General features: G+C 44.2%; 3 protein-coding genes across 3 annotated transcripts in view; 1 reads left to right on the top strand and 2 right to left on the bottom strand.

Moving 5' to 3' along the window:
• HTR7 (5-hydroxytryptamine receptor 7) overlaps window positions 1-8,160 on the bottom strand; it is a 20,030-nt gene extending 11,870 nt beyond the window's left edge. Inside the window, exon 1 of the mRNA XM_088528736.1 lies at window positions 7,637-8,160. Within this exon, the coding sequence (XP_088384862.1) occupies window positions 7,637-8,160 (524 nt within the window). The remainder of the gene's footprint in view (window positions 1-7,636) is intronic.
• Window positions 8,161-13,703: 5,543 nt separating this feature from the next.
• On the top strand, window positions 13,704-27,913 carry RPP30 (ribonuclease P/MRP subunit p30). The gene is made up of 11 exons (XM_088528735.1): window positions 13,704-13,785; window positions 14,106-14,161; window positions 14,493-14,549; window positions 15,265-15,339; window positions 15,804-15,875; window positions 19,318-19,407; window positions 21,458-21,574; window positions 24,830-24,859; window positions 25,209-25,246; window positions 26,421-26,500; window positions 27,536-27,913. The coding sequence occupies exons 1-11, from the start codon at window positions 13,704-13,706 to the stop codon at window positions 27,643-27,645; spliced, it is 807 nt and encodes a 268-aa protein (XP_088384861.1). The 3' UTR covers window positions 27,646-27,913.
• Window positions 27,914-30,588: 2,675 nt separating this feature from the next.
• ANKRD1 (ankyrin repeat domain 1) lies at window positions 30,589-38,156 on the bottom strand. The gene is made up of 9 exons (XM_088528902.1): window positions 38,127-38,156; window positions 36,584-36,757; window positions 34,626-34,763; window positions 34,412-34,519; window positions 33,626-33,724; window positions 32,437-32,535; window positions 32,200-32,298; window positions 31,963-32,061; window positions 30,589-30,699 (listed from the first exon to the last, which is right to left on the bottom strand). The coding sequence occupies exons 1-9, from the start codon at window positions 38,154-38,156 to the stop codon at window positions 30,589-30,591; spliced, it is 957 nt and encodes a 318-aa protein (XP_088385028.1).
• Window positions 38,157-70,634: the final 32,478 nt, after the last annotated feature.

The following is a 70,634-nucleotide window of genomic DNA, read 5'->3' as shown; positions in this document are numbered from 1 at the left end:
GGAAGGTCTCCACAACTGCAGAAACAGCCAAGTTCAGCAAGAGCTCCTTGTCCTCGCAGCTAGCTTGGATGCAGTCATCAGCAAGTCATTTCAATGCATGCTATAAATACATCCACTATGCAAAACAATTTACAAATATAAACACCGTAATGATGAATACTGCTCAAAAGTCAATTAAGGAACAAAGTGTCCCTTTAAGTCACTCAAAGTAATGAAATTTTCAAATGATTCTTGACCTTAACACATGCACATCAAAGTTCTTAATTTGCTCTCTCCAAATACTTGTAAGCAGCCTCCCTCAGCCGCGTCTAGCAAATCTAAGCATTTCTAAAGTGAATATGGCTAAAATGGTTAGAAAAAAAACCCACTTCTAATCTGCTAAGCCTTTACTTGCTGTGGTGGTAGAAGGATCTCTACCTTATTCCAGAGTCTTCTAGCATTTACAGAAGAGCTCATCTGTTTGTCAGATTATCTTTTAATCACTATATACTGCATATATATATATATATTCACTATATACTGGATGAAGGCACAGAGTGCTCCCTCAGCAAGTTTGCTGATGATACCAAACTGGGAGGAGTAGCCGATACCCCAGAGGGCTGCGCTGCCATCCAGAGGGACCTGGACAGACTGGACAACTGGGCGGTGAAAAACCTCATGAAATTCAACAAGGCCAAGTGCAAGGTCCTGCACCAGGGGAGGAATAACCCCAGACACCAGTACAGGCTGGGGACCGACCTTCTGGAGAGCAGCTCTGCGGAGAAAGACCTGGGTGTCATGGTGGACAAGTTGACCATGAGGCAGCAGTGTGCCCTCGTGGCCAAGAAGGCCAATGGGATCCTGGGGTGCATTAAGAAGAGCGTTTCCAGCAGGTCGAGGGAGGTGATCCTGCCCCTCTACTCAGCCCTGGTAAGGCCACATCTGCAGTATTGTGTCCAGTTCTGGGCTCCACAGTACAAGAGGGATGTGGAGCTGCTGGAGAGAGCCCAGCGCAGGGCCACAAGGATGATCAGGGGCCTGGAACATCTGCCCTATGAGGAGAGGCTGAGGGAGCTGGGCCTGTTCAGCCTGGAGAAGAGAAGGCTGAGAGGGGATCTGATCAGTGTCTATAAGTACCTCAAGGGAGGGAGTGCAGAGCATGGTGCCGGCCTCTTTTCAGTGGTGGCCAGGGACGGAACTAGAGGAAACAGCCAGAAACTGAAACATCAAAAGTTCCACAGGAACTTAAGGAAAAATTTCTTAACAGTGAGGGTGACAGAGCACTGGAACAGGCTGCCCTGAGAGGTTGTGGAGTCTCCTTCTCTGGAGATCTTCAAAACCCGCTTGGACGCAGTCCTGTGCCACGTGCTCTAGGTGACCCTGCGTGTGCAGGGGGTTGGACTAGATGATCTCTAGAGGTCCCTTCCAACCTTAAACATTCTGTGATTCTATGATTCTATATCCTCTCTCCAGCATGTATCTGGTGTCAAGCCATTAAGAACAACGACCGTGCAAAGACATAACCAAGTAGCTGCTATTGCCTCGAGCAGGTACAATTTTAGTAACGGCATCTTTTCCAGTCTGCCTCACGATGGAAGGAAAGGTGAATAGGGACGCCTCAGGAACCAGCGTGATCTTGTTAGCACAGCTTCACAGCCCCGCTTCGTTCATGCTTAAGGAGCTGGCTTTCAGTGAGGGATAGACATTGCCCTGCTACAAATTACTTAAAAGTGCATTCAACTTCCAATTCAGCTTCTTCATCTCGGTATCTTGGAGCAAGAATTAGTGTCATGTCTCTTTTCAATGAAAATAAAAGAGAGAATGAAGAAATGTTCAGTAACAAATTCTCTGCAGAAACAAAGTAGAACAATTCAAATGAAGAACGTTGACTAAACTAGAAAAACTACATAAGAAAGAATAAAAATACCTGTTTTTTCTTTATTAGTGTACATTGCTGTTGGCATTTTCAATCAGCTAGACAGTTATTTACAGGGTTAGTGTACATTTGTTTCTGGGTTTAGCAGTGGAAAGAATGGCTCTTGTGGTGGTGGTGCATAGGAACAAGCTGCTGTGCCGATCACAAAACTTTCTTCCACGATAGACACCTTAACTGCAGAAACTGCATCACATATTTTATCTACAATTCCTTTCAGCTTTTTCTTGATCCTTCAGTAATTTCAGTTATGTGTAAACAGAAGTTTTCTTCTTTTCTCAAGCCTTCAGTGACATTACAGCCACCAATGTTTGTAAGACAACTGGACCTAAATTTTGCAAAGGTATGAAGGAACCTACTTCACATTTATATCACTATAGTTAGGAAACTTAAATGTAAATGTGTCTATATGCTGCACATTTTTCATAACAAGGATGAAGGTTCCCTAAATAAAACCTAGAAATGAGAATCCACAAATCTCATATTCCTAGAAGGGAGCAAAGAACCAGCTGGCACTGGTCCACGGGAACTACAAGGACACGAGTACATCTGAGTCATCCCCAGCAATGGTAGGAACTCTTGCAGTATGATACAGGTCATAGAGAGTGAATAAAATCTTTTGGGGGACACTGCAGGTGGGTCTCTATATTCTAGATCCAGAATGTATTACATGAAACATTTTTAGTGCAATCTATATATCTATATACACTACAAGTATTTTGTGAACGGAGCATGGCTGGCAGAGCAGACTGCAGCCATTTCTGCCCTCAGCCTAAATGCATAATAAAATTGTCCATACCAAACAAAGAGCCATACAGGGCTCTTGGGTGCCACTCAGTTTAAGAAATTACTGACAGTGTTCTCAGGTCACCATTTCCAGTTTTGGAGTTAGGCAGAATGTAGATGCCTGGAGTCTATTTGAAGTGCTTAAATCCTTATTTGGGTGTAGTCTTAAATCCTTCCTATGAGGCACTTGGCCTCCTCAGTTCCCAAGCATGCATCAAGGAAATGTGAATTTCATGATCGACGAATTCTAAGGTGATGCGTAAATACTCACACTTATTTGGAGCATGGCAAAAGATACCAACCAGGGACAGGAGAGAAAGCCAATCCTTGTGTATAAAAAGCTCCAGAACAACAAGAAGTCATGCTTGTGTATCATTTGGGTATAAATCCTAAATCTTCATCAATTTAATGGATGTTATAATACTCATTTAATGTTGGCTTAGACACACACTGGAAAAGTTCTCCAGAAAGTATTTAATGACTTGTGTGGGTGTGGGGAAACTGTTATAATTCTTAAACTGTATCTGAGTAGTTATGTTCTTTATTACTTTCTAAGCCAAAGAGTTATTTTTAAATTGAATTAAAAATTGCTACTTATGCAATTATTCAGTGGATAATCTCCAAAACAGGATTTCTGTAGCTATCTTGGGTCAGAAGAAGAACATGATGAATCAGCAGGCAAACCACACCAGTTTAAATGCAATTAATTCCCTTCAGACACTTATTCACCCACCAAGATGTGGTTTGCATCCTCCCCTTACAATTCACTTCTAAATTTTGCTCACTCATAAGTTTAAAGGAATCCAAATTTGGTATAATTTATGTATTTGAAGTCAAAAGAGCAGAGCATTAAAGGAAAAACAAACAAACAGTAATAAGAAATGCTTGAAGTAGGTTATCATTCACTGAGAGACAACTATCCTGCCAAAGTCTGTGCACCTGCTGCCTTTCTCCAGAGCTACCCTGCATGGTGAACAGAGAGTACAGTGAAGGTAATATTGACTTCCAGTGATTAAGCTGCCTGTTTCATCCCTATGAAATTAGCAAAGTGAGAAATGTGTTTTTCATTCTTATGGAGATCTGTGAAGTTTTCATCTTGTGGAGTAAGAAGAGATGATGTGAAAAAAAAATGCAGTAATCCATATCTTGATGTTATTATGGGCACTATCTTATGGTCTCCATGAAATGTAGTTCTTTGTGGATAACAACATGACCTTTCTAGAATAATCTCTACTGTGGCTATATAAAAGACATAATTCAGGTAAGACTTTTTCTTAATGCATCCTGTACAAAATTAGAGATTCCTGCATCAGTACGTGAGCACATACTTTGCAATCTCACCACAGTTCGTACAGCTTAAGAATAGAACCAGTTTAACAACTACTAGCAATTCTGTTCAGATACTTTTAAAAAGAAGATTTTTCTTTGACTTGCAAATCCCTGTCCTCAAGAGCACTTTTCACAAACTAAGCCTGCCCTTAAACATTTATACTTATCTGATAAATTAAAATGCAAATTCAAAAACATAATTTTGTGTATGAGAATCCTATTCTGTAACCTATGCTTAGAAACAGGGTAGGGAAAATAGACATTTGAATTTTGATGCCTAATCCTGTATTCATCCCTTTCGTGCCCTTCTAAGAAATTATGGGTTTCTGAAGTGACATGGGACACTGTTCCACTGTGTTAATATGCAAGTCTCCCATTCCCGAGCTGTAGGCCTCTGTATTACCTACGTGTGTGTAAAATTAGGGAAGTGTTTAGCTACTGTATCCAGGAGCATGCTGCTTCCCCTGGACAGGGGGAGGGGGAGAAAAAGCATTATTTGAGAAGTTTCTGGAAAATAGGCACCCTTGGAATGGGTCACCCAGAATGTACCTGAGTAGAAAAAGATGGAGGAGTGAGAGCATGACAGAATGAGCTTAGAGCAACCAAAAAAGCCCATCACAATGCAGGAAAATGCTTTTGTGAGCTGGTGAGCTGTCCATGCTAATCTGCATCCTTTAGAGCTTTCCAATTGCTAGAGAAATTCAGTTAAAAATGCATCCAGCACTGAGGGCTGTAACACAAAGTGTCTCCAAGTACAGAATGCCCAGCAGCTGCCAGCACTCTAGGGCTATCAGTGGCTTGAGGTCAGGAGCATGTTAATGTGCACGCGAAAAAAATCCCCTTAATTTTACTCAGTTTATCCTGTCCAGAAGGACCTTAAAGCCTCTCTTACCAGCTATATTCATTTGTCTAATAAAAGATACTGCCTCCTCTTACAAACCTTGCCTAATGGTTTTTTTAAAACTGTTCTTCAAACTGATCCAACAGTGACATTCTTGCAGCTATCTGCATTGGACTGATTCACATCTCTGCTCAAGGGATAACCTGGAGATTTAATACTGAAAATTAAAAATCTGGAAATTTATTGCCTCTCTGTGCTGCCTTCAACAGCTTCATCTTTCCCTTCAAGGGAGCCTTCACTGGTGGCAGCAAAGGCTTCCTAGACTATCCTAAAGAGCCAAGTGGCAATCCAATTCACAGTTATGCTTGGAAAATGTGTAGTTTTATCCAAACTTAACCCTGCTCCCTGAGCAAATGGTTCTCTTGTGACCCCAGAACCATTTACCAATCGTGCTACGAGGTTTAAGTGCATCTAGATGGCACGCAGTGCCAAACTGGATGACAGTGAATTTCATTCATTTCTTCCCTGCTTCTGGATTTCCTGGTTCGTCTTCTGTATCTGTTCATCTTATATCTTTGTGCTGGGATTACAAGGGCTGTATCAGCAGAGAACCTCCCCGCATAGATAACATAAAATTTACAAGTGTTTTTGTCATTCCCATGGACTCTTTCATGAAAGTGGTTTCAATCTCTAATGACTATGTACATCATGATTTACAAGCTGCTATAACAAACATAATACTTTATCGGGGGGGTTCTTATCTATGCAGAGATGTCTCCCCCAATGCTAAATCAAAGCTTTCCTAACTACATAAATATAAGAACAGTTCTAGATAAACTAGAACCACTAAATCAATGTTACATTGGTTGTATTTCATCACATGTTTAATTTTCATCATTTCTCTGATCTGCATATTTTCTACATCTTCAGTATTCAAAGAATATTAATATCTCAAGCTAATCCTTGGCCTGGTGAACCACTGTTACAACAGTGTAAGATTATGTATTTTAAATCAAATTATAGAGTTTTAAAATCCTTTATTGCCAAGTGATAGAGACATTTTGCTAATGAATTGCTGTCTGGCCTCCCCATTAATGGGAGACACATTAAGATGTTCCGTGTATGCTATTATCCATCATATGGGATAATCCATAATAGATAATAGAGCACCAGGATTCACCAAATTTTGACTTCAGGTAGGGAGTAGACAACATAATCATTAGTTATGAAGAAATTGTGTTGAATAAACATTTGGTAATAGAAATAGGAATATGCAAAGACAAAAGGATAATAATTCTGGTTTAAATAGTATTTGTAAATAAAAATCAGTCATTTAGAATAGGCTACATTTTGTTCTAGGGTACATTGCTGTATCCCTTGTTAGTATTTCTTTGAAGAGGATGAGGAGAATAGAAGGTACAGAAAGAGATCATCATTGCAATTAGTTCAGTTAAAATCTCTATTCAGCATACAGCTGTGGCCTAAAATTTTAAGCTGGAAATGGAAGAGAGTAAAACTGAGTACCTACAGTGCTGCAGTGTGAATCAGTCATCCAACACTACTTGGATAAAAGAGCTGAATTACGTTTACCTGCCTTAGAAAAGTTACCAGAAATGGAGTTGGAGAGTTCAGACATGGCCATCAAGAACGATCAAACAATGGAACCACTTATGTGTGGAGGGAATGGAAAAATGAAATCAATTGCCTTAGAAATAAGTAGTTAGAAAAACAAATAATAATGCTAGGAAATTAAAACAGGCTACTCATCTTCTCCCACAAAACTGGAACTAAGTTAAAAGGTGGCAAACTTCAAAGCAAGAGAAAATACTGGGATACTCACCTGAAGTCTGCAGGAAGATTTCATTGCTACAAGATGCTTGCCAGCATTCAGGTAACTGTTGGCCATTGCATCAGAGCAGGGACTCTTTATTTGCAATGAATATAAATTGTGGTGCTCCTTGGCAAGAAACAACCTCTGGGTTCTCTTTTGAAGAGACCAAGTGCAGAGATCTTTCAGAAACCCTTCTGAAGCACGCAGGACAGGAGACTGTTAGAATACTGGGCTGGATAAACCACTTGTGAAGGCTAGTTAGGAGGTTCTTCAATTTCTGCTCGTTACTGAGCCATAATGAAAACTGTCTCCCCCTAGATGCTAAAATGCCCAGGATGAGATGGATGCCATGAAGGAGGCAAAACACATGCAGCAAATTATTTTAGGATTGGACTGCCATAGAATAAAGAAACCTGTTGACCTTCCCCAACTGAGGAGAGCTGAAATATGGGTGGAAAGTGAGACCTGGCTTTACTATCAGAAATAAGTTGCTTGTCCTAGAAATGAATTCCCTATTGCTTCAGTGCCCATAACTTTTGGAAGATGGTAAATGTCAGCAAGTGTAGTATTTTTTTTTAGGTGACTAGAGAAGTATGAAAAAGGCAAACACTTAGGAGTAGTTTCTCCCTCAGTACTAAGTTTGTCAAAAATGGGCTCTCTCCGTTGATGTGTAGGCATCCTGAGACTAGCTGCACTAGCACAGCGATAAAAGACCTAATGAGGTATAAAACAATTCCTGCGTCGTCTCCGAGCTCGTAAAGCTCCACCGAATTTAGCGGGGCGGGGGGGATCCTGCTGTCTCCAGCCTGGGGAGAAGCGGCTCAGACTGCCCAGGGCACGAAGCGCTCTAGGGGACGGCGCACGGAGCCGGCCGGCGGCGCGAGCGGCGGGGAGCGCGGCGGGGCGGCCGGGCCGGGCCGGGCCGGGCCGGACTCACCTGTCGATGCTTATCACGCACAGGGTGAGGATGGAGGCCGTGCAACACATGACGTCCATGGCGATAAAGACGTTGCAGAAGAGGCGCCCGAAGATCCACTCGCCGCCGATCAGGTCGGTCACGCTGACGAAGGGCATCACGGCCAGGGCCACCGAGAGGTCGGCCAGGGCGAGCGAGACGATGAGATAGTTGGAGGGCTGCCGCAGCTTCTTCACGAAGCACACCGAGATGACCACCAGGCAGTTGCCGGCCACGGTGAGCAGCGTGATGAGGGAGAGCGCGGCGCCGATGACAACTTTCTCGACGCTGCCGTAGCTCAGGATGTGCTCCCCGCACTGCGAGTCGTTGTGCGCCGGCGGCCCCGCCGTGGGCAGCGCCGGCGGGGTCCCGCCCGGGGGGAGCTTCACGAGGCGCGGCGGCCACGAGCCGCCGATCATCCTCCCGCCGCCCAGCGCGCGCGGGTCCTCCAGGGCGAAGGGCCGCAGGTTACCGTAGAGGTGGCTGCTGTTGGCGGCGACGACCATGGTGGCGTGAGGCGCCCATGGAGCCCGCGCGCTCTCCGCCGCTGCCCGGGGCGCTCGGGCTCCTCCTCGGGCGCCCCCTCGCCGCCGGCAGCGGGGCCCGGCCGCGCGCGAGCTGCCCCGGGCGGGCGCGCGCCGGCCGCCGCCTCCGCGTGCCCCGGCCCCGCGGGGAGAGGGGCGGGAGGCGGCCGCCCACCCGCGCCGCGGCGCCCTCCGCTCCCGCTGCGGCTCCCGCGGCTGCGACGGCGGCTCGTGGGGAGGCGGGCGCCGCTCCGCCCCTCGCGCGGGCAGCGGCCGGGCCGGGCGGCGCGCGGCACCTGCCCCAGCGGCCGCCCCGCTCCGAGGCGGCTCCCCCGGCCCGGCCGGCGGGCAGCGGGGCGGCGGCGGCTCCCCCGGAGCCGTGTGCGCCCCCACGGTCTCCCTTCACCGAGCTGGAGCCTCCAGGCGCCCCTCACTGAGCGGGATCCACCCGGTCCCCCCTCACTGAGCGGGATCCACCCGGTCCCCCCACGCCGAGTGGGATCCACGCGGTCCGCTCTGACTGAGCGGGAGCCTCCTGGTCCCCCCTCAGTGAGCGGGAGCTGCCTGGAGCCGACACCCGAGCGGGAGGCGCTGCCCTCGGGGCACGCTGCGGACGGGCCCGGCAGCCGAGCTGAGGTGTTGGGCTTGGTGAGGGTGGAAAATGCTGCTGAGGGGAAGCACTCAGCGACAGACGTGTCTGTGTGGGGCCCCGAGCTCGCCACAGGGTAGTGGGACTGGCCCTGCGGCAGAGCTGTTCGGCTGCAGCCGAGGTGACCAGTGGCGCGTGTGGGTGGACCTGTTCAGGTGCAGCCTCCATCACACTACTGAGAAGTGCTTTGATCAGCGTGGCCAGCTTCAGTCACCTCTAAGCAAGGCGCTTTCTTGGTGGCTCTGTAAGAAGCTTCATTGAGGCAGGCACCAGCTAGAGGGAAGAGGTGCGTGTGCGGCCTGGCAGCAAGAGACTACGATACGAGCTCACATTGCACTGCTGAAACACCCTGCTTTCTAGCGAGCCCTAACAAGTGCCCAGCCATTGGGAAAGCCTCGGCTGGCTCTTCCAGGCAACAAAAATCCATAGCAAATGAGGCTTCCATAGCTGCCTCACAGAATTCCTGTTTTTAATGAAATCTTTTGTCAGCACCCATTCTTGAAAGCAGGGTTCTCCTCATATGTAACTGCTCAGCACAGCCAGGACCACAGGGATGGGGTCAGGCGGAGCAGCCACGACTCCTACAAACCCTGAGCCCGGGCAGGGCCTGTCGTGGGGTCCAGCTGTCCAGGGGCAGAGCGAGCAGCACTCGGCTTCAGGTACTTGCTTCCCCCTCCACCTCCATCTGAATCTTTATCTGAATGATGTGATAAGCAAGTTCAACGAAGAAGCAAGAGACATAGCTGGGCAGTTCCTCAGCCATCATCAAGTTGAATGCATTTTTTCCCACGAGGTCATTCATTTTCCTATCCTTCCATGCTATTTGCTTCTTCGTGTCCACTTGCAATAAGACTTCCCCGTTGAACCACTTAGAATGTGTTCATTAACCTTGAGCTTCGGGTGCCTTGCCTTAAAGCCCTTCCTTTGTCCTCCCTCAGAGCTGAGCAAATAGTAAGAAAAAAAAAGATTTTAAAGTTAGAAAGGGTTGATCAAAACAGTTGAAAACATTCAGGCAAAATGGGCAGAAAGGAGACTATCCCCTAGTTGTGTGGGTACATTCTTTTTTCAATACTGTCTGAAGTACAGCTAAGGAGAACTGAGTAAATTTTGTTCAAAATAGATATGTATCTTAAAAGCTGATAACATTGTACAGTTTAATACCTTCTGTAAAAGCAATTTTTCAGTTGCTTAAAATGTGACTAACACAGGACAAATCATAATCTGGTGCTTTCTGCAAATGTGTTGACACAGTTCATTAAATCAGTCATTTTTCCTGACAACTTTTCAATGTATTTCTGGAAGGTGACTCGCTAAGTGTACTCAGCACATTGCATGCAGGATCATTTCCGTACTACTCTTACCCATTTCAACCTGAAAGGAGGATTTTAGCCTCATCTTTTGTTTTGTACCTGAAATTCCCATACAGTCATTACAAGTTAATATGCTGCTTTCTTTTCTACTCAAGGGTCATTTGTTACTACTCCTTGTGTTTACTCTCAAATCTTATCTTCTAAAAGAAACCAATCCAAATCAAAGGGGTTTTTGCAGGATTAGAGAGAAAACCTGCAACACCTTGGCCACATGAAGCAGCCCATACCTCTGTACACATCTTTCCTTGGTTGCTTTTCGCTGTGACACACCGGATCAACACTGCTTTTGGTCAGCTCACTGCTGGAGAGGTGCCTTGGCTTTCGTCCCCCCCATGTGCAGGCATCCCCTCGCTGTGAGATTACATCTATCCCCATGGATTGAAAACTAATCTCACATTAAATTAGAAGTGTGCATCCTGCTTTTCAGAGACCCTTGCTATAAAATGCTCACATGCTGTTCGAGACAGTTTATAGAAATTAAACAAATGGCCAACTGAGAGCTGAAAGTCAAAAATCACAAGTTGGCATTTGTGTCACCACAAAATATTACCTTTTTACCTACCATGAGACTTCAGTAACTTCCAGCAGATAATTTTATGGCTGAACTCAGTAAGGTACTATCCTTTGAGTCATTTAAACTTGTAGAAAGGCTATAAAGGCTCCTCTTCTTATATCTGTTCATCTCTGGCTCTGTGCTAAATGGACCCTAGCCCATCATTTGTTGTGCACCTTTTGAAATTAAATGATTTGGTTTACATTTGCTAATGCACTATGTTTAAAGTTCTTATCTTTAATGTTCATTTTTGTTATATAGAAGTGTTTCAAATTAAAAGCAAGGGAAGGAGGGAACCATTTTCTTTGATTTTTCCCCTCCAAAAATAACAAACTCTTTTGTTTGATTTTTTTTCGTCTTCTAAAAATAGTGGTAATCACATAGTTACAGCACTTGTGATTCATTGAACTGTAGCACTGTTGTGTAGCAGTGGGTTTTGGTATCAGTTCTTTGCTACTACGTTAGTGAGGTCAGGTTAGATAGAGCCAGACAGAGCTCGCTTTTGAAATAAATTTTCACAAGTGCAAATAAATTTAGTGAGGTCAAAACAATCCCATCAATATTTCTGTGTCCTGGATTTTCAGTGTGTCTCCTGAGGACTCAGTGCTTCCAGGCCCTATGGAAAGTGCATGGCTTTGCCAGCTCCAGCACTTGGACTCAGATGGGTCAGGGAGTGCAGACCAAGAGCTTCACCACCACCACAGAAACCATGGCCCAGCAAACCTTTTCCCCACACATCTAGGTCTCCAAAACAGCAGCTCTGCCCATCTTAATGTAAAAGCTTAAAAGTGCTGCAATTTTGAGTACATGGCTGGGGGGTACCACAATATGAGCGTGAAAAGGTAAACAGGAAGATTTTCTTGCTGTTGTTCCTTTCTGTCTCCTTTATTTCTCCTTCCTTGTCAGAGCAAGTCTGTCTTCAAAAATAATCATTTTCATTTGTCTTTTGTAAAAGGTTTATATCCTTTACCTTTGTTTTCATCTTTTTTTTTATTTTTGTATACCAATAAAGTGAGGGTCTGATGTTGGAAATAATGAGGTATAGATATATGTTTTTCACAGGGAAATATGTTGTTAAAATTTTTAAAATATTTTGTCACAGTCTGGGTAGAATTCTATGGACAGATATTATTGGAACCTTGATATTTATTCCCAGCATGTACTATTTAGAAAATAACACCCTTTTCCAACTTCTAGCAAAGATGTTGCAGCTGCAGTTTTCTTTACTGCCTTTTCTTATCTTTGTGGAAATAAATCATCACCACTCCATGGCAGTAAAAGAGAGAGGTAACCATTCACATCTTTTGTGTTTATTTTCAGTGTCAAAATAAATATTCACATCTGCGCAACTTAAATAAATATGAAATGATGTCTTCCCTTTTTGGAATCAGCAAATACTGACTGCAGCAAGCTGTCATCTGAAAATTAAACAAGCCAACGGGGTGAAATATATGCTTTAAAAAGTCTGTATCACTCAAGGAAAGTGTTCCTATATCTGAAAATTCAACATGCACCTTTACAAAGGAACAGCTGAGGTTATGATTAGAGCGTCTGTCACATTCATGGTACTGAGCTGCTGAGACAGATAGCAGTAGCATCTTAGCCCCCTGAAAGAGCTGAATGCAGAACTAAAGCAAAACAATCTGCTGGTTGCCACTGCAGGGTGCCTTTGGAAAGCACATTAGAAGAATTGTTGGAGGCACTCAGATAGATTCGGGAGCCTTTTGGTCTGCACAAGAATCACAGAAAAGACTCCCCTGGGATCCAAATACACGGAGGAAGAAAGAACACCTAGATGAGGGAAATTTGGGTCTGCTAGGAGGGCTTCAGGACACACACGAACGAATCATGTTAGAGGCTTCTGACTTAACGGAAGGAGGACCACAAACATGTTTTAAATAGATCACTGCAGCTAGCGTAAACGGAAGTAGTAAGACCTGAGTAATACAGAAAATAAGGCTGGCTGAGAAACAGCCCTGGCTGCTCTGGTAGGTGAACACCTCGTGGACATAGATGAACCAAAACAGGGCTCCTTTACTGCAATATCTTGCTAGCTAATGCTGCCCCAGCCGGCTGCAGCAGTCCGTCCAGCAGATGGGCTCCCTCCTGCCGTTCTCAGGGAGGTGTCGGGCAGCTGTTTGCCACCCCAGCGCTGCTCCTGCTCATTGCGCAGCCCACCCGCAGCTTCTCCCTTGCCACCGCTCCGGACCCGGGCACCGATCCGGCTGCAAGGCCGGCAACGTGCGGCTGGGCACGGCCAGTTTTACTTGTCCCCTGCAAACTGCGGGGCCTCTTTGGGAGAGATGAAACGTGGATCTTAGAGCTTGACTGGTGAAAGCTGCACCGGGGTGGAGGTGAAGTAAGCAGGGAGAGACTGAGGACTTGGGGGCATCGCCCGTCTCGTCGTAGCAGCATCATTTCCCAGCTCCATGTGCAGTTTGACATCCTGTGGGCTTTCAGCCTGAAACACGAGATGCGAAGGCTTCCCCAGCCCTCATGGAGGCCGGGAAAACTCCCTATACATCTGAGACCTGTATTTTCTGTCTGTGCCTGCGCCAAGTCCCCAAAAGAACAAAAGGGGTGAGAACTGACGCCCATATTTTAAATATGCTCTGCTGTATCAGTAGGTAATGCCATAGCTAGGCATTAGTGTGAGATTTGTGGGTTTTGCAGGGGTGCCGTGCACTTAACATGGACGTGATGTATGGATTCATAATCTCTCAGTTCTTGCACTGAGGGAACACCTCTCGGCGCGGGGCTGTATTTCCCATTTTGCTGGCTCGCACAGGAAAAGCGGGGCCTCGGAGCAGAGGGAAGGGATCAGCCACGTCCCCGCCGGGCGCTGAGCCCGGCCCGCGGCTCCCCCTGGCGGGGCGGCGGCGCCAGGCGCCCCCGGCCGGGCGCACTACAAGGCCCAGGCTGCCGCGGGCCGCCCCGCTCCGCCCTGCGCAGCATGGCCGCCTTCGCCGACCTCAACGTGCCGCTGGGCGCCGACAAGAGGAGCGTGCAGAGCCTGCTGGAGGCCGCGGCGCACCGTGAGCGCGGCGGGAGGGCCGCGGGGACGGGGACGGGGACAGGGGCGGCGGGGCCCGGGCTTCACCGGGAGCCCGTGAGGAGCGGGCGGCCCGCGCGGCCCCGGCTGAAAGGCCGTCGCCGTGTCCGGGGTTAACACGCTTTTTTTTTTAATGGGTTAATCCCCAGAAAGTGGTAACGCAGGAGGCAAATATGCGAATCGGTGTTAATTTTGAGGTGTTTATGTGCTGAGCTTGTCTGTTTGGATTTGTTATTTTAGTATTAGTTTGTTCAGCGTTAGTTTACTGGGCAAAACCCTCACGTTTGTGCTCACTTCTTCCAGTGGGATACTCGGCAGTGGCGCTTAATCATGTCATCGATTTTAAAGAAAAGAAACAGGTAACTTTTTGGGGGGAGCATTTGTCCTTAGTATGTTTTGTTTCATGAAGCAGCCTAATTTAATATGTGCTCCCTGGTGAATTTCTCTTGGGAGAGCTTGTCTGGGCATGTGCACAAAAGCCTCTGTTTGCAACCAAACTGCAATTTGAGACTTCAGTATTACTGCCTTGCAGTGGGCATTTAATTCAGTCCTTAAATTGTCCCGGGAAAATAGGTTCGTTGTTGTTTTAATAGCAAATTTCTTTTTGGAATTGAAAACAAGCTTTTGTTTATATTCTAAATGCATGCTGCTGTATTTTGAATCATTTTCTTTTTTTGTCTCTCTCTCAAGGAAATTGTCAAGCCAGTGCCTCCTACAGAGTTGTTTCCATCTTTGCCTATTGTACAGGTAAGTCAATTTACCTTTCATCTACATGGTATTATTCTGAAAGTTATATTTTTACTTTATATGTTAACCTTTATATGTTGGTGTATGCAATTATTGTACATCAGGTACTAATCAAAAAAGATTTTTTTTTTCTATTGCTTTACTGTTAGAATCTCCTACACTGGAAGAATTATACACTCACTTTAGATGACACTCTAGTCTTTAATTTTAGAAATGCTTTTAAAAGTTGCTTCGTGTGAATTTTGGAGCTTTTTGCAGTTGAATAATTGTAGTGTAGTACTTGAATTTAAAACGCCTGAGTCCTGGAAATAACTTTCTGGATTTATTGGAACAAGGTTTTCATTTAATGGACCAAGGCTATATTTCAAATCACTGATGTATTGATTAAGAAGTTACTCTTGCTCATGTGTGGGGAGTGCTGGGGAGCCATAACAGTATTAGCAAAATACACTATTTTTTCTGTCTTTTTTTTATTTGTTTGTTTTTAGCTTTTCTTTCAGTCCACTTCTTTTTCTTTACAGAAATGCCATAAATCATCCTTTCTGAAGGACAGATGTGATACTGAAAAGATCGATGTAAAACAGACTTGTAGGAAGTCAGTATAGGGAAGAGTATGAGCCAAGTGCCACTTTTTTTTTGGAGCAGACAGGATGATTCTCACTGTAAGTTTTTGCTTTGCAGCTTTTAATGCCTTTTCTGTACTTCTTCCTTGTAGGGGACATCTAAACAAATTAAAGTCTTAAACCGGCTAACACTTGTTGTTTCTGATCCTTCTCACTGTAATCTCTTGGTAAGTATATTTGATGTATTAATTTTTCAAGTTTTGTTTCCTTTTCTCAGTGAAAGAATGAAATCTTGTAGGGTGGAAGTTAATGAATTTCACAGGTCACTCAGCATTGATTTTTCTCAGATTGCATCTTTAGAAAGTAAAGTGATCATGAAGAGATACAGACTTGAATCTAGAATGTACAAATCTAGAATTCTTGGTAAGGACACCATGGGCAAGCCCTCTATTTATTTAATATTTTAATGCTACCTTACTAGGCAGATGTGACAAGTTTCAAAATGACTACAGAGAATTGCTCACAGCAGAAACAGACTAAGTAAAATTGTTAGTCTTGCTAGAGCGTTATTGACTTTGATGTAGTACTGTAAAACGGAGAAGGAGGTTTCTTATTATTTTGGTAGTAATCATAGTGCCTATCTTTGGCATGTGCTAGAAGTCAAATTACTAACAGTTTCTTCCTCTTGTAGCGATCAACATCTACAAACATAAGGTTATATGACATCATAGCAGTATTTCCTAAGACCGAGAAACTGTTCCACGTAAGTAGAACTGTTGTCTCTCTATTTACTGGTAATGCCAGTGCTGTGATAATCTTTTAAGTGCTTTGGGTTAGTCCATGTACATATTTTGTTTTTATTTAACTTCCCGTTTTATACAGGCCTGAATATCGTGTGGCTAATGAAGTAGTGTTGGCTCCCTGGGCACTTCACAAACTGAGAAAGCTGAGAGGATTGCAGTAGGGCACAAGGTCTTGAGGAGACTTGTTAAAATATGAAGCATCTACCTGGTCATTGGAGTTGTAGGTGCTTCCGCTGTGGTGTTCTTGTACTGTAACTGATAGCAAGCATAAAACATCAATATTATCAGCACTTAGAAAACTTTGGTCACCGCGAAAGCTAAAGCAGTGCTGCTGTCTGCTCTGCTGGTGAGGCACTGGGCTCAGCTGCATGGATGTTTGGGCTGAGGAACTGCCTTTCAGCTGAACAGTAACCGTAGTCTGGCAAGTTTCAAATAAATCTTCACTCCCTTTCTGACTCAGCATTCAGGGTTGTCCCAGCATGAAGGAGAGGGTGGCCGTGCTCTGGTGCAGGGAGCGGCTGCTTAAGCTGATATTCTCACAGGTGATAGACGTGTCAGGAAGGAAGCAGGTTGTCCACAAAAGCATCTTCATTTCTGCTATGCTGGTGACACTTTGATCTGGGGAGGAAACCCAAGAGTGTTTCTTAGAAACTGCACAAGGTGAAAGACTGTTGCATGCTCACCTTTAGAGCAGCTTTGTGTTTGTGTCTCTTGTTTAAAGCTTCTGAGTTGCCTCAGCCTCTGTGGAGAACTGTGGTGAGTTTTTAGAGGTATCTGTAGGAAGAATCTGAATGGCGTAGATGACATCACGGATCCGACTCTCAGTATGTTCTTCTTGCTCTTGTAATTCATGGATCTTTCGATGTTAAGGATAAAGCCTTCTGGGGCGGATCTTGCATCATATTAACTGTGTTTTACAATTTTCTGTTAATAACTCAACACTGCCTAAAGATCATCATCTTTCTCATTGAAAGCTAAGTACGTGAGTTAAGTCTCCATGAAACAGTATTTTTCATGTGTTTGTGAAAGAAATGTACGGCCAGTGGAGATGTGCTCTAACTTTAGCATGACCTAAACAATTCTGGGCTGTCCTGTCACGAGCCGGGGAGGCTTTCCTGGCACTGAGAGGCAGAAAGATGTGCTCAAATTCTTCAGATACTTCACCTGCTTACGAGTATGGTGACACTTCGGTTGCAAAGTGCTTGTAGAACCTGCTTCTACTCTAAATCTCCTGAGAGGGCTGTGATCTGAACTGGAATGATGCTGTCCGTGGTGGTAAGACCAGGGCCTGTGGCTTTTTAAAAATTTTACTCTTGAAGGTTTCTAACTCTTCTCATCACCTTAGGTAGTTACACCCGCTGTTTGTAGGCCACTAGCAGATCACCACGATCTACAGATAGATCTTGCGTCTGTAAGTCGGAGGATGCACTGCAAAGCCAGATTTCCATGTTTGCTCATAAGTAGTTTCCCAAAGCAGAGCCGGGGCCCAGGCTCTGGCTAATCTGTTTCTGGCTGTGTTGCAGCTCCCACCAGATGGGGCTCTTGCCCGCCGTGAAGCCAGAGCTGGGGCTGCTGCGCGGGGACGGCTGCTGCTGCTGTCCATCCCTCTCCCTAGGCAGCTGCTGCCCATCGGATGCTTTCAGCAGGCTGTGTGATCTGCCTCAGCATGAGGCTTTTCCAGGAGCTGCAGCGGGGCTGAAAGTGGGGCTTCTCCCCTCTTTCCTTGCAGTTCAGAAACTCTTCCGTATGGGAAGGAGTGACTCTCAATTTTTGTTTTTATTTAGTGGTGTTTTCTCAAGTGTTCTTGTCACTGGAGTCCTGCAGATACACCAGTGTTTGGTTCACTTCCTTCCCACCATGGTTGACTTGCAACATGGCAAAGAATTTTCCAACATTTCTGGACCTGATTAGGAAGGCTCACTTTTTTCACAACACAGTGTGACCCGTGTGCTCCTGGTTTGTATTCTTCATATCTTCATTCCTTTCTTCATTCTGGGGCTTTTCCCTCTTTCTGTGTTTCCTGTGATCTTGCCAACATCTTTTCTAGGATGTGACTCAGAGCAGTCTGCTTTGTGTGTTCCTGTGAATTGCCTGTCCCAGTGGTAGGTTCTATGGTAGCTTGTACAGCACATAAGCAGAGGAATTAAAACTGCCTGCAGTTGGGCCAAACTTGCATCAGGTTAGACCTGCGTTTAAAATAGTTTAAAACTGTGCCCCACCTGACAGAGTTGGTAAAGCATGAAGATAAAGTTTAATTTAAATGGCCTAGTGGATTTGGTTTAACACAATAGTCTTGTGTTTTTCTGTGTCTGGTTACATCACGTTTGGGCTGTGAGTCTCTTATCTAGGAGGGAATGCTGTGAACAAAATGGTAAAAAAAAATAGTTTGCAAAGTCAAAAAGATTAGTTTGCAGGGCCCTTCATTAGAGTACCCAGTCACAGTCCCTCTTCCCTGCTGCCCAGGCCTTGGATTGTGCTGCAGCCCCGTCTGCCTTCACGCTAGTGCAGGAAGGGGTGAATGGTTGGCAGCCAGCCCAGTTGCACTTGGAGCAGTAGCTGGCAGGTTTCTCAGTGCAGAGTTCCCCTACGAACAGAAAATTCCTTTTGGACATCTTCAGCCCCACTTTATCTTCTTTGTTACTGTGCTGCTTATAGAAATTAATCTGGTCCTGTGTAATCATCTTTACAGGGTAGGCATATATAATTCCTTCAAGTCTTGTGTGCATGAGATTATATGTAAATCAGGAGCTCCCTTTTATGTACACCGAATTTGCTCTGTGTGTCAGTGTGGAGATTCTCCACCCTTTATTCATTCCTGCTTTCTTTTAGCAAAGGTGTAACTTGCAGGGGAATTCGAAGCTAAGCTTTCCAACTGGGACCTCAGGTGCGCAGCTTGGGGCGCCTCTAGAGACGTGGCCTTCAGGAAGGGTTGTGCATTTGCCCCCACCCCAGAACAGGAGGCCCCATGAGTCGCCCCCGCGTTGCAGCACCACTGGGGTTAGAGAACAGCAAGGACAGGGATGGTTCCCGGACTCTTCTTTTTGGGATGAGTTGTCTTTTGTTAGTCATGAGTTGGTTCCCCTAATGCCAGCACTCCTTTTGCATGTCCTCTAGCAGGTAAGAACGAAGCAGTGAGTCCTGCCTTTATGTTGGTGGTTGTTTTATTGGAAAAGTTGCTCTGTAAATGAGAGAATTTTGTGTCTTAAATATTCCATATACTAGGCTGTACACCTGTAGCTCTGATCTTTTATTGGCATACCTGTAAGACATGTACCTCTTTGTTTCAAAACTGTATTCACCCTGGAGAGACATACCCTGTATTAAGAAATTAAGGATATTAGTACACCCAAAGGTGCTTTTTTGGCATATCTAATAATCTACTGATTGTTTTTTTTGCTACAGATTGCTTGCACAACCCTAGATGTGGATCTGGTATGCATAAATGTAACAGAAAAGCTACCATTCTACTTCCGAAGGCCTCCTGTGAATGTGGTAAATTTACATCTAAATTGTTTTCTTGCCATTAAGTTCGGTATTTACTGTCAGTCTGAGCTGAATTCCCTGCAATTTCCCTCCCACTATTCCTATCCAAGTGGTTCCTGTATTGTCTTGCATAACATCTAGAATTGTTTTAGATGTCCTTCACTTCAAGGCCTCAACTTTAGTGTTTAATATGCAATGATGTATGTTCTTCCTTTCTCCTTCTTGTCCCCCACTTAAGGAGGCAAAAGTGGTATTCCCAGGGAATGGAACAGAGCCCACAGGCCTCTGCTGTGCCAAGCTGTGGGATTTGGTGTGGTTGCTGACCAGGCTGCCTCCCAAACAGGGCGATGTAGCCCTGTCAGAATGGATAAATAGCCCTGCTGCTGGTAAAATAGGAGAACATCAGTGACTGTTAATTTGGGAAAAGGGTGTTGTGCCAGTTATTTGGAGAACAACTGTATTGAATCCTGACTTAGACAAAAGAATGTCTTGGGAAATTAACTGAATGCGGAGTTGCTAAGTATTTGCTGTGGCACACAAGTTGATTTTAAAACAGTACATCAGCTATAGATCAACTACTTTAATACAATCCTGCCTACTGCTGGTAGTTTGTCAGAAAACTTAATTTGAGCCTGCTCTTAGGTTATTTTTCCCCTGAGTGTGTGTCAGGGTTCCTTCTATGCACACATTCGTGGCCGGTACGGTCCTTGGAGCATAGAAATTGAAGTTAAAGTTGCCTAGAATCTTATTTCCCCTTCTAGAGAAAATTTAACATAGATTTAAAAAATATATAGAATTAATCTTGAAACAACAGAAGTAACATCTTGGAGTTTACAACAGACTGGGAATTTCAATATTCTTATTTAGAATAATAAAAAAAAATGCCATTTGAAACTACCTTAAATGCCTGAACTCCACCAGCTGACCCAGGTGAGGAGCTGGGTGGCCAAGAGGGCCCCCAGTAGCTGCATTTAGAGCTATTTCCATCGGGAGCCGCTCCTCAGCTTCCCCGCTCCCAGCTTCGGGGCAGTCTGTCTGTCAGACTGGTTTTCTGCTTCCTGGGCAGTCAGTCTAGCAGTGATGCTGGGCAGGCAGCTGGAGTGCTGGGGATGAGGTTAAAAATCGGCCCACCTTGAAGCTAGTTGAGATGGTTGTACGATCATTACCCGTTCTGCTTTTGATAAATTTAGGCTTTTCTTCTTGTTGGAAGCTCTGTGTAGAACATCTGATGTGTGTGTAACCTCTGTTCCGCATGTACACAGATTTTATGCGTGAATGGTAGCTGGATTAATTACATCTGTGTTCAATTACCAGATTCTCTTTACACTATTAACACTACATCATTTTTATTTCAATAATATGAGTATAAACCATAGAACAACATTTCAGATTAGTTTAATAGAAGCAGTGGAACCAGGTGCTCCTAGCTTTGAACTATGTCTCTATCACTAAGCACTGAGTATCCAATGGCAAGTTACTTATCTCTGTGTGTTAACAAGAACAACAACACTAGGCTTTTGGCGAAACACTTGGGTAGGTAGCAAAGGATTTTAAAGCAACTGAAAAGGTATTAACTATTACAGTTTGGAAGCTCTCTTCAAAAATTGTCACAAATAACACTGTGTTGTGAGACAGAAGAGAGGAGGGACTTCCCCATTGCTTTTCTGCGAGGGCAGTTTCTTCATTTGCAAGACATGGATACTGGAGAAAGTGGTCATCTTTATGGCAAGCTGTGGGGCTACAGAGGGTATCCTTAAAATATCAGACTTGTTTTTGGCTAAAGGTGATTATCCTTCTCATCACTGTGATTAGGTAGATGCCATTTCTTTGTTAGGCCTCATTTATTTAACAGTTGAAGATTCAAGTGCACATACCTGGCATACAGTGAAATATCTTTTTCCATCTTTCCTGCTATGCTGTTTTCCTGTTAGAACAATTCTGCTTTAATTATTTCATATATAGTACAGTTAAACTGAGAATAAGTTGCGTCAATCATAAACAGCAGTTGTTAGATTGTTATGCTTCTTTTATTTTTTTAATCACATCCTTTCATGTGAAGGCAATAGAGCGAGGCATTTACTTTGAACTTCTTTACGCATCTGCCATCAAAGACTCCACAATGAGAAGATACACAATTTCAAATGCGATCAGCCTGATGCAGATCTGCAAAGGAAAGGTAAGCTCTCACAGGGAAAACAAGGTCATTAATTCAAATTCTTCTGGAGTTGCACAGACTGAGCCATTTTAAATGAGTTTGATGCTGGGGTTTCTGTACTTATGACTGAACCTTTGCCTACAGATACAAGCAAGCATTTATTCCAGCTGCAGGTATTTCCAGCCATGCACCACTGCACACTTTGGCCTTAAGTTGTCAAATCATTATCCTGGTACACAGTACCAAAAACAAAAGGGAAAAAAAAAAAAAAAAGTCCCAGAGATCTAAGGAATTGAAATGTATGCATCTATTTAAAAGATTGCATTTCAAATTTCTAATTATTCAAAGGCTGTTTTGTTGAGAGAGTGTGTATGCCTTGAATAAGGGATAAAATACCAAGAAAAAAGATAGAAGTCTTGTTTTGTTAAATTGTTAGTAAATTCCCAGCGCACAAACCAGATCCCACAGCTAGCTGGCTGTAAGCCAGAGCTTTGCTGCAGTCAGATAAACTGCATCTTCCCTGCTGCTGAAACCGAGGAAAGGAGTAATACTTGCAGCTGGCTTGTGCCCCTCTGCTTTCATATCTTACCTTTCCCCAAGCTATGCTGCCTGTCATGTGGGTCCTCACAGGCCACATGCTTTTAACAGAAGCGTATCATAATTCATAAATGAGTTAAAAGAGATTGTAGCTCCCACCATCAATTTTGAAAAGGTCTTTGTGCTTAGCTAGTCAAGAGAAGCCAAAACTTACACTGCCCAGCAAGTCTAGTCTAAAGAGGGGTACAGAGTTTGGGAGGTGCAAGTAAAGGGAGATACGTTACTACAGGACCAGGCCTGTCTTACAGCACAGAGAAGGGGTTCAAAGAGAGGAATTCGCTTGGTGCAACAAAGTAAAAAGTGTAACTGCTTACATGGCCTTTGCTAAGAAGCCCAGGTCTGGTTGTCAGTCACACAGACTACTGCCTTGGAGACGAGGCACATAAAATCCCTTCCCTTGGGATTCCTTTGTGCCCTGCTCCTCTTCCCTCTGTGCAATTACAGATTTGTACCACATGCGGTTGTTGACTTGGGTAGCAAAAGTTGCGGTAGCCTCACAGAGCAAGTGACATTAGGTCTGTGCAGAGTTGTCTTTCTTTCTGCATGTGTCGACCTGGTGCATCATTTATGCCTGGAAGGTAAACTGGCTGGAGCTGAGCACAACAATTGTTGTTAGGCAGTGGAAAAGTTGGGAATGGACTGCTAGCTTGTCTTGGATTCTTTTATCTCTTCTTTTGTAGCAAGACAGGGAAACTTCCAGAAACTTGCTGGTATCCTCAGAGCTAGCCTCAAACCAGGTCTCTAAAACAAGTTAAAGTGTGTATGAGTTGAGGGGATGACTGACTTGTCTCACCAGACAGACAGGTATATGCACAATCCTGCTGCCATGCAGGGTTTGGTAACTGAGCATGGATACTGTCTCTGGAGAGTGTACTGAGCTGCTGCTTTCTTCTTTACCTGAGGAAATAGTGTTTTGTCTTTAAGTTCTTCCTTTTTACTGTCCCAATGGGTTTGCCTTTGCCTGTTTCTCCTTCATTCTCTAGCAGAACTTTTCTTGTCCACTCTTGTCTCCTCCTCACCCTGACTGGAAGGCACCCACCTTGGTGTCAGCAGAGCCCATCTCAGACACTGAAGCAGCGAGCAGGGATCCTGTGCTGGCTCAGGACGGCTGGCAGAGCCGCTCTGGAGTGTGGCTGAGGCCAGAAGATGGGCAGTGGCTGCTGCAGCTTGGAGCAGGAAGCTTAAATTTTCCCAGTGAGCTCTTGCAGTCAGCACTGCTGAAGACCAAAATCCCCATGGGATCCATAAGGCAGTCATTTTAAAGGTGAACTGCAGGGAAAGGAGTGTTCTAGTCTCCATTGTGTTGTGTGCTGTTAAGCTACTTTGATGCATATATTATTCCATTTATGCTTTTCCTTACGTGAGGCAGAGTTGTCTAGTCCCGTCCTTTCCTCCTCACAATGCGAGGAAACCTTGGGCATAGTGTGAGCAGGGCTACTGTGCAGGTAGCTTTTCTGTGGTTTGAGCTCCAGCTGTGCAAGTAGCATTTTCTTCCAGTGGCTGCTTTGCCCTTTGTGCTGGGGAGGTGGAAGAACAAGTGAAGCAGAGCAGGAGTGAGAGCCCCCCTTGCAAGCGGGGATGGTGTGATGTGTTGATGGTACTGATGCCAAAGAGGGAAAGTCTTGCTGCCTCAGTACCAGTTCCCGTTCCCACCACTCGAATGGGAATTCCTGAAGTCTTTTCTTCAATAGAAGAAAAGATGCAAGTATGTTTTGCTTTTGCTGCAGAAGGAAGTTTCTACCTGTGCGAAACAGCCTCCCCTGGGTGAGCATCCGTGGAGGGTTACCATGAAGAGCTGGCAGCTGAGCTGCCATGTCTGAGCCCCTGAGCAGTCACGTACCTCTTCTGTAGAAACCCTGTGGGAGAGAGGAAGGGAGAAGGACTCTTCTTTGCCCACTGATTCTCAGGCTGCCATTGCTTAACTGCAGACTGGTTTCCTCAGCAGGTGTTGATGAAGGCCTGTGCAGGTGCTGAGGTTAGGGGGACTAGGGGTTTAACTGCCTCACAGAGGGTAGACTAAAAATTCAGGAGCTCCAGGCTGTCTAAAGATACAGTCCTTAAGCCTCTTGGGGGGTGTGCTGGGCTCCTAAATCCATCTGCGTTAGAGCTTGGGTCGCGTCATGTCGTTTGTGCATCTTGCCACATGCACCTTTCTTGACGGCGCTCAGCAGGTGTCACGAGGCCTGTGGCTCTTGGGGGCCCATCGCTCCTTGTCTCTTCTAACCAGTGTAAATAAATTGGGATACGTCTTAACACTCTGTGTGTAACCACATTTCTTCTTTACCCTTTATGTAAAGCCCCATTTGAAGTGGAGTGTAAAAGACAGAGGTTCAAAAGTGCTCGCTTAATACCAGCGCTTGGAGATGTAGGTGGCTCAGCCTGCCGCCCGCGAGGCGCGTTGCTCGCTCGGCTCACGTCGGTCCCAGGGACGTCTGTCCCCGCGGCGGGTGCTGCTCCGCGTGGCCCTCGTGCTGCAGGGGGACGGCAGGTTGCTTGGGTGTGTTGGAGCTGAGGGCTCCCAGGGATCCCCTCATCCTGGGACAGCAGCTTCTCTCCGGCAGTCAGTTGGGCTGTGAGCTTGAACTTCAGGTAGGGCTCACAAAGTCTGTGCTGCCTGCAGTTTTTCCTCTTTTTGATGCTGTTTGACAGATGAGTGTTTGTTCTCTTTTTGTCTTCTAGAACATTGTTCTGTCAAGTGCAGCTGAAAAGGTAAGTCCCAGATGCTTGTTAATATTGGAAAAAAATGAGGATTTATTTTTAGCTGAAGATACTACTTTAATTATTTTAAACATATAAATATTTTAACTTTAAATATAAGAAATACCATCTTGTATTTCTCATATTTTTTATGAGTCTGTGTTACCAAATAATTACTTTTTTTGTTGTTGTCCTTGTGTATTCCATAGCAGTTTTCTGCCAGATGGGCATTTTTTTTTCTTTTCTTTTCTTTTTTTTTTTTTTTTTTTTTGGTGCATTTTCTTTTGTCTCTTTTTTTCTGCACTGTGCCAGCCTTTGAGCAAGTGCGTGTGTGCATCCAGCCTTCTTTGTTCTGTTTTAGCCTCTAGAACTACGAGGTCCTTATGACGTGGCTAATCTGTATCCTTCATCCAAGTTGAAGACAGCAATTAATAGTAACATGTAGAAGGTCAGATTGGTTTTGAAATACTTCCATCCTTCCTGCTCCTTGTACACAGGGATGCTTGTTGCTGACTCATTGCTAGGACGAGGGCTGTGAGCGGGCACGGAAGAAGCAGCAGATCTTGGCCATGCAGTAGCTTAAGCAGTCACTGCAAATAGCAGTGTCTGAGTACAGGTACACATCTTGACACTGGTGTGGGTGTAAGTGCAGGAATGAGTAACAATCATAATCATAGGTCTTTAAATAGGATAAAAATACAGACACACTGGACCAAACTATAAATCACTAATCATGATCTCCAAGGTGTCATGTCTTTTATTGCAAAAAAGGTACCTATCTGTATGTGTGTATATGTGCACAAACATGTGTGTGTATGTAAAAAAGCATGACTATATTAAGAAAGAGAAGTTCCTATTCTAGTGCTAGTTACTTCTGTTCTTAACTTTCAGTCCTCGGTTGTGTAATGCTGTTCAGTCAGCGCGTGTGTTCTAGAAAGCAAGAAAGGTTCTTGCCCCTTTTAGGAGTTTCCATGCCCTTCTCCTCCTCCTGCCCCGTGACCCTGAGCAACCCCTGCCTGGGTTGTCTCCAGAGGAGAGGATCACACTTTGCTTCATGAGAACCGAGTGGGAGGATTCGTGGCCGGAAGAACTTTACGCACAAAGTTTCCTTCCCTCTCGAAAACAGCAGTCAGGCTCAACCCAAATTAACATACCTGGTTTTGATGTCATCCCTGTTCGAGGCGGGTGGGATTTTTTGTGCAGAATGTTTTTGTGTCTAAAAGCACTCTTTCCTACAAAACTGAAATTTTCAGTGGGATAATTTTTTACTTGATGATACTTATAAGAAATGTACTTATGTCAACAGTCTTTCATTTTCAAAATGACAGTTACCTGTCTGAATAAAAAACAACATTCATGAGAGCCTTTTGGGAGGCTGCTAGGAAATTTCCAGAAAGAGAGAATTGGGTGCCTTGGTTCTCAGCCCCTGGGTAACCTTAGGCAAGATGTCACTTTGATCTGCAGCTTTGCTAATTTGCGGTTATATGTTGAATAAGCAAACTTATCCTACAGACAGACTTCCTTAGTCTGCTTGCTCCTTTCTGTACGTTTTGATCCTGAACAAAGGTGACAGAGGTTTGCTGTTTGGCATGTCAGAAAGTGATGCCAAGGCAGCCGTGTCTACCAACTGCAGAGCGACCCTGCTGCATGGAGGTAAGTGAAAAACACGTGAACCCCTCTCTATAAGTGACAAGTGCATTTTTTTTTCAACTAAGTCTGTACTGATGCAGTCTGAGACCTTACAAAGGGACTCAGCTTTGGATTTTGCCTCCTTTGTCCAACTCATGAAGAGAAGCTTGTACAGAAACGTTTGGTGTTTTTTTTTTTTTTTTTTTTTTTGGCCTTGTTGCTATGTTAACAAATCAGTGTCTGAACCGATGCTGCTGTCTGTACTGGAGTACTCACTAACCATATTAAACAGGCTTGTAAACTGTTGGCCAAAACACAGGTCTGCCTGTTATGCTGCATAGTGAAAATATCACGTGTTTCAGAAAGTGTGAAGGCCCAATCCTTTCTTGCTTCCCAACCCCCTGCATCCATACCAAACATCCCTCCTCTTGCTGATCCCTGCTGCAGTTGCTCCATCTTACCCATACATGCAGCAGTGAAAGGGCAGAGATGGAAGACAGAAATTAGTTCTAAGGATTATTTACACTCGGTGCTGTGACAGTTTACTTCTGGTTAGTGTGAAACAATACATGCTGTGTTTTTTGTCTGCAAGGCTAAAGTAGTAATTAGAGACTCATCTGACTGATTTTAGACCTTAGTCTATAGTCTAGTGTAAAGCATTATCTCTACCTGCATACAGTAGATATGAAAAATCATGCTAGTTTTTTTAGTTTTCAGGGTGATGATTATTTGTCTTTTAACTTGTAGTTCCTGAAATAACTTGACATTCCCCATTGCCAATACAACAAAATCTGACTTTGCTGGAGTACCTGCTGAGAGTCCCTTGCTCACAGTGGCTACTGTGAGTCCCTTGCTGACGGGTGAGGTTGGAAAGGTAGAAAGGAGGATATTTAGCAAAGACACTTTAAACAAAATGCCTAAGTCAGATGAAGAATGCATAGGTCAGATTAAGTGTATTGCACCAGTGTCTGTGAACTAGAGAAGTATTAGTAAGACCCTTCCATGAGCATGTGAGCATGATCCTGTCTGAGATGCTAGAGCTGCTGTTGTGTATTCCAGAAACGCGGAAGAGTGCCTGCGGGGTGGTGTACACAGTGAAGAAGCCTCGCAAAGTTGAGGAGGAAGAAACAACACTGCCAGCCTGTAAAAAAGCCAAGACTCAAGTTTGAGGACCAAATCTGGTGTTAACAGAAACCTCTGTACCGTCTTTGCCCAGTGCTGTGTCTTCCTTCCAACTCTCCAACCAGCTCAGTTCCTCACTTGCTGCTTCATTTCGTCCAGAGGAAAAATATTCTTCTTGTGCTCAAGTGAGAGAGCTGTGGGGATAGGACTGCTGAATAGCTCGTCACACCTGAAAGATGATCCTGTGCTTCTGCGCAAGGCCGGGGTAACAGCTCTCTGCCCTGCCCCAGCTCTTCTGGAGTCGGTGTAAACTCCACACAACTTCTCTAACATTTTCAATTGTACAGGTGAACTCTTTTTAATTAAAAGTATTCTCAAGAACATATCCATTTAAGGTCTAGTTCTTATGGCTTCTCAAATTTTAGAACACATCTCTGTACTAAACCTTATAACTGCAGTGACTGGGTAAAGTCCTCTTAAGTGGCCCGTGAGGAATAATTGTGCAGGAAAAAATGTGCTTCCCTTTTCGTTTGTGATCAGTGACTGTAAAGAAGAGCCCAGCATCTGTCACTTGTTAGGAAATACCTTGGGTTTGTATTGCAGTAGCGCTGACTGACCTGACCTGCTAGACCTCGTGCACATGCACATCCAGAGGTTGCCCTGGCCTGAAGCTCTTCAAACCGTAAGGTGAGACAGGGCAGATGGAAGGGAACAGCCCGAGCTGCCCCCACCATGTGCTCAGGGGGAAGCTGCAGCTGAGTGTGACCGTGTCCCACCTGGGCCTCTACAGTCACCGCATCAGGATTTCCCTCTGATGTCCTGCTCTGGCAGCGGTGCCTGCAAGAGTGCTTGCCAGGCCATCTCCAGCCTTTCCTTTCTCCTCTCCCATCAACTTTCCTCTCTTTCCTTTTTTTCTTCATGTTACTGCCTCAGTAAACTTAATCCGGCTGCCAAAAAAGCAACCGTAACAGACTTATAATCAGAAGAGCATTTTTAGAGCTCTTCCAAATGTTGACTGAAACTTTTTTTTTTCTTTTGATAAACCAATATGAAAAATATCTACGATACTATAATAGGTCCCTGAGTCAGCTGTGCTGTGAATACTCCAGTCCTTCATCTCATCTGACACCAAACTGATGTTGTATGTAAAATACTGCAAAAATCTTGTTGTGTTGTCCCTCTGAACTTGAACTCTGAACTCTAGTGACTGGACACAGCTAAATGAAAGGAGTTGTCAGTAAACTAACACTTCTATAACATTCTGGGTGTAAGTTGCAACAGCTTTTGCTTTGACCAAAGAACAATGAAATATTTGCCCTTCGTATTGCTCTTGTTGAATTTGTGATTTGAGTCCTGTTTTGTCAGTGGGGTGGAGTGTAATATGTATACAGTAATTTAATTTCTGGACTTGTCTCCTAAATGAGGTTCTAGCAAAATAGACACATTTCAGCTTCTGCTCTATTTGGTGCAGTTATCTCCATAACGTGTTATCTTGCCTGGGCCAGAGGATAACCTACCTTGAGCAGAAGAGGAATTGTTTAGTAACTAATAGTGGAGAGAGGCTTTTGAAATCTGGACATCCTACTTGCTGCTTGCTTGACTTTGGTTTTAAAATTTACAGTCTACGTATTTGCCCTTTAAGCAGATAAACTACATCGGGAATTGAGCGAAATGTTTCTTTTGCCCTGGTTCCCTGAAGCATTTTGCTGTTCAGGCCCCTCTGTGCCTGCGCAAGTGAGCAGGCTCCGTGGGAAGGCAGTGAGGTTGCCAGGGCTGGGGCCGTGTCTGTGTCCTGCAAGGTGTGTTCCCGGTGCCCGAGGAGCTGCAGAAACAAGTGGTGAGGTGGGAGCAAGTGGAGATATCTCTTGGCTGGGACAGCTGGAGCTCTCTTCATGTGTGCCACCCTCTAAGTGCTAATTTGCTGAGAAACCAAGGCTTTAAATCAAGCTCAGTAATAAAACTGTAACTTTCAGTTTTACTAGCTACCCAAGTACTGACTCTCTGCTTTTGTACGTGTGTTTCCGTTTACTAAAAAGTAAGGAGAGGCATTTGTCTAACGGTGCCGGGGGAGTAGCTCAAGGACTAGCAGCTCAAAGCAGCTGAGAAATTTTCTGAAGGTGCTGTGCATCTTAAAGACGTCAAGACAAGAACCTTAAGGAAGGGCAGAGCTTCCCTGTACAGGCGCCGCGCTGTGTAGCACACTCCAGCAAGTACAAAGAGACACTTGTTTATTTAAACTGAAGTAGATCAGTACAAAATGTACAGAAAAAGCCGTACAAATTTACAAATATACATCATCTGTTTTTGCATTCTTCGGTTATCAGGCTTCACAACAGACCAGCTTTAGGAACTTCATGTTCTGATCCCATCTTCTCTCGCCTTCATAACATTGCATTTGAATGTGACTGTCCAAAATTAGTGTAAGGACCTCTGTCCTTGAGCGCTTTATCACAGGACTGGTAAACCATCTGCAAACCTCTTTACTCAACTGCGTCTTTAAATCCACTTGGCATCTTAGTACACCTTCCTCCATTGCTATCTGATCTCATCCACATACTGCCACTCATTTAAAACTTTAATAGTGAGAATTCAGCAGAGACAAGGCAGCAGTTACAGGTATGGGCTATTTAGAGCTATGGGAAGACGGGAGGGAAGTTACTAATGTAGTTGAAAATATTGCCATCTAAGGCAAAAAGGATGTAATTTGCTGACAAAGATTATATTAGTTAAAACTGTAAAAAAATTAATAATAATCTCATTAAAATGACATTTTAAATAAATAAATAAATAATAGGAATAAATAAAGCCATTTTAAATGGAATTTTAACACTCAACCTGCATTTTTAAATAATTTCTGTGCATCTTTGTTTTGCTGTTTTTCAATGAAGGCATCTCAAATTGTCTGGAACCATAAATATCTTCAGTAAAAATACCATTTCTTCATGGTTGGTAAGAAGCATTTAAAAGCAGCAGAAAGCAGTCTTCTATCTTCAAAACTTGTTTAGCTGTGTGCTTTTGTAGGAATTGTCTTTCAGGTTGTTGAATATCTCTTTGGTGCCATTCTGCCACTGAAGCACGAGATCCATGGGGGTTTTCCCTTCCTGGTTGAAGGGGCAGAGGAAGCGAGATTTAGTTTCAGCCAGTGAACACGGACTCCTTTACTCGTTCCTAAATATTTGCCCAGCGCATCTGCCCCAGGTGAGACCATTTCACATGCCCATGGTCACAGAGCCTCCTATGTGAGCTCGGCGTCCTGCTCTGCAGCTGTAGTGCTTGTCCTGCTCAGAGTGGTGATGAAATTTCCCTGTCTCTCTGTGTGTCTAAGCCATATTGCTAGCACGTACCCTCAGTAGCAGAGCCTCTGTGTGTTTATGCTGATCCAATCTGAACTGGCTAGGCGCATGTTTAGATGAAATCTCAGTAAACCACTTGTCCATGTAATTGAGAAGTCAGGTAAGACTTTGTACTGGTCTAATTAGGTAGCTTATGAATCACATGTAAATTAAGCAGGAGCAACTTTCATGTGCAGATAAAGCCTGAGAGCAGGTCCTAGGTCTTTTGGGCTGTGTCTTTCATAGTTTCACGTTTGTGTCCCAAATACACCTCAAGCTATTGCTAGGAGCACCCTCACATTAGAGAGTTTGAGCAGTGAGTTGAGAGAGCATAAAGGCTAATAGTGGCTACTTTCTTCCTTGCCTGCTTCAGTTTTTATGCCAGTCAGTGTTTTCTGTGAATAAGTAAATGTTACGGTCAGTCCCATGGATGTTTTGATTGGATTTGGGGTGACAGGGACTGAAAGCTGTTTGTTTTTTGCAGGTAGTGGCTGCAGCTGCTGTGAGTGAAGTGGTCATGAGCAGTGTCAGGTGCTGAGCTTCTTAAATTGAAACCCTGCTGATGCAGGTGATTCATTGCCCAACAATCAGACTAATGGTTAACCAGGCATCTAGCCCGTACAGCTTGGACTTGCTATCGGCCATGGGCTTGCTGGTGTAGCAGAAGGGAGTTTTCTGTGGCAAGTGAAGATCTTGGTTGTCTTAGAAGTGGTTGAAGCCCAGTGGTCACTCAGGGGGTAAGCATCTGTGTTTACAGCTTTTAAAGTCTTACATGTGCAATTAAATTAGTACAATGTGATATTTTAAGTTACAGACAGTTTAGGTTTTAGGACAGGTACTGTTTTGCTGCTTCTGGCTGCCCTCCCTAGGCTATGCTTTCTCTCTCTGTCATCTCCGCTTTAATTTAGTCAGAAGCGGTCTCAGGAAGCTGCTTTGCAATAGTCTCTCCTGGTCTTAAGGGCTATGATACCGCTCTTCAGGGAAACTCTTTCCAAAACAGTTTCCTTTCCAGGATACTGTGCTGTTACTTACGTGGTTCTTTATGGTCAGGTCCGCTCCGTAAAGAATCAGAAGTCTCACCATTTTGTAGCGGTTCAGCCTCACAGCGTCGTGCATTGGAGTGTCTCCCTCCTAGAGGGCGAGACACGAGCCCGGTCAGCGCAGCCCTCGGGCACCGCGCGGCCCAGCCGCGAGCTTGGGGCGCGCTCAGCTGTGAAGACGTGTCAGCTTGGTGCCACTTTGGAGCTGCCACGTGTTGTTCGTACTCACTCTGTCCCTGGCATTGAGGTCCGCCTCGCAGGCGATGAGGTGCTCCCCGCACTCGTACTGCCCCGTCCGCACGGCCACGTGCAGAGGGGTGCTGAGCAGCTGCGGAGCGGGAGGCAAGAGAGGGCGCTCAGCGGCACGGCAGGGGAAGGGCAAACCGCCACCAAACCCAGCAGTTTCAAGTCAGGGTCGGCTCCTCGTCTGCGGCTCAAGAAGCTACTGAATACCAAAGGGACCTACCTTGTCTCTGGCGTTTCTGTTTATTCCCTTGTCCAGCAGGAATTTCAGGACATCCAGGTTGCCACCCCGGCATGCCCAGTGCAGGGCGGTGGATTCAAGCTGCACCAGGAAAAACAAGTGAAAGGTAATTTAATTCATCCTTAAAAAAAAGAACAAACGTAACAATTCTGATTGTGTCTCTAAATGTACACAAAATCATTTTCAGGCAATTTAGCCTGAAGTACTTTACTGTGACCTTTGAGTTGTTTCTAGTAACAGCTTTTCTTATTTTGCCCTAATTTCTTTATACTGCCAGTTTCTCGCTTGTCACAGTCACTGCATATTGCTCTTAAAGACAGAGAGTCATGGCTGTGAGAAAGGGTGATTTTTGTGTGGAATCTGTGAACTAGGAAGTCATCTTTGGTATGCCAAAGCCAGGGATGATTTTTATGGCTGATATGTCCTATTTTATATCTGTTGTTTTCATCTGATGCCTTTTGGATTCCAAAGCACAAAGAAGATGACAATGAAGGGAAAGAACAGTTCTCTTTTTCAACTCTGAGGCTCCCAGTATTTGACTTTTCTCCCCTAAGTTCTGCTGCAAAGGGTGGAATTCGCCTTGCAGATCCTGCTCTGCTCATCATTCCTCGTGTTTCTCACGCCAGCCCCAAGCACTGTAGGGTTAAGCAGCCAGGAATGAGGCTGGCTGCTTCCAAGTGGGTGCAGTAAAGGGGCAAAATGCAGGGAGTGGGGAAGCAGGGAAACAGCTGCAGAAGCTGTTCACGTTCAGCTGCCGCCTCGGCTGCATTCCAGCAGACTGGAAGTCTCTCCTGAGTGGGGTGCTGAAATCCTGACAGAGAACGTGTACGTTGTGCCGAGCCCCGATGACAGCAAGGGACAGCGCTGCCTCCGCCGCTGCTGGCGCACGGAAGCGGCAGCCTGACCCCAGCGCTCTTATCCGCCCTGGGCCTCCAGGCAGTGTCCAGGCTGATACGCTCCTCCGCTTCCCGTGTGATCCCACAGCCGTTTTGGGAAAGCGAGGCAGACGCCCCCTCTTGAAACCTCTTCTCAACAGTGTTATCTTAAGGCTAAACATACCAGACATTTTAGGTAGCAGCAGCCTTTTGACATTCTTCACTGTTACGTGTGCTTTTAGGCAGAGTTAGGAAATAAACGAATTTTTGAAAGAAATGTAAGTGGATGTGCATACCATATCTTGCAGTTCGAGTTGGGCTCCAGCTTCCACTAACTTTTTTACCACCTCTAGATGTCCTTCAGAGCATGCCCGGTGCAATGCTGTGCGCTTGTACTGTCAATTAAAAAAGTGCAAAATCAGATATTAAATGTGGCTCCAAAAGACCTCTTTAAATCTTTTCTCACTGCCTACCTGGGATGATGGCAAACACACATATATTATGCTGATTCATTTTCCAGAGCTAATACTTTTGAGACCTGAAATCTGCTAAATTTAAATAGCACTCTAATAGTAGAGTGCTGCCTACCCGGCATTTTAAATGGCATGAGGAATGTTGCAGTATGACAGAGAAATTTTAAAATGGTGCCTGTTGTGTTCCTCCATGCAACAAACTGTGCTGCATTTTGCCAATGCAGCCTGTGCATTACGGGGCACAGCATCTCTGCTGCATGCCCTTTTGGAGTTCTGCAGAAAAAAAAAAATCCTTGTGGGTCCATCTGTAGCACTGAAAAACCACTGTTACAGGAAGCAGGGTCTCCCAGTCCCCAACCTCTTTCTTTTAAATATAAAGGTTCTTTAGTGATAACATTACTCTGAAGGACCCTAGTAGCCTCTTTATTACTGGAAAATGTAGTGCATCAAACTCCTGATGTTTACTTTCTTACACTTCACTCCCCTCCTGCCCCCTTTTCTTTGACTCAAAAGTGTGGAAGCTACAAAACTTTGTGGTAAAAGTTATTTTTGCTCTCTCAAATAATCCCTCTTCTACATCAGGCTTTGAAGTAAAAGTAAATATTGTACCTCATCGCAGACGTCTGGATCCCCTTTGTCTGACAAGTATTTCTCGATTACTGGCAACTTGTTCTCCAGTGCAGCCCTAAAGAAGGTAGGAATATCCACTGGTCCTGTCTGCTGGAGAGAAATACGCAGGACGTAAATGCATGTGGCAGCTCTACAGTAGTGTGAAACCCCACCGGCCCTGTCACAGAAGAGGGCACTTCATAAAACGACTTACGATAACTTCTGGCTCGGGTTCCTTTAAAACGGGCACTTTCACTTTCTTGCATTTTTTCTTCTTCCTCAGCTGAATAATTTTTTCAAGATCTTCCAAGTTTTCAAGTTTTGGCCTCTCCTGTAATTTTTTCTTCTTGAGCTGAAACAGAGCAGGGGAGGCAGCAAGTAGAGCAGCAGGTAAGCACGTCTCCCTTTCAGGGTGGTAGGACAGGGCTTGCTATTCTTCAGCTGAGTTCCACTAGGTTAAGCCTAGATGAACTTTGAATTAAGATGCTGATTTAACAGCTGGGGCTAATTAAGCATTATAATATGTTACTAAGGACATATGGAAATCTACCCCATCTTTAGTTTTCCATATATTATTGTCCCCTTTTCGAAATACTGTCTCTCTTCAGATGTGTGTTATTGGATAACATATTTTTTCTGGTCATATCAGGAGCTGGAGCAGCACCACAGTCCCTTCTGGCTCAACAATTTGAGAAATCTTGTGATCAATTTATGAGGGCAGTTTTAATGGTTCCTACCAAGCTTCCACTTTTAGGCTGTAGTCTGCCTGATTATTTAATTCTCTTTGATGAAAAAAGTACAATTAAGTGAATTTGAAAGTTTATACTGGTTTTTAGCATTTCGTTTGGAAAGTGTTACACTTTGGGAAGCTACAAAGATCATCTCCAATGTCCTTGAGAGGGCAGGTTGGTAAATGTTAAAGACTTCTTCAAGCCTGCTTGTAAAAAGCATGACTGCAGGAAGTCAGTATGGGTCACTGCTAACATCAAGGTGCTAACATCTGTGTTGCCTGATTTAAGGGCCAAGATCTCAAATGCCATGAGCTGTCCTTGAGTCTATGACTTTAGAAGGGTGACTTGCAGAACAAGGAATGACTCAGGATGAAAACAAGTGATAAATTTTCTCATGGTGTCTTTAAGGGTAAATATACTGGTGAAATGATGCCATAAGGATATTTCTTTATACTGAATTTTTGTTCAAGTCATTTTCACCTCCCTGTTTTTACTGTCCTCTGCATTAAGATCATTGAGTTAATGTAAAACATTCTGTTGGCTTGGTGGGCTTTTGGTCAACTGCCAATTCCAGCAATTTCCAGAACTGTTAGGACATTTTTGTTTTGTTTTTAACAGAGAATTAGAAAATTCTCTAGCAAGTAATGATCTCCAAACTGAAGGTGAGGATCAGTAGTTGTATTTATTTTACTTAATATTTTTGAGGCTCACCTTTTCACCCTTCATTTTCAGACTGAAGCCTTATTTCCCCTGCTAGTTAATCCTTTTCGTTCTCATATTGCTTTGGGTTCTGAGACCAGCTGGTTTTTAATTCACCAAAGGATGTAAAATGTTACATATACTTTATCTTGGGGAAAATGAATCAGTTTGGGTGATATGGGAGGAATTGTCATGCTACAGAAACACAAAATGATGCTTTTTTGTAGACCAGTATCATTTTTCTCTTTTCCCAAGGTGCTAGCAAGCACACTGATGGATTTTCATAAAAGTAATTTTTTTTATGGTAGGGAAGGCTTCTGGCTTCAGAAATGCACTTCTACATCCCCAGTGGAAAGCAAAGCAGTGCCAGTTTGAGAGCTCTCCTGGGCTTGGTAGGCCCGGGGGAGCCCCCAAGCTTGCTGTCTTGGGGGCCGCCAGCAGCGGTGCCTCTGGAGGTGTCTTGGCCGTTACTGACAGCGAGAGAGAGCCCGTGGGGACGTTGTGGAGAGGGACCTTCCTGGGGAGCCGTGGTGCAGCCTGGAGCCAACCGTGTGGGAGCCAGCAGCTCCCGCCTCCCACAGGCCGCAGGCCCTGGCGCATGTGGCAGCGATCTCCCGGGGCTTGGGTTATGCAGCTCTCGGGGCCCTTATCTCTCATTTAGGAGGAGACAAGACTCCTCGGGCTGCTGAACCAAGTGTGCACAAGACATCAAAAACAACGAGCGCCAACCCTAGGAGCTTACCTCTGCCTCTAGCTTCTTCTCCTTCTCATAGGCCAGTTCTCCTCGGGTCAGCTCAGAAACTGTCCTTAGATCCTCCTGCTTCTCTAATCTTACAGCAGCTTCGTACTCTCCATTTTTGAAGTCCTCAGGGAGGAAACTGCCAGTCTCTTTATCATCAGTTTTCTTCCCCGTCACCTGCAGAAGCAAATGGGGTATGATACAAGCAGCAGTTTCATGACTGAAGCGGCCGCCTCCTGGGACGGCGGGTTACCTGGAGCTAACTGCACGTCACTTCGCTAGGTGTCCCGCTCCCAGAACGTGTGGTAGAACGCAAAGATCGCGCAGCCCGTGCCTGGGTTAACTGCGCGTGAGCGCACGGAGCAGTTTCACTTGCAGGGAGCCCCTCCGCCACCACAGAGCAACACCCCGTTGGCATCTCAGGGTTTGCATCACGGCCTGTGGCTGTCAAAGGCTCTGGTGGGAAGAGCTGCCCTGAGCAAGCAGAGAGGAGAGGCCACTCGCCTTGGGACTTTGCACTTAGAGTGAAATACGGAGCAACAAAATCAGGTTGCTGAGAAAATTTCAAGGCTGATCTTACTCTTGCTGTAAACACCAAACTCTCCATTTATAGTACTTAGCAAGATAGTAGCATAAAGTGGTTCCTGTGCACAAACTGTAGGATGCTTGGTTGTTTTGCTGGCAGTTTTGAATAATTTTTGGAAATATATTCGATTAAGTGTGTTCAAAAAGATCACATGTTAAGCTTAGTGGAGGCTGTGGCAAGTTTTGAGAGTGGTTTAATAAATTCACGTGACCTAGACTGACTTTTCATTCAATCATCCTTATGAAAATTTGTTTCTCAGAGTTTAACACTAGAGAACCTGGCAGGGCCTTGCTGAAGAATTGAAGGCAGGCTTAAATAGCTAGGTTTTATGGCAGTTTCATTTTAACTTATTCATCTGGAAGGACAAAGACTTTCCTTAAAATATTCCAGTGTTGTAGTGCCCCTTTCTACTGGGCAAATCAATAATACTTTGTCTGAACTCTACAATGGGGTGCCCATCCCCCGTGATTTGATTTAGATGTTATTTTTCAAAGGTCTATTATACCGTGAAAATCAGAGAGCACAGGAGCTGTTAGTAAATCATGATGCTGGTTTAAAAGTGGAAATAAAGAAGTTTGGTTTCCCTGTGTTGATACCTCTCTTAATCCCTTACTGGGCTGGAATTACTTTGTGTGAATAGCTCTTAAAAAGGAATCAAGCACAAAAGAAAATGCACAGCTAAGTTTGGGTTAGTCTGGTGAAATACCTGGTGATGCCAAACCCTCACAGCTATGTAGTGGTATCAATGATGAGTCCCCTTCGCAGGGGAGGTTAAAACAAGAACATTTTAGCATAACGTATAAGATATACAGCTTTTATACCTAGAGCACAGCACTGATGGTCACACTCTAAATCCCCTCAATGATCCCCACAGGTTGTCCCTTTCTGACTGGTACAACAACAGGCTAGAAGGAAAAGTAATGATGCATAAATGCATAAATGAGAGAAGATTGGACCTACCAGCTCTTCGACCTTCATCATCATCATCATGTTTGCCAGCGGTCGAGGCTGTGCTCCTGTGAGGACGAAGCTCCCGAGGGCTCAAGCAAGCTCTGCAGGGGCCGCCACGCTAGCTTTGCTTATATATCTTCGGGAGAGCTTCGCTTGAATGAGATAATCTTCCAACCTGGGAATCCAAGTATGCCGCTGGGCCCTGCCAGCGAGGAGGCAGGTTCGCGCGCATTCCAGACATGTTAACGAGCCAGATCTGGTGTCGCGGGGGGGCCGGTCCAGCCTCCCCGGCTCCCCGCCCCGTGTGTGAATCGGAACGAAATGTGAGCCGTGCCGGGCTCCTTCGCGATGACCGCACGGCTCAGCCACGCCAGCCACGCCGCGGCCACGGTGCCCACTAGGACAGCTGTCTGTTCACACAGCCCTGCAATAACCACCCTTTTTTATTTATTTTTTTTAACTGACTTTCAGCTGACTGGAATACCCAGGAAAGGGTGATTTGCTTATGGACAATACCTTTAGTATCTAAATTTCCCGGTAAGTGGATGATGACCCTTGATGTTTTTTTGGGAAGCGGTTCTTCTCATTGCTGTTTATTCTTGGATGGTAAACAGTTTTAGGGGAAAGGGTTTTTCTCATCGTGATGGCACTCTCCTATATTTGTTGGAAGGAATTCTCTGAAGGGATTACTGAGGCAGAATGATGTCTCCGGTGCTAAAAGGGCCTATGACATGCTAAGTTACAATCAGTGAAAGATCTTAAAACAGCAAGCTTTGCATTTTTCTGGGACATTGTCAGTAATTATAAGCAGAATAATAAATAAAGCCCATTATGCTTTATTTTTTTGCCTAAGAAAATATTGCCTAAGAAAACAAAAATTTTTGTGTGTGTTTTCTTAGACAATGTTTTCCTTTGGAACATGGGAGAATAGGAGCACAGATATGATCTGTTTGTTTCTGATGGTGAGACTGAACAGAGACAGATACACACAAATGTGCGATTAGTTTTGAGCAAAAAGGAGTTTTGAGTCCTGGGATTAGAGGGGCAAGCTTTCCTTGTGCTGCAAATCAAAGGAGCCTGGGAGCAGGCTAATGAATGCCAGCAAAATACAATTTTATAAATGGAAGACCCACTAATCCCTGCATCCAAGAGGGTGGATAAATGCCAGGAAAATCAGTTGTGTCGCTCTCCAGTGCAACACAGTGCTCTCCAGTGTGTTAAGCTTCTGTGTGGTGAAGTATAAGGCCTCAGGCATTTGAGTCACCTGGTTGAAATCAATGCAACTACTCAGGTGCTTGAAGTACAGTACAACATGCACTTATTACTTCACCAAATCAAGTCCTAAATATCTGGGGGGATTGTTTATATCATTAGCATCATTAAAGATATGCTGTGTTCCTGATACTGACCTTTCAAGGTGTCTCTACTCTTCTGATATACCAGTAATTTGAGTACATCCAAACTTGTCTTCTAGACCTCATCATACCTATGCCCTCCCTTTCCCTGAAATGAAGCTGGACATCAGGTGGTTCCTTTACTACTTAGAATATGTATGACATTACAGGGTGAGCCCTAGAGCTAAAATAGAGTATGTGGCAGCAAGAGAACCTTTCAGAACATTTTTTTTTCTAAACCTAAGTACAGCCAGCATGTCGGTCCCCCCACGGTGGTATGTCCTCAATCACACTTCAGGGTTTTTTTCACAGTTTTGACTCCTGCTGGATGTGGTTATGGTAAAAGGCTCAGCTTGGCTTTTTCTTATTTACAAGTGTGCTGTAACAGGTGATTTCAGACTGTTTCACTCTGTGGCTCCTCTCTTATCTGGGAGGTTGTCTTGACACCCACACTCCTTATAGCAAAGCTGCAAAGACCACTTCTCATTTCGGGGAAGCTGGTTACAGCAGAGGACTGATGTGGGAAGGGAAGTGTAGGGCTGGCTAGCAGTTTGCTTTAGAAACAAAACTGTTGAAGAAGCTGCTAACGATCTCGGGCCTCATTATGTTTTAAACTTATTTTAACCTTACTTGTCCCTTTTTATGCCTTTTCTTTTTCCTGGAGGCAGGGGGCTTTATTATTATTATCATTATTATTATCTTTTAAACAGACAGACATATAAAAACGACTTCAGCAAAACCTAACCTAGAAGGTTTAAGCAGAGAGCGCTTTTTCTGCAAGTGATTCATAAATCAAGCCCACACTAGCTTTGCAGTAGACCTCAGTGCTCCGGGGGGAAGCACAAGCCTGGGGTTTCTGTGGTACAGTATCCTCAAAGTGCTACCAAGCAAAACAGCCACACTCAACAGCTATACCTAAAGCATCCAGGCCCTGATGACTATAGAGAATAACAAGAAATAAAAAAGATTCTTCCCTAGTAATACTGAGTACACTGAGGGGCAGCACACAAACTTCCTTTAACCAAGGGCTGAAATCCAAGTTGTCTAATGGGCAAGTGCTTTTGCGCTAAATGCTATCTAAGCCAAGGCAACCTTACCAAAATCAGTCAAAATATACACATTCAGCTTAGCTAAGACTCTAACTCAGATGATTATCACTATTGCTTAGTCTTGAAGGCAGGAATAGTATAATGAGCTTGCAACCTTGTGCTGGACTGTAACAACCTGATCACCTTTCAACAAGTGACTTCTCGTATCTCTGTTAAGTCCGTAACAGCAGACGGTCAGTGGGAGATGTGTAGTGGGAATCTGAAGGAGGGTGGCCAGTCTGCTAAAGGGTAAGGGCAGAGCAAAGGTCTGGGTATTGTCACCGGAAAACTTGTCAGACAGGAGCAGGAGCCCAACAGGCTCAGCATGACGGAGAGAAAACTGCAGGGTACATCCCGTTCCCTCCTGTCGGGGCTGAAGCTGTTTGAATAGTGCGGAGTCTTTTAATTTTATAAGAAGCTAATGGTAGAGTGGAGGTATTACGTTTGGTACAAGCAGGCCTGCTGCCTCCTGTGAAGTGTATTACCAGCATATTTTCAATGCTGTCATTGCCATACTTGGCTATCTTACATTTTCCAGAACACTGCCCTTGGCTCTGTCCTTGCCTTCCAGTGTGGTGCCCTTTGCGATGCCTTTGTGCCTGGCTGTCTCTGTCTGTCTCCTGCTGCTAAATAAGTGAAGGTGTGAAAAAATCAGTTGCTGAGAAGTGATTATGCACTTGAGAGGGTATTAATCCAGCAAACTATGTTCCATGCATGTGCAGTCTGGGGTAATTACCCACCTAAGGTACACTGAAGAAGCAGTAACCCATAGCTTATTCCTCCCGGATTTGGGAGCTCTCTTGTTTATTCCTTTGTGCATATGAGCACCCTGTGTACCTTATGTACAGGCACACACAACAGCAGGCAATCAGAGCACATTGCAGGAGCTGTATTTTTGTCTATTACTTTAACCGTTTTTTTTTTTCCTCCCCTAAAAGGCAGGAAGCACTTTTATTTGCCTAACAGATAAACCACTAGATATTTATTGTCACAAAGCAGCTGTATTAGCTAAATATGACACAAATTATGTCACTCATGCCCTAACTTGTTCAACACATTGATATCTGTCTGTGTGTAGTTCTTTTTTAAAACAAACAGGGAAGTATTACATAATCTTCTTAAAACAGCCCAGAGACTTCAGGACTTCATTTGTTGTTGTTGTTTTTGTTTGTTTGTTTGTTTTGTAAAAGCTGCTAAACACATTGTCTCTTTATGGGGAAAAAAAAAGTTTCACCTAAGAATGTCAAGTCAGTGTTAACTGCAAAATTAGAATATAAGAAATTATTTAATTAACAGCAGGATGTGGCTATACATTCCATTGGTTCAGATCATCTATTATAACAGATGACTGCTCTTATAACTGAAGTCTCATAGTCTGGCAGGTTTCTGGTCTGGACAGAACAGTCGTCCTGTGTCAAAACCCAAAATAGCAATGAGTTGATAGTTGCATCACCTACTGTAAGACTTAAAAAAAAAAAAAAAAAAAAAACCCTGCATGAATGACATTAGTATATTAGGATTTTTACATGATAGAAAGAAAGCAGTAATTTATATTAAAAAACAATGGATTTAAATGCACCACAGGCCTTGAGTTTTATCATGATGGCATTCTTGTGATGCATGTGAATCTGACTGCTGGTGCATTTGGCTGGCAGTGAGGGTGAGTCCAGCTACACTCCAGGTAAGATGTGTGTATAAGACAATTTTTAATTTCCTTCACTGTTTTATTTCAAATTTCATGTTGTCTAACCTAATGCCTCCTGTTACTGGATCTTGCTCTACCCTCACCTGAAAGATGGAAGGGATCCTTCCCTCCAGATAGTACAGTGCCCTTTTGCTACATACATGTGAGCTGTGATACAAATGCCTGACTCGAATGCTGCCTGGCAGGGACTGGGCTCTTCTTGGTTGGAGCAGAAAAAAATTCAAGTCCTGTGTGTCCTCCTGTCCACGGACTGATGCGGCCAAGCCAGTAGCTCAGGAGATACAGCACAGCTCCATCCGCCGGCGGAGCCAGAGCCCAGGGGCTGCGCTGCTGGTGAGCAGACGATGGCCTGCTCCCGTTCCACCCTGCAAAAACGGCCTCTTTCCATGCAGTGCTGCTTAGCGGCCAAAGAACGTCTCTGTGTCTCTGGAGAACATCGCAGCCAAAGGCGTGTGCTTCAGCCTTGATAGCCCTTTTGCAGTGCTATGTGAGTTCTCTCCTGGGGTTTCTATTGTCATTCGAGTCCAGACATGGTATCAGAATAGGTTCGAGAATTGCATCCAGCCACTGCTTTTCCCTGTAGCATCGATCATCCTACAGCACATGTTGAAGCAGTTATCTGACTGGATCCCAAAGACTTTCCAGGCATGATTAACCAAATCACAGTCATAACATGCCCTAACAGGAAGCACCTTAAGAGGTCAGTTCATCCAAACTTCTGCTCAAAACAGGGTCAAAACAGAGTTCAGAAAAGCTCAGTAGTGACTTTGTCCTGTCTGAGTCTAAAAACCTCCAAGGGCAGAGAGTTTACATTCTCTCTGGCCATCCTGATCCTATGTCTGGTTGTCCTCCTAATGAGATCTTTTTATACATATCCATATCTCTGTTTCAATTTATGGCCATCATACCAGGCACCTCTGTAAAGAGCCTGGCTGCATCCTTGTGGCAGCCTCCTGGCAGGTCCTTGCAGGCTGCTGCGGGCGCCCTGTACTCACTCACTCACTCACTCACTCCCTCCCTCCCTCTCTCGGCTGAACAAGCCCAGTGCCCTCAGCCTCTTCTCACAGGGCAAGTGCTCCCACCCCAACCATCTTGGGATTGATTTTACATCATTGTTTGGACACGTGATGAAAATACTGAACGATGTTGGACCAGGAACTGATCCTTGTAGGAATCTGCTAGAAATAGTTCCTCTCGTTACTCTCTTCACACTGAGATGGACATTGTGCGATCTGTCAGTGAGCCAGTTTTTAGTTCTTCCAAAGTGCATCCTTTTAATTCCATATAATGCCTACTTTTTAAATATGCCATCATATGTTATGACATGAAATGCTTTGGCAAGGCTTAAGTAAACTGCAGTAATGTGAATACTCAACCAGACTTGTCATCCTGTAGAAAGAGACTTGTTTAAGAAGGTCTGTTTTGCGTCAAACCACATGAAGGGGTATTCATTGCATTTAAAGCGTCTTTTTCTTTCCTGATAAAGCTTCAGTTAACCCTCTCCGCTTTGTCCCAGGCTGGCTAGCCTGTGGTCACCTTTCATCCTTTTCACTGTGGGAAATAAATTGGGTTCTCAGGAAGAACAAAAAGTTGCTTCTCTGCTTTATGGGCACCCAGACTCTGGCTGGCTCTGGAGGTCTTTGCATGCAAATCGGTCGCGCTACCTCAGTGAGGCGCCTCTATCTCGTGTGTAAGAGGGAGCTCAGGGAATCAAGACATGAAAGAATTGCATGGATTTTGCTTAAAAATATGAGGATGTTTTGATAGAAAATTGATTTTGTTATCTCTTAGCAAAACAATAGTATGTCACAACACTGGCATAATACAGGCACTGAGGCTCAGAAGCCTCTCTCCCTTGCTTACTGAAAATTCTGTAATGTTAGAAATGCAAGTGGAAGAGCTTTTAAAATCACCACTATCTGAAAAAAATAACTTATTTTTTGTTTTTAAAATTTTGCAATTAAAATGTAAAAACATAAATCTGCTTCGTATTAAATTTGCTGAAAAGCTTTTCTCCCCCCTTTCATGAGATGAGATTTCATTGGCAGTGAGTATTAAATTGATAAATTTGCTACAGATAGAATGCTATGCTAAACATGCAAAAAGATTGAAAGAAAAAAAAACCTTAAAGTCTCATAATTACAGGTAAATTTATACTAGATGAATTAAGAGAAAAAAATCTATCCTGTAACACACAAAAGTTTTAAAGGAATCTGTTTTGATACTTTGGCATGGGATTTCTGTATTTTGTTGCAGGAGAAAGCATAGGGATGACATGAAAGAGGAGGAAAGAGGAATGAAATGTCTAATTTGGTTTCTTTGGGCCTGCAAACAGCAGTGTGTTAATCTGCAGGCACTGTTTTTATTGAGTTACTACTTGACAAGAGAAAACACCCAAACCCTCCTCCATAGCTATTGTGTCTCAACATAAGCACCTTCGCACAGGAGAGTCGGAAGGGGGACTGTGGTGTAGTCTCCACAGTCTGTAGTCAGTCACATTAAGGAACTAGAAAAGTCGCTAGCCAGTGACTAGCCAATTCTTGCTGACGCTGTGCTAAGCCCATGCCTTGCCCTTATATCTAGCTCAAGAACTGTGCAAGATTTTTTCTATGAGCTTTATTTTTTGGGTCTTTTCAGTCCATCGGAGTGCCAAAACTCAAGTATGTTGCTCTCTCCAGAGTGGCAGAAACAACAGAGCTTTCCTATTTTTCAGTCCAACAATAAGAACAATATCGATATATATGCCACACACTTTTCGATACGGTGGTCGTTTCATTTTTGTAGGTTATTGCCATGTGCAGACTCTGGCCTAGAAGCGCAAACACGGAGACACAAAACAGTGAAAATGTAAAAAACAGCTTAGTGGCTTTGAGTTCAAGGAAAATTGTATAGCTTAGTGCTGATAAGGTTGGAAGGGGTGCTGCATTCATGGAGTGCTGCATGGAGGAGGAGTACAACATTCTGCATTGGCTGTAAACTGTCTACAAGGAGATGGAGACATCATCTCATCAGAAAGGGCTGTTTGGTAAGAGGAGCCCTCCAGGCTTTGCACGGGAGCACGTAGGGCTGTGAAGCTGCCTCCAGCCCGCTCCATCGAGGAAATTCATTACAAGGAAAATGTTAGAGTTGCCAGTGCCAGCTGATTGAGAAAGTAATGGCAATTACCATGGGCACCTTGCAGCCACGGTTGTCTCTCTCCTTATGAGCCGCACAACCAGGAACTAGTGGGAGAAAATGGTAGACTTTACCATCAGATGAAAAATGTGTGGGTGAAGTAGTTCTGGAATATGAAAACATGAGGCTGAAACAATGTAATGCAAGACTTGGCTTTTACTGTCTGAACAAATTTTTCAAAATGGTGAAATAGTCATGTGTTTTTTTTTCTAAAGACTTTTTTTTTTTTTAGATACCTGTTACATCAAAATGCTCATATTGGGGAAAATTCCGTCCTTTGTGCTCCAAAGGTAGCATCAGACATCAGCAAATAGCTTGGCAGTCGCAGGGTTCAGATGCTGAAAGGGGACAGTCAGAATGCACCTTCCCACACTGACTGAAAGTTAGCAAAAAATCCAACCTTCACATTTCAGATAAGATGATGGAAAGAAATTCTCATTTGTCAGAACTTATGACTTTATTTAAGGCTTTGTTTTCCACTGACCTTTCAAAGAACTACGTTTTTTACTAGGTTGTAAAAAGAAGTAGTGTGCATGTATTCATTACCTTTGAGGGCAATAAAAGGTTATAGGAAATAGATGAAAGGACGTTCAATTTTGCTTTTCTCTTCTTTATTAGAAGTTTGTAGATACTTAGCTAGTAACTTGGAGAGAGCAGCAGCTTTGCAGCCGGGTTAGCTCTAGCTGTTTTGCTGCAGCATCCCACGCGATCTTGCTAAAATTGACCAACCCCCGTGTCTCCCCCCAAACCCATGTCCCGTAGTAGAACTCTTAGTGCCTGTATAAAAATAATGGTTGTGTGTTTATTTGGTAGCTGAGTGTAAAGGAATGAAGACAGTGAAAAAAAAAGTCTTTATTCATGGATGCTAAAAGAATTTCATAAATAATTCACTAGAAATAATACCTTGGTTAAGGGGTTAAAATGTGATGGCTTTTCTAATTGCAACATATGAGAATGGCACTTGTTAATCTCTTATCAAAGCATTCTATTTTTCTTTGATCTAACTGTAATTTATCGGGAGCAGTTGCTACAGGCATCTGTGATCCTGCTATTGAATTCCTGCATGCATTCCACCTTGTTCCATGCTGGCCTTTCTCCGTTCAGCATAGCAAACGTATCCCCCCTTCGTTTGTATGCGCATCTCACATTTGTCTCTGTTGGAGGTGTGAGCACTCACATGCACATAAATAATCTGTCCGAGTGTATGTTTTCTTTCTCTCTTATTTCACATACTCATTAACTAGTATGTTTGTGTTCTACATAGGGACATCTCAGTTGTGTGTATTAATAGAGCCTTCAGATCATGGGGAGAAGACAAACATTTTCTTGTTTACTGTTGTCTAACAGCATTGGCAGGGATGCACCTTACAGCTTACACATAGTATTTCTTTGACATCTGTATGAGCTATTTATAAAACAAAATAGAAGATTAAAATGGAAAATTTTGAACCTCAGACTAAGCTGGAAAACAGTAGAGCCTCTGCCACCTGTAAATGCCAAGGTAAATGTGCTTGGCAATTCTGAAGCAATTTCATACTTGTAGGGAAGTGCCTCTCTTCCTTGCATGTTCTGTTCCTAGGCTAAGGGGCTGGCACGGAAGTCCCCATTGAAGCTTACCGTATCTAGTACACTCAGCGACTAGTATACCCATTTCTTACTGAAAATAAAACCAAACACACTGGGCTTAGCAATTCGTTTAGCTATCAGAAATAGCAAAGGACTTAGGTGTCAGCCTGGAAACAGAATCCAGTCGTCTGTGGGTTCCTGGCCTGAGCGCACCTCTATGCGCAGAGCTGCAGTGGCTGGAAACTCGCTATGTGGTGCTTAGAGGTTGTTCTTTAGAGCGTATGTGAACAAATAAAATCAATTATGAATGTTCCAGCAATTATATGACTAAGCTAAATTACTGCTGCATTTTAATATAATCAGGAGGACATAATTATCCATAGGACATCAGTATTAGGCAGACCAATGTCTCGTTTTGAACTGAGGCGTCTGCCTTCTTCCTTCACTGCTTGCAGAGATCTGCAAGTTGCCTTAGTCTGAAGAAGCCTAGCCATACAGAATTTTTTCGTATTTCTCTCTTACCATGGTATACTTCACATAGATAAACAGAGATAAAGTATATACCATGCATTTGGAAATCTAGTGAAGTCCCTTTGCTCTCCCAGTGACAGATTGGCATTTACCTTTAGAGAGTTATTTAGACCTGCTATCACACCATTGCAGGTGAATCAATAAAAAAAAATTCAAAAGATTGGAAATGTTGTCCAGGTACTGTAAGAAAAGTAGCATTCAGACTTCTGCTTCCTCTTTGGTATTTTTATCTCACATGACTGTTCCTGTTTCTTATCTGCATTAGATAGCAAAGGCTTAGTTGAAACCAGAATATATGACAGCGCATGACTTATCTTTTTCACCTTTTTCACTTAGCTGGCTTTTCCATGGAAGGCAATTACATGTGGCTTCAGATTGTTTTAGAGATCTTTTTTTTTCTCTTAGTTTAAGAGAAAGATCTTGTAGAAAGATCACTTTGCATTTGCTCTGTGCTAGAGAGTGTGTTCCTGGATTTTAAGGCCAAGTGCCTGCTTTATCAACCTCACTCTGTTTTTGCAATATAGGCATTTTTCTGAGGAAGAAGAGCCCCGCACCAAGTGACCCCCAGTTCTTTCAAGTCAACCAGTGAGCCCAATCAGTTGACTTTTCAGACATATCCAAAGGGCAGTATGATGGGGTGCCTGACAAGTAAATATATAGCAGACTTCTAGCTAAGGTAGTGGGTATCTAGTGGGTAAACTCAGAAGAAATCATCTTTCATCAGAAAAAAGTAACACTGAATAGCTTAATGAGTACCTTCTCTTAGGCATGTGTTTTATTTAAGACAGCTACCTCAGTGATCACTTCTTGAGACAAAGCTGGGGCTAATACAGGCCAAACCCAAATTTGAACTCATGCAGAGGTGACACAGACACTGTCCCCTGCTGGGGTGGAATCCAGGCCCTCAGCGGTCACTGCTCTCTGTCCTTGCCTTCTACAGGCTGAAGATAAGAGACCTCATCCTGGTGGCAACATGATTTGCTGTAACAAGTTACACCCCAGCCTGCCTGTGTGCCGCACCAGCTGGTAACGTAGCCATACCCACAGAGACCTCCAGGACAACTAAGGGTGGGATATACATGTTCCCAGAGGCTGAGAAAGATAAGGAAAACCCCACTTTGCACATAGGAACTGCTTTGTTTCTGTGTTTATCATGAGTTTTCTGTTGCAAATCATAAGTTGCGCCCTTTTCCAGTAGCTGGTAACAGAGTCAGACTAGGTCCTGTATGAGCGCAAGTTTTTGACCAGCTGCTGACAGACATTTAAAATATAGAACACTAATCACAGCATAAGGACCTGCCAACTTTGTCTTGACACAAATACCTGCAAGAACAAATTATGTAAATTCAATCTATATAGATTTTATAAAATGTAACTGAATCCATGGAATATGGGTTAATGAAACTTAACGATATGTAATGAAAAATTCACCAGAGATAGAAGTGTTTTGCCATCTATAAACTGCATTTTATTTGGTATTACTATGTTATAAATACTGAATGTCCATTTGTTGTAGACGTGTTGTAAGGTTCCATAATTAGTATTTGCCAGAATGGCCCATAACAGATCATCGAAAAGTTCCTTCAAAACCAGAATTTAGAAACAAACACATTTGAGCAGACATTTCAACTCATTCTAAACTGTCCTATTTCAAGTATTTCACTTGAGCAAATAATCCTGTTTCTGTAATGAACCAGTAGTTTTCCTTGTGGATTAGCTGTATCTCAGGATATTCTCTGTTTCTCTAGGCAGGTGGTAAGCTCTTTAACTCATAATGTATATGAATTGAAGGCTATGGCCTGAATAGCTGTCAGCTTCTTGAGATGCCATAAAGGCGCTTAAGCCCTCCCCCGTAACCAGCTCTTATCTTCAACTGGCTAAAAAACATCTGGCTGCAGCTAGTATGCCCTAAACAGAGACGGTGCTAGTAGGAGAAGCCCTTGAGCTATTCAGGTGCAACATAAGAGCACCATGCTCTTAAACACGATGCTCTTAAAAGCAGATGTCTCAAAATCATAAATTAGTCCACAATGCCTTTTGATAGCCCGATAACACAAATAGGTACTACCTTCAGCATCTGTGATCTTCCCAGAAGGTTGTACCATAATTATGCTGGACTTGACTCTTCTTGCCCCAGTTCACTTAAGATGATAAGCAACCATTTTAACATCTCTTTCAGTAGCTCACAACTAGTTTAGCTCATTGATGTCCTGCTGGCACATAAGTTCATGAGGAATCACCACATCAACCACAGCTTCAGGGCACAATAGAGGCAATAAGATGACCACAAATTCCATCATGCTCACATACAGAGCTTGTCTTTGTGTCAAGACTTTTCACTAAACACAAAAACTTGACAACAAGACTTCTTTGCTGACAGGAACAAGCTCTTGATACCAGGGAAATGGAAACAGCTTCTATGAAAAATTCACCAAATGATACTTGGACTGACGATGGATGATTTTCTTCAGTCATCTCTTCCTAGCTTGCAAGGACAATTAGTTGCTAGGTTATAGCTAGGCTGAACTAGTATAATGAACTCTCCTGTCTTACCGTAATTTCCACCTCATTACATTGGTTTGAGGAAGGGAATAAATGCTAAAGTATCTTTTTAGAAAATGACATGAGATATTTGTTACTCATAACAGTCCCAAGCGAAAAAGAAGTCAGGTCATTATTAGGAGCATCCGCCAGAAGTGGACAAATTCAGCTACTCTGAGTAGCTGAACAGAGCTGTGAAGACACTTCCCTAGCACAGCAAGTACAAAACCATTCATGTGGCCTTTGCAGCTGTATGTTCATGGAGCCACTAAGTCCAGGCAAAATATGTGGGGTGAGAAGCTTGCAGACTTTCAGCTGAAGACTAATAACCTAAGCAGCTGCTGACTCTCCCTTCTAGCCTGTGTATATAGGGAATGCAAGCACTTCACACTTGAAATTAATCCCAGCTGCAGCTGCTGGGTATTCATAATAAATGTCTAATTGCTAAAATTGTGTGCTGCGGACAGTGTCAGCTTTCATGTCACATGGGGACAATTGTGTATTCTCCACTGTGGCTGGGATCCTGAGTTGTCACCCTAACATCATCCCAAGCCACACTTCTAGGCCAGGGACAGCTAATATTGAGCATTGAACTCTGAACTCTGCTGATGTCTTTGATGTCGTTTTTTTTTTTTCTGAAATAAGTTACTGTATTTCGATATTATAGATCCCAGAAACGGGTCTCTGCCCCTGATATCTCACTGCAATGCAGCAAGTGTGACTGTAAGAGCCCTGTCTATGGCTTTCATTTAAAACAAGCTTGTTTACAAGTTACAGCTGAGAAAGGGAGCATGCAAGTCCAGAGCCTTTGCAAGCAGCATGCCTTTTGGTATTTGGTATTTGATATCAGCTAGAGAAATTGGTAGGAGAATTTGTTGTGTGCTATAAAGCACACAGCAAACTACTGAACTGTGCAGGGATACAAGCGCAGGTCTGTTATCAGAAAGAGCAGCGTACCCCACGCTTTGGGCCTGTTACATGCAGATACTTCATTCTTATTTGCAGACACCTCACTGGCACGTGCACATACCCACCTGGGGGTCCCCATGCTTTCAGCATGCTTCTGTCCCAGCACAGACGGATGGCACTGCTGATTCCAACATGTATATCCTAGATATATTGAACTTACTCAAGGTATTTGGAACAACTCTGTTGTGTGCACAGAAGCAATTTGGCTGGGTTTTCTTGGTCTTCAGCAGTCAAGCAGCAGTTAGATTGCCTCCCAACGTGATAAGTTGCATATTTTCACTCTAAATCAGTAGAACTGGTACATGTGACAGCTGGCTATGACTCTGTCCTCTCCTTCTCCAGCTCTGAATCGAGATTTGATCAGCAGAGTTCTGGACTCGGGGACAAAAGCTCATACAGAAGAGAATGAAATGTTGCTTGCTTCTCTGCTTTGTAACAGAAAAAAAGTACTTTTACCCAGTTCTGCTCCAGGGAAAGGGCAGATACTCAGCATTATGCAGTGTCAACCTATAAAGGTTTCTGTGATTATTTTTAAAATGAAGGGAGAAGCCACATGATTTCTTTCTTGTTTACAGGACAAATGTTCTCACAAAATGAACCCAGGAACAAAGAGGAGGGGAGAGGGGAGCTGAATGGCATTTGTACTCGGTTTCACTGGCAGTCTGGTCAGATTAAAATACCCTTCCTATATCTGTATGTCAGGGTGTGTTGCTGTTCAAGTGAAGCCAAGTTGCATAATGCTGAGCTGGGAGAGCACCAGTTTGATGTGTTGGTGATGAGATTTACCAGCGTATTTATATGTATGGAATCAGCATAAAGAGGCTCTGCGATGTTTGTTATCCAGTAGGGAAATGATCTCATCCTGAAATGTGCTGCGATCACTTGCCCAGTGCTGAGCTATGAGCCTCCCGTGTGAGTTAACCAGCGTTCCTGCTATTTTGGGGTGCACCCTAGGCTCAGGCGGATGTGCCAGGAGCCGTGTTTCAGCCTTGGGCAGGGCCTCCCTCTTCTCTGCAGCTTAGCTCTGGCATTTGGCACTGGCGTAGATATTTTGTGTTCCCCTATAGCCACTCATAAATTTGGGTGCAATTTCTATTGATTGATGAGAGGTGAAAGTCCTTGAGGAATCTGGCGGAATCTGAATGACTCTGCTGTTGTGCAAAGCAGAGTAATATTGTGTCTCAAGGGAAATTTAGAAGTTAGTGCAACTTTGAGCCAGTAACTCTCCTCACTTTTTTGATGCTCTTAGATGTGCAGTTTCTTTTCATTTATTAGTTTAATCTTGCATTTCATAGTGAAGTAAACCCTGCCAAGGATAAGGTTTCTTAAGGTTTGCAAGAATTTTATACAGAGTTTTACTTGGGTTTTGGTTTGGAGTTCTGTTGTTGAATAAATATTTTTAGGAAACTAATGAACTAAGTAATATATGACTTGACTGATCTACATTTTTAAACTCCCTTACAGAATATCAAATACTTTTAAGGAGTGTTTTACCTCAAACTGGCTCTGACCTGGATGCCAAGAAACGTGCAATATACATGAAACAATGCACCTAGAAAAGAAGAAGTAAAGATTAGTAAATTCAGCCATTTGTTCAGAGATTATCTTTTTAGTTGGGCTGAGGTTTTGGCTCTGAAACATGCAAAGGATCCCAGTCCCTTTAATGGTGACATTGTATTGGCATTTATGGACGTCATAAATAGGTCGTGCTAAATTGAAATGAAATACATTTACAATTACAACTCTTAAACTGACACTCACAGCATGATTCATCAGGAATACTATTATACTAAAAATAAAATGAATGATGATTAGTTACAACAAATGCAAACATGTATACATTGCCCTTAGCTATTCCTTTGCTGTTTCTTCTGCAATCTTTCCAACAACACAGTGAAAGTGCGTCTCTAATCCATAACCTCTAATCTGTGGTGCCAGATTCTAGCCTGGAAGATACTAAGACATTCCTGAAATAAATCCTTTCAGCTTCTTATGTCATTTGTATTCTCCACTTCCCACCCACATATTTGGAAGCATTTGAGGCATAGTATATGTATTTATACCACGACATCTATCCACAGGGCCGCAGAATTGTGTGGTATTATTTTACATACAGTAGGTACTTATAAATAACAAAAAAAATTTATATATGACAGCACTACTTAATGTAATTTATTCACATTTCGTACCATGTATTCTTAAGGCAATTGGAGACACCAGTGCTTGCATATTACTCTATTTTTACAAAATGTGGTAACAGTTTAGCAGGATGCTATTGATCAGATCTGAATGCAGCAGCTGTTAACCCACAACAGTAAAATAAAAACGCCTATCGGAGCCCAAGGATGTTTAGCAAGGCTCAAAAGGCCTCAACTAGCTCTGCAATACAAACTTTAGAGGGCATCCCATGAAGCTTATGCTTTTGTTTTAGGTCTCCCCCCTCCTGGTTGCACTTAGCTAACGACCCATGCTGGGCACGCAGGTGCTTTGAGTCTGTGCTTGTTGATAAGAGTGGGCAGAGGAGGGGGTGGAAATGTTGCCTGGAGTGGGGAAATTGGAGGCAGGGCTGGCCATGATCATGTGGGGTTGGACTGAAGTAAGTGTTGTTTTTATTTTGTGCTATGGCTGAGGGAGACCTTCATATTAATGTGCTATAGTTTGGGTAATGCGTTTCTGTTCAGTTGTGGTTTTGGATGGGTTTTTCAGAGAGGTTGTATTCTGTGGTAATCGCCTGTGTGGTTGAAGGTGCTGGGCAGATGTTCAGATGTTTGGAGTCCTCAGTGTGCTGCTTTTCCTCAAGATTGCTGATAAGAAGGTCTCTTCAGTTTAAAACTTGTGTTAACTTCCTTGAATTAATTGTAGTTCTAAGCTACTACTCAGCCATGAACAGCTCTCTAGTGCCTGGGGCAGAAGGGTAGTGGTGGGAGAGAGCAGGTGTGATACCTCTACTCCTTGTAGTAGCATGGAGAATGGGTATGGGATGACTAAAAACCCTCAGTTTGTGATGGGTCACTTGATCTTTAGCCAGGGCAATTCTTTACATAGGGTGGAGCAAAAAAACTTTTTGGTAAAGAGGCCTGTCTACTGGAGAGTTCTGTCTTCTCATATAAACAGCAACAACAACAACAAAAACTAGATATTGATATGTTTGGCATATATCTCTAGGGATGCAAAGACTGCGCTTAAAATGGCTGCTGAATGTGATGAGGCAGAGGCACTTGCTCTCGTAGGTGCGTTTGCTCCTTGTGTTCCTGCTGTAGGACAGGGCTTGGGCTGCTGGGCTGGGTCATGCTGCTGATAGCACATCCTTGTTGAAGGCCTTGGCTTGTCACCTTGCTTTATGGGTGGCTGCAGGTCTACAGGCAATGACTGTAGCTCCGTCGCACCTCCTGAGGGGTGTGTTTCCTCTGCCCCCCCGCTTCAAGTGCTTAAAAGTACCAAGAATAGTGCTCTGTGCTCCTGGGTCAGCACCTTGTCTCTCCCACGCTGCCAGGAGCAGGTGAGCTGGGGTCCCAAGAGCGCGCCTGGCTGAGGCCACTCGGCAGAGCTTTCCTGTGGCACCTTGTGCGGCCTCGTGTTGTGTTACTAACACCCCGCGAGCTCTGGCGGCCGTGCGCGCCTCGCGGGCGCCCTGCCACAGGCCCTGGCCCCCGCTGCCGCGGAGGTGTGGGGACAGTGCGGAGGCGCCGTGACTGGGGGCCCCTCCGTGCCCGCAGCGAGGCCTGCCCTGCGTGCTGGCTGGAAGAGGAAGGATTTCCATAGCAACCACGGGGATCTGCGGGACAGCGCGAGCACCGCCTCGGAGGGAGCGCTGAAAGCGTAAGAAATGACTGACTCCACAGGCTTTAAAATAAATAACACTTGGAACTGGCTGCGTGGGGTTGCGGAAACATTGTGTAATGCTTTCTGGGGAGAAAGAGATCACCTTCATGCTTTGTTTCAGGCAATGCCACTTTTTTTTTTTTTTTCTCTAAAAAAATCTCGTCCCTGGGTATCGGGCACTGGGGCTTCACCTGTGCTGACCGGGCTGGTGCTGGTGCACGCAGACAGTATGAGAAGCTCCTCAGCTGCTGCCCTGCAGCCCAGTGAGCTCACGCTCTTGGTGAGCACCCCCAGGGGAGTCACCTGAAGCAAGCGTTGCACAAAGTGACAGCTCCACTGATCAGCTTTAAATAAGAAGTTTTATGATTATTACTGTGGTGGGGGGAGATGTTTCCCTGTGAAAGGACAGGGAGGCAACACTGTAGTGTTTGGGGGCACAGGGAGGCAAGGTAGGAGGTGTAAGTTAAGGAATGAAAAACAGCTCTGCTTGGCTACATGCATATGTGTCTTCTCCCTGTTGCTCTGTGTCATTCTGCCTCTCCTCTTGTTTTCTCCTGCCTTGCATGGCTCCCTGCAGGCCCATGACCTTAGCCCCTCAGCCAGGGCTTGCTGGGGGCAAGCAGGCTGTCTGCAGGCACAAGTGCCTTGGAAGGGCTGATCCTTCCCAGCCTTTTTGTGGGAAGTAGGTCCCAAGGTGCAGGAATCCAGCAGCCTTCAGCGGTTACCTGGAAACATGCAGCCGCATCCTCTGAGCATCAGGAGAGTGGGAGGAATCGCTTCAGCTTATTATGGGTGGCATGAATAAAAGTAACAATGCTGATCTCGCCCCTTCCTTAGCGAGATGGTACCTAGCCAGCTCTGTGCTGCACTGCAGCACAAGCATCACAAGAAAACAAGCAGCTGCGGGGGGGGGGGGGGGGGGGAAACTCTTGAGGTTTCAGGTGTTTGGTTGGATCTGTGAAACTTAACATTGGGGATTTGAGCTGGATGGTACAGAAGAGGTATTTGCTATGAGATTCTTGAATTTTCATGGCCCATCTTCCTAGGTTTGGGTTTTTTTCTGCCTTGGCTTAAATAGATGCTTGCTATAGGAGTTCTGCTCTGTACCTGCTCTGATCACTTTATTCATAATAGTTGCATAAGCATACAGTTAGCAGTGACAGTAGGAGTTTGGGGAACATCCATGGAGTAAAATAAAATAAAAATGGATATGTCCTAAAGCCTGTTGTCTGTTTGGTACTGTGGAAGCACAGAGGGCTGTGTGGGGCCAGGAACAACTGGCTGCTGGCTCTGTGCAGACACGGTGCTTTGGGCTGTGAACCTGGCTGCCTGGGAGCTGCAACAGTGGGTTAACCCACACAACCACTGCTCTGGGCTTTGGATCCTGGAAACAGACACAGCTTTTTTCCTTTTAATGGCTGTCATGTACTCTAAGCTTATGCTTTAATAGGCTTAAGCAGACTCAGCAAGGCCTTTGCGGTGTTGCACATACCCTAGTGTAGGAGAGTTCTGTTTCCTGCTCTGCCCTGGGCATCCTCATCTCATGGCACCAGCATGCCATGTGCCCTCTAAGCCTGGCAGGTGCCCAGCGTGTGGGGTCCAGCCCCAATAGTAATGCCCTGTTGCCTTAATCTAGGGCAAATGTACTGTGCTGCAATCATGTTTGCTGGGTGACTTAGTTTAAAAAGCAAAAATGAGCTTGAGGACCACTTTAACTTTTGTGCAGCAGGGTTCCCACAGCTGCATCTGCCATGCTTGTATGGCAGCTTTGAGGCATGGGAGTTGTGCACCCATGTTTTAGTGGCTGTCCAGCAGCAGGCAGTGGGGAAGAGTGGGTGCAGATTGTTGGGCAGAGTTTGTCTTTTGCCAGCTACCCCAAAGTCAATGCTGCAGAAATGTGTTCCTCTTAAAATCAATGATTTTTAGAAGATCAGTGCTGGAAGCTGCTTTGCTTTTACGTTCCACATCTGCTTTCTTCTTGAAAATGTAATGTTCTTGTGTCAAGGCTTCAAAATACCTCTTTCTCTTCCTCCCTAGAAACGAATAAATTAATGTTGAATCCATAATATTTCAGATGACATTGCCAGTATATATGCTGAACAGAGAATAAAAAGGTGGCTGCAGGTTGTAAGGAAATTCTTATTGCTTCAGTAACAGGCATGTGATCTTTCACCTATCTTTTAAGGTAGTTGGAAGTGACTCAGCTTGACAGCACTAGTAACAAGTGGTAGGTAGTTTAAAGGGAAAATACGTATTAAATATTGCACTAATCAGATACTGGCTCCTGAAATAATGCTATGAGGAGAAGGGTCTGCCTTTCCTCTGCTACTCAAATTATTTCATTATTTTGTGTTCTCAAAAAAAAAAAAAAAAAAGGCATTTCTGGTAGAGGTTTCATAAGAGATGCTCAGTGGTCAGTGTTATGGGTAGCTGCTCACTAGCAGCTGCCTGGGCAGACTCATTTCACAGCCATGTGGAGTGACTGTTCCTTTTTTCATTTTTATTTTTTTTCCTGTACTATCAGAAAGTGAAGTTGCACTTTAGCAACAGTCCCTGAATCGGACCTCAGCTTGGAGCAGTGAGTGTGCAAACCTCAGTCTTCATTTTCTTGATAGGGCTGAAGCAGCTGTGGCTTTAGGCTGGGAAATCCTGCAGGTTCATACTGAACCCAGCACAGTTTTGCTTGGCAGTTTGATTATCTGCTGCTGTAGGCTGTGCCTGAAGCTCTCTGGAGCTCAGATTCAATCAGGCAGGAGATGCCTCAGAGGGCGACTTGGAAGAACAACTGAGCTGGTGCCCTGTGGTGCCGCTGTGCAAGGTAGAAAGATGGCACAGACAGCTTTGAGGTGAGCCTACATTCTCACTTGTGCTTGAAAATACTTTGGCAAGTGAAAACAATGCTATTAGCTCAGTGTGAGGGTAAGATGCTGCAAACTGAGGAGCTGAAGAGGAAAGGATTTTAGTGGTGGTGCTTGAAATGCTTGTCTTAGATGCTTGGGGGAGTAGGAAAGGTCTCCTTGTGGTGGTGGCTTCCCAGGGACTCTTGTGCTTCAGCTTCACCCACCCTTCACACTGCAGTGCTGTTGAGAGCATCTGCAGCCCCTTGCTGCTGCTTGTGAAGCTCCGAGCGCTTCATCCTCGGTGAGTGTCTCGGGAACGGAATGGGGTCATGCGTTGCGTTGGGAACAGGCGTGGATGCCTTTAACTTGTTGCGCTGTGTGTCTGCCTCCGCCTGCACAGGCTTTGGGCCAAGGCCCCAGCCATGCCGGGGTTGTGCCCTCCGCTGTGTGCGGCGGGGCTGTCCCCGGGGCCCCGAGCTGCTGGCAGGGGGGTCCCCGGGATCCCACGCTGCAGAGCTGCCTGCAGGAGGCCGCCTGGCTGGCCAGCCTGTGCCTGGCCTTGTGCCTGTGTTGCTGCTGCCTGGTGGCTCTTGGGCTGATGGACATCTGACTGTCCCGTGGTGCTCAAGCACCAGCACGAGCTGCAAGGAGCTCACTTGTCTACCATGCTGAGCTGCTGGGCTGGGATCTTGACCTTGGCTCCAGCAACCCTTTTTTCCCATTCCTCTGCACGGGTGTCTTTGCAGGTTGTCAGTCAGGCCCCTGTGGCCGCCAGTCAGTAAGTGCACTTTCAGGGGTGTGTTTATAGAGGAGAAGAGTCTTTTTCTGGGACCAACTCCAGGACAGTGAAAAACTTTCCACAACTGAGGTCCCTGTGGGTTTCAATGTCAATTCCAACATATCCTCCAAACTCTAGCACAAGCATGTAGCAATATGCATCTTGGAGGGGGAAGGTACCAGAACAGGATGTTCCTGCAGCTGCCTGGGGAGAAGATGCAGACAAGCAGCATGTGACAGAACTGTGTTGTGTTTGGGTGCTGGGCTTGGAGGGTGCTCAGCTGATAAGCTGGATGTGGGAACCTTGGCAGAGCTGAAGAGGTTCAGTGTGCTCTGGTTACCAAGGTATTAAGCAGTCTGCTGCAGTCCTTTTAGATTTTCAATTAAAAGGGAATATAACAGTTGATCCTGCTCTGAAACTGTTCTTGGAAGTTCAGGAAGATTTCCTGGGGATGACTTGAGCTTCTTGGGTGGACACAGGTGATGTGTGCTGCAGAGCAGCCCAGAGCACAATGTAGAGCCACAGCGTGGGACAAGCGTGGTGCTCCGCTACCCCTGGCCGCTCCTGCCAGCGAGCGCTCGCGTGCCCCTCTGCGGGAGGCGTGGGGCGAGCAGGGACGGCTGAGGGGGCTGGAAGCACCACCTGGGGGGTCTGTGCTGAGCAGGTCTCTACAGTGAGGGGTAAAAGAGGAGGAGGCCATGTGTTATCAGCAGAGCCAGCCTGTTACTCATGATGCAAAGTCTTGTTTGTTTGTTTTTGTTTTCTCCACCCTCCCACCTAACTTCTGAAAACCCAGTGATTCATCTCTTTTACTTATTTGAAAAGTGAGTCACTTAAAACAGTGAACAACTTTAGAACACTTATCTTAGAGGCCCAACCTGTGAGGAACATTCCCCCTTATTTCTTTATTTGGGGCAGCTGATGGTCTTGTCCCTTCCCATCTCTGATAGCGAGTACCCTTAACAGTGCACAAACCTAGCATAGAGCATGTGGTGGGCAGGAGAAATGGGACAATGGCATGGATGCACTGTCTGTGGGTGGTAAAAATACATGTGGTAAGAAAGGAGTAGACTTGTACAAACTGGCTCACAGAGTTAGGGAAGAAATGGCAGTTATGAGATACCCTTAGAGTTTGAAATAAAGTGATTGCCTCAGTTGAAACTTTTCATGCTGGTTTCAGTCTAGACACAAATCTTCTCAGGAAGTTTTTCTCATTTCCATGAGAAGACCTTGAGAGGCCAGAGGATACAGTGCTTTGCAGTGCAAGAGCATGCTCATGCTGGTAACTTCTTCTGGCAGATGTTTTGAAATGATGCATCCTTCAGGGTGTCCCCTAAGCAAGTTATCTATTTGTATTAGACATGTAATGAATGTAGGAAGGGAGATGTGTGGCATCCTGATGGAAAATGCAGTTTTGGTACACAGCTCTTTGTGCCACCCTTCTGTTGTTTCTGCTTTGGGTTGGAAGCCAGTAACATTTAGCCTGTGTTTCTGGGCATCCTGTATTTCCAGATTGTGATTTCTCAGCCTTGGCTTAGGTCCCTATGCCCAGGCTATGCTTTATCAGCAGGCTGCTGGTGGGACAGTTTGACCCCTCTGTTTGGTGAAGTCTAATCCTAGCTAAGTGCTGAGCAACCACTGCCCGACCTGGGTGTGCAGCAGGGGCTATGACCAGGCTTTGACTCAACTGCAACTGTTGATGGTCTTGTAATGAATCATCCCACTATTGCCATGTGGTGAACTCTGGGGTTAAACTTGTGGCAGGTTTCAGAGTGATAATAAAACAGCCTTTAGCCATTCGTCCCCATGGTTGGCCGCTGAATTAGAGGGGGGAAAAAGCTTTTTGTTGCCAAAGTTCAAGACATGGCAAGACCAATCAGTATTTCAAATTATAGCAAAAGCCAGTGCTATTTGATTTCAGGTCAGGTGAATAGCTTTGTGTCACTAATATAAGAGACTGTCAAAGAGGCCAAATAAAGGGTGGAGGGGGCAGGCTTTAGCTCAAAAGTAGGAAAGTGGTCACACCAGGTCACAGAATCTTCACAGAAAATGCTGTTTCTTGCCGTTTCTACATGCTCATGCTTGGACTATGCCTAGCTCAGTAAAGCAGGATGGCTCATCCTATTTATTTAAAAAAAAAAAAAAAAAACTTGACAATTAGAGTCAGGAAAAACCCATCAGGGTGCAAAAAGTCCAAGGGCTGCCAATCACTGGAGGCTGGAGAGTATGATGGGGAATTATCATTATGTGCTGTTGTGTTTCTGCAACCTTGCCTGTGCATCTGCTGCTGGCCCTTATTAAAGGAAAAAGTCAGAGCTAGGGTGACCTATGGTCTTATCCAGTGCATCTGCTCTTATTTTGTTTTGATAATCTTTTTTCTTCCCTTAAAATATCTTTATTGTTAATGTAAACACTTACATGTAACTTTCTGCTCATCTTTTCCTACTCCTTTTCTTGATTATTTCATTATTTCATTTCAACTTAAAAAGTAGAAGAAAGTGCTCCAATTTTCTCCCCCTTCTAGTCCAAATAACTGCTCATTTCTTCTGTCATTTTAAATACCTGAGGCTAAGTCTCTCTTCCCTGAAGGCTTTACTTTCCAATTTCCAATAACTCTAAGTTCACCCAACATGAGCTTGTTTTCCTCCTTGAGCATCTATTGCTCATGCTTTAGGAACCGCTACTGCACACGTGGCAATTTCACTGCGATTGCTTTCCAGCTCCCCTCTGCCTACGGTGAGCACATAGAGTACCCAGCAATTCATCCCTCTGCTCTTCTAATTTGCAAGTCCTATCTCTTCCCTCCATCCTGCTTTCTCTCAAAGCTGAATCCAAATCACAAGCTCAAGCAACATAGTGTAATATTGCTCTGTCTTAGCTAAGAAATAAAGGAGGTATCTGGTGTTACCTACAGTCCCTCACTTTCATTAAGCTTCAGAATTCACTTCATCAATCTTCAGCAATGTCTTTTAGGCCTCCTACCATCCACATTTTTTTTTCCCCTGACCTTTTTCCATGCTGTTTTTCTGACTATATTTCCCTGGCGTCTTGCCCCTGCCACAGTTCCCAGATGGGACCCTGAGCCCTGTCGCTGCTGTCTTGCAAGGGGCTCTTCCCACAGAGGGGACATGCTGGCATCAGAGCATCCCTTTATGGCATCCGAATGGAGCACCATGAATTGACTCACTGGCACAGGGGTGCTCAGTGGGATTTTCAGCTTGATGCCTCTTCCCACAGGGAGAACTGCTTGTATATCTGTGTGGTCACCAGGAATGGATTTTAGTTCTACCACTACCTTGACAGTCCCTGGAAATTTGTTTTTTTCCTATTTCTGTTAACAGCATGTTTTCTTCTTTCTCTATCTCTGCCTGTATCAAGCAGAAGCACAGACAAGGTAGAAATAGGAAGGATTTTTTTAATACAACAGCTTTCAGTAAGAAAACACTGATTCATTAAAACAGCAAGTTTTTATGCAAAGCTGAGATGAGTTGCCTTAAATTCCTGACACTACCAGAGTACAAAAGAAAGCAAAAGAGCTGTTGTGCTGATCCAGGGCACTGTCCCAAGCGCGAGTGACACAGGTTCAAGGCTCTTGTTGGATCATGAGGATTTGAACCTGGGGCTGCCATGTCCCAGGTGAGTTCTCTAGGCCCTGGATTATCCCAGGGTAGAAAGCTTGTGGCCATTTATCAAGCAAAAGTAGTCCTCTGTTCTCTAGTCTTCAGGGATTTCTGTAACAAAACAGGAGGATTTTTTTTTAACTGTGAAAATGTATTAACCTTAATCTAGGTTTCTATTTTTGAATTGTATATTTGGTTTGTCCAGTGTGGAGGCTTGCTTTGGGAGCTCTTGGCTGGCAGTTGTTAAATTTATTTACAGATTACTAAATTCTGTTCTGTAAGAGCATACTCATACAGCCAGGGCCATGTGGATACCTGGATAAATGCTCATGTGGACAAATTGCTTCTAATATTTTGGTTTTCATGCAAACAACAGCCTTCTCCCTGCCAAGGGGAAGTATTGCAATAAACATAAAATTTGAAAATATCAACTATTGCTATACTTATATCAATTAAAAATATTTCTACAGGGATTTAAAAAAATACAAAAAATGCAAAGCATTTAGTTAGTGGCACAGGATCTTTAGCATTGGCTCCTTATCAAAATGTTGGAGGGGGATTAGAGCAAGTGCAGATAATCCAAGCAGGGCAGTTTATTCCACTGGTGCGTTCTTAGCTGGATGCTGCGGTGGTGCCCTCCCAAAGTGACCCTTCCCTCCTAGGGAAGGAACCAAGCTCTTCCCAGCTGGGGCTATTCCTTCCACTAACTTATCCAGCCTTAAAATGGAAAAGAGAATTTGAGATACTCTTTTTGAGCCCTGCTTTCTAAATATGCCCATCAGAACCCTGAGCAAATAAGCAAAAAGATAGTGATAAGCAGATGTTTCACTTAAGAGTCTGTATGAACTTGCAGGGGTGAATAAAGAACTGAGATGGTTACAGTGGAGACCCAAAGAAAATGGTGACCTCCTAAAAGGAGCTGGACACCTAAAAATGAGGAGATGGACAGAGTCCTGAAAGTTGATGTTTTAATGCTTTTTCCTGCCACAACTGCACCCTGCACATCTATCTCAGTATTATATGTGCTACTTGAAAAGGAGCATAATCTAAGAAGTCACCTAAAATGCATGTTTAGCCAAAGTAATTAAATCCCATTAGACTGTTTCTGTGATGCCCCCTGGGCTCTGCTCTTTGTTTCCAGTAGCTTTCTTGTCTGTTGGTGTCTCACAACCTTCCTGTACCCACTGACAGCCAAAATTAAATTAACCAGGTCCCACCTTGTTGAATTTACCCTCACTTGAACACAGTGTAATTAATATGTGCTTTTTGTTTCATTCTGTCTTTTTGCCCAAAACTCTTCCCCCCACATCTGCTAGGACAGGTGTGCAAACTTCTTAATGAGTAATTTGTTTGAAACAATAAATAGAGCTGACCTCAAATGTATAAACATGTTGTAGGCAGGGTGGATAACAGAAAATAGCTGTCAGGGTGCAGGTGGGACTGCACAGGTGGAGAACAGGAACTGAACCCACAGTTCCTGTTCCCTTCCCTTGGATAAAACATCTCCTGCTGCCCAGCTGGAGGTGCGGGCTGGGGCCTTCCCTTCATGCCCATCAGGGTCTCCTGAGAATATCATGGCCATTAGCTCCTTGTAGTGCCTTGCAGTGCTGCAGGCTGGTGTTAGCACCCCCTGAAACCAAGGGTAAAGGGAAGATGCAAAAGGTGCCTCTGCAGTCCCTCACCTTGGTTTGAAAACTCAACTATTTCTGTGCCTAAATAGCGCTTGTTTTTCTGCAGCTGTCCTAGCATTTCTGCTTATTAGCAGGAGCTTTCACCAAAAAATGGTGAGCAATATTTTGAAGTAAATATTTCAGAGTCTTTGTGGAAAACAAATACTGAATCTGTAATCATGAGCAGTTTCATTGGGAAAGATGATGCTAAGTGTTACTTGTTTGTGACAGCTGGGAATTCATCTGTTGGTAATATCTAATATAAAATACAGCCTGTGTGGTCACGAAGGTAATACAAATAAGTTGAATATATATATTTCTATCTGAGGCAAAAAGAAAGGTTTTTTAAACTGCTGATAAATTATTATTCAAGCACTTATATAAGTCTCCTTTCTGTTGTACAGATGGAAGCAGGGACAGACCTGTCAGTCACTAGCAGAGAAATACCTGGTCTTCTGAAGGCACGTGCAGCTGAAATTAGTTTCTATGAGAATAATTCAAATTTGCATTCTTATACTGCACTGAGAAAGGTTTTTCCCCTCTAATTGATACAGTTTCCCTGATAAATGTGTCTGTGAACAAACATCAGCACAAACCTCCTCAAAACTCCTCGGAGCTAGCCAAGGGAGTGGGTTGCAATTAGAGCTGTGTAAATAAATAGGAGCTTTTGGACTGGTGGCTGAATTGAAATACCAAAGAAAAATGCTGGAATGACTCAAAATGAAATTCTTTGGTTAGTTTTCAGAGTAAAATTAGGAAGAGATCATTTTACCTGAAACTGTTTCACTTGACTCAAGCAGAACACTTGTTTTGGCATTTCTCTGGCAATTTTAAAAATATTTGGACATTTAGCTGACCTTTATTTCATTTTCACTTTTTTATTGGTCACTATTAGGCACTAAATCTGAACTGAACTCCTGAAAACTCTTCTGCCTCCACCTAATTCCTCTTCCCAAGAGAAGATTTTTTTTTTTTCAACAAAATACTTCCACCAATGCTGGTCTTACAAATACACTTCAGGCAGAGCCCCAGTCTGGTGACCTCTCAGTGGCTGCACATGGAAATCTTTGCCTGAAGGATAACTAGTAGATGGAGTGCTCCATTGCTCCTTGCTCCTCTGTGGCTTTAGTCCAAATTGATTAGTCCTGTTTGATTAAAGGCTTGGGTAGCTCTTGTTCTTTATGTGAGGAGGCTGGTGCCAGGTTGCTGCAGTTGCCCTGGGCTGGCCTGGTGGGACAACTTCCCAGACTGCTGTTCCCAGAGGAGACGTTGCCATCTGGCAAAGACAGCAGGGAAATGAAAATACCCGGGAAAATAACTTTATAATGTATATGTGTGTGGGACAGGTGTCGGTGGCATCCTGGAGCTGCATGGGGCACTGGAGGGCAGGGAGTCTCTGGCTGTCGTCCTGCTGCTGGGGTCCCTGCAGGGATGGCTGCCTGGAGCACCTTACTCATGCAAACCCAATCCTGTTGCACTACCAGTGTCTGTTCTGGATCCAAGTGATGCAGGATCAAGCACTTTGAGTCCTGTTTTGTTTTTTTGCTCCCTATGTATTTGGAGAGGAGATTAAGACACTGGGCTGGGGTACAGTATTGGTTCTCTGAAGTTTTGGTAGGAAATCCAAGATTTTTGGTGCAGGAACTTCCCCCAGCTCTTACACTGGGCATAGTGGTGTCGGTGCCTTGTGGAGGCTGGATAGCCTCCACCCCTGGCTTGCACATCTGTATCTCTATTATCACGATCACAACCTCAGCTCATTTGCTTTGTGTTTCCCGAAAGCAAAGTTGGGACAACACAAGGCAGGTATGTGTGTGGTGTGTCTTTTTTTTTTTTTTTTTTTTTTTTTTTTGTAGTAGTAGTAGCAAAAGAGGGTGCTTGCTTCAGTCAGAGCTAATTTTATTATTTTATTTAACATCAAGGCTTTCTGCATTCATTGATACGGCTACCAAATTTGTAAACTGAATAATTCTTCTCGAACTCTGACAATGACTATGAAACAAGATAATGTGAGCAAACTACAGACTTCCTTCAATGTTAATTGTAGATGTGGAATATTCCACTTCATGGATTCAATACTTAAGTACTTAATTTTTAGTTTTGCTCATTGAAAAGGAAAGTTAAAATTACAGCTTGATTTCACACAGAATTTTAGTCAGGGATGCTATGAATTACATCATCACATCAGAGAGTTTTAATACTTCTAAAGATATTGACAAAGCAGATGAAGGAAACTTTCAAAAAGCACTTTTTCCTCTGTGGAGCCCTGATGTAAAAGTTTTGTATGATGGCTTCCTGTTTGTGTAAACTTGTCTTTTGAATGCTTAAAATATACTGTTTTAAAAAACCCTCTCAGCAGGAATAAATGCTAGGCTCCCATATTGAACTGCTGTAAATCCAATGGAGAGAGTCAATGAAAATAAAACTCCAAACTTAATTTTTAATTCACTTTTCTGGTTGCTTAAAATCTCACAAGGTTGTGAGCTCTTCTGAGGTTGCCTCACTAAATGGTCACGCACTGCTGTCATCCCTTCAACTTGCTGTGCTTCCCTGGGGATCCATCCAGCCTTGTACTGTTGCAATCCACCAAATCCAAAATTCAGCTTCTTTCAGCTTTGGCCCCACTTGGTCCCCCTAGATCTCCGGGACCTGCCACGCAGGTTGTTCACCCAAGTGCCCTGGATAAGGGGCCCAGCCCTGTTGTTTGTGCCCCTGTTGGAACTCAGGCTGCTGAGGAAGAGACTTGAAGCCTGTGGTTCTGAGAATTAAACCCACAGTACAGACTGATTTTACTTTAAGGTGCTTCTAGCTTCTCAACTGTGGATTAAAGAAATTGATTAGTTCCCATGTTTTTTTAATGTTTTGCTTAATGGAGATAAAAGGGATCACAGGGGATCTAGACCATCCTTCTGCCATAAGACCATCCTTCTGCCATAAGGCAGGAGAAACTGTAAATCCTCTTGGGAAAATATGTTCTTTTGTGCTCTCATCTTGAATACAATGGGTGATGGCTATTCCAGGATGACATGATCTTCTGCAGGCCTTTACCAAAAGGCTGACTTCCCCTTGGGTAGCAGTTGCTCTGGGGCATTTTGAGATGCACAACCCCCTTCCTATGTAGCATGTGTGCAGCAAAGCAGACCTGGAGCCTTGATGGATGTGTTACCAGCACTCTGCATAGAACCCACAATGCATAGGCTTATGGGGTCAAAAACAAAAAGGCAAATTGAAACACAGGAGCCATGTAATTGAGATGTAAGAAAAAAGCACCACTGCTGGTACCTTAAAGTGATTCCTGTTGAGTCTATGAAAGGTTTCCCCCTGATTTTAACTGCATAGCTATAAAATTTGACCCAACTGCTGAGTTTTCTGGCCACTCAGTCTGGTGAAGCTGCCAGAAAGGTAGAGCTCATACACTGAGTGCTCAGTGATCACATAAATTTAAATCACATGGAGGATTACTATTCAATCATGTAATTCCATTGACATTTTGCCTTCTGGGAATGAAGTAAAGGAGTCCTAGGCATGCCAAAAGTAACTAATGATACATTAGCTGATGACTAGAACAAGACTGAAGCAGCTCTGGGCCCGCTCTAATGCCGCTACAGTGCTTGAAGGCAATGGGTTTATGTCAGTCTATGTTAGCAAGGGATTTAATCCTCTGGGCTTGCAAGACATCTCGTTGGAAGAGCCCTTCCAAATGAAAGTGGGTCCCTCTCATGAGGGAAAGAGAAAAGACTCCTAAGCTGACTTGATTTTTCTAGCCATCACAGTGATTAAAATGGCCACCTTAGCTGGTGCTGTGGTACATTACCCTGGTACTTGCCCACTCTTCAGCCTGGCTAGAGCATATGCTCCTATTTGAGCGTTCCTTTGGTTGTGGCCTTCCTGGCCGCTGGGGTAACATGTGCTGAGCGGGAAGGGGCTGCAGCACAAAGCTGAGGGTTTGAGGCCTCTAAACCAGAGACACAAATTAGGCAATGAAATGTGAATCTTTTCAGAAGAAAAGGCGAAGACAATATGCTGTGCAGCTTCCCAAACCCAACCACCTCCCCGAGAGCTGCTGAAGTGGGAGCAGGGCCACCCATGCTGAGTCCTTCAGGGTGACTAGTGGGGTCTTCTCAAGGGCTAGCAAGGGAAAAGGGAAAGGTATCACAGGTACATAACTGTGCTCCCCATTCTGGGGGAGAAAAGAGATGCAAGAAAGAAAAGAGGGTTATTAAAGATGAATCACTGAGCAGTAAGTGCAAAGCAGCTCTGTTGATACCTTGTCTTCTATGGAGGGAAAGCTTCCTCCTGTTGATTTCCTCAGAGTATGTCCTAGTTACTCAGACTGTGTGCTGGGGGGCTGTCATTTGAGCCTGTGTTTGGCAACTCCAGAAATCAAAGACTAAGCTCTTCAACTCATTTGCAAGTACTGCATAATGAGCTTGGAGAATTCCTCTTTAGTCTGAGCTTGCTCTCATAAGGAGCTCTGTAGTCCGTGTATATTAGGGCAGCGTAAATGACAGATGAGTTGAAGTGTTTTTTTCAGTCGCTCTTCTTTTGAACCTATAGAAGAATAGTTTGACTTGACTTTGTGCTCTCCTGAAATTAATTAAGGGTTTGCTTTCACTACTTCAGATCTATCGAGTGAAAGTTTGAGCTTCCTGCTCATTGGGGTGACTGTAAAAGCTTCTCAAGCAACACTGATCACCAAAGGGTCCCATAGTAACCTTTAAAGTGGGGGGGATGGGGGAGGACACTGTTGTTTGTTTTTCTTTTCCTCTCAATTTTCAGATTTTTAGGAAAATAACTAAAAATCTTGAAGCCAGTAGAAAGTTCAATACAAACCTCAGATTTCATCTTGCAGTGTTAAGAGGGAACACATCCAGTAAGCTGGAGGCTACAGAAGTGAGCCAGATCACAGCTGAAGGCTGCTCCAAGGCTCTCTGTGAGTCTTCAGACCGTGTGGACTAGATGTTGAAATGCTTTTGTCCCAACTGCCAGATTTTGGAGCCCTTTTTTATTTGGAGATATATCTCAGACACTGCAGTTCTGGAAAGCATCTGACATTGGCCTGACTTCGTTCTGTGAAATGTTCTTTGTGAGGGAAGTATTTGTTGGCCCTTTCCCTGAGACCCCCCCAGCACATGGTATGACTGGTGCCCAGAAGGTGGGCAGGAGCAAGAATCAAACCTAACAGATGAATCTTGCTGATAAACCCCAGCCTGTTTCCTATTGTACCGTTAAGCCAGGCAACCCACCGTAGTCACAAAAAACAAGGAATATGTCTCGTTTCTTCCAGCTCTCAAAGTAAGGAGGAACACAGGTACCTGAGGCTGCGCTCTTGGTCAGGCTAAACTCCAACTGCTTTGATAAAGATAGATAAATAAATGAGGTGCAGAGGTCCTATGTGTATGTATCTATAGAGACATTATAATTTCTAAGGTTACATTCAGGCTTTAAGCTGGACTAGTCATTTCTAGATTTGAGCTTGCTCGGTGGGTGGATGTTCCCAAATGGAGTCAACCTCGTTGCTGGTTAAAGAGCTCATCAATCCTGCCTGACGATCTCAGATTTTGTTGAGAGCAGCAGGAATTAATATTGTCACCTGCTGTGACTCATAGTTCAGAAAAAAAAATAAAGTAAATCATTGTTAGAAATGCAGATTTCTCATTAGGAATTAAGGTCTGGTGTCCCAAAGTACAGTTATTTACTTGCCCAGCTTTGATACACCCCTGCTAGTGAGCACTTAGAGTGCAAAGAGGGTCCCAGCCCTCCTGGCCTCATTGAGAGCCCTATTCCTGCAGCAGCCTCGTGCCACTGCACTGCGGTCACACTGCCCTGACATCCCCTTAGTGCCATCACAGTACACAGCACAAACTAGGCTTTCTTTCCCATGCCCTTTAAAATGTCTCTTGTTATGAAGGTAGAATCAAGAGAAGCAGTTGATGTAGCTTGTACCATGAGCTCTGTTGCTCTATAACGATGGAGAAAAGCAGTAAAGGAAGGATTTGAGTCCTGACTTCTTATGGCTAAGTAAAAACAGACTAATAATGTGGGGGGAAGCTTTCCTGGGCGAGATCTTGAGCTATGAGTAAACTCTTTGCAATAATCAAGCTATTATGTATAAGTGAAGGAGTGTTTTCTAAATTGTTTTTAAAACATGCATAGGTTTGAGATCTTCCAATCTCAAAGCAGACCCAAGTGCCAAATTTGAATTTTACATGGTGGAATAATGGTAGAAAGCTATTTGTATGTGTATTTGAGATAAAATCATAAAAAAGGAGGAGTTGGGGGTATAACAAGTCTCTCTACAGTATATTGTCCTGTACCAAGAAATCAAGGTGAATCTTGAGCAGAGATATTTAACAGCTGATATTCAGAGGAAGTAAAGGTGCAAAGATCGGTGACTCCTCACATGAATCCCCAAAGCTCCAGGTAACAAAGAAATTTGCTCTATTTAGATCTCATCAAAATCTTTTTGCTTCTCACCAGGAAAAATATGATTCTCATCAGCAGAAGCCTCAATTAAATTCTGTTTTTGTGCTATCATATTTGTCATTTTATGAGCTGGTGCTTGGTGCAAAAATAGAAATATTAATGCATACTGATGCTTGTGTTGGATCTAGCATACAAAGGAGCAGCTCAAGAGACAGAGGCATCTGGCAGATTCTCATTTAGAGATGAGAGAATAATAATTCAAATGTGATAGGTAAGTTGCAAACACCCTGGATATGAAAACAATAAAATTCTTGTCCTGTATTAATACTCTGGTATTTCTGTGCTACTCCAAGGCCAGTGTGCATATTTTGAAAATTGAACATATTAAGCTGA

Source organism: Tinamus guttatus, unplaced genomic scaffold (genome assembly GCF_059628265.1).
Source record: "Tinamus guttatus ecotype Peru unplaced genomic scaffold, ASM5962826v1 Tinamus_guttatus_pri_ptg000314l, whole genome shotgun sequence".
Classification (NCBI taxonomy): domain Eukaryota; kingdom Metazoa; phylum Chordata; class Aves; order Tinamiformes; family Tinamidae; genus Tinamus; species Tinamus guttatus.
The sequence above is the reverse complement of the archived record's forward strand: the minus strand, read 5'-3'. Positions and strand labels throughout refer to the sequence as shown.

Coding starts and splice junctions, on each gene's coding strand:
- RPP30 (XM_088528735.1), top strand. CDS start 13,704: ATGGCCGCCTTCGCCGACCTCAACGTGCCGCTGGGCGCCGACAAGAGG. Junction 21,575..24,829: donor TGCAGATCTGCAAAGGAAAG/GTAAGCTCTCAC, acceptor TTTGTCTTCTAG/AACATTGTTCTGTCAAGTGC. Junction 26,501..27,535: donor AGCGACCCTGCTGCATGGAG/GTAAGTGAAAAA, acceptor TGTGTATTCCAG/AAACGCGGAAGAGTGCCTGC.
- ANKRD1 (XM_088528902.1), bottom strand. CDS start 38,156: ATGATGATGATGATGAAGGTCGAAGAGCTG. Junction 34,764..36,583: donor AGAAGAAGCTAGAGGCAGAG/GTAAGCTCCTAG, acceptor GCTCTGTTTCAG/CTCAAGAAGAAAAAATTACA. Junction 34,520..34,625: donor AACCCGAGCCAGAAGTTATC/GTAAGTCGTTTT, acceptor TCTCTCCAGCAG/ACAGGACCAGTGGATATTCC.